Raw genomic sequence first — 72,089 nt, 5'->3', positions numbered from 1 at the left:
AAGTAGTATTTTGCTTCACTCTTGATCTTCATTCTTTGGGCTTTGGTAACACTCGGTACTTCCGGAAGCTCTCCACTTACTAGGTAGTTGGCCAGGTCCGCATACCATGGCTCTTGCCCTACCTTCTCTTTCCTTTTTGCTGTATCATTCTGACCAGTAAGTTTGAACACTTCTTCCCAATCAATTTTTCTGGGCGCAAAAATCACCTCACACAAATGTTTCTCTGGAAATTTATCATGCACTTCGTCACTGTTTCCATCTTGCATTATTCTGCTCAAATGGTCTGCCACCTTGTTCTCGACTCCTCTCTTATCTTACACCAATGCGAGGTCCAGACCCTCAGCCATCTTGGAAGTGCCATCTTCCATCCTGGTTACCTCGTTCAAAAGCTCCTCAAACTCCTCATCAGTCATAAGGACTTTTTCTCTGGCCGTTTCGTTCAGATATATCCCCTCCCTTTCCATTTTCTTGGGAACGAGTTCCGCTACCGGTGTTCTCTCCGATTCAACTTCTTCCTCCCGGCTCTTCTGCTCCTCGCTTGCCTTCCATTCACCTTCCCCTAGGTCAGAGTCACAATAGGCAGAAAGACGGTCAACATCCATTGGTTCGATTTGTTGGCGAGTCGGGGAGATTTCTTTTCTGGTGGAATTGTTGAGGAAGTTGGAATGGGAGTCGGTGGGTGCACTGTGGGCTGAACATTTGTTTCTGGGGTAGGTACTATCGGGGTTCCTCCGGTCATGCTTGATCCGCCTCCGATTTGGTTAAAACCCGCCAACACAGCCGCCCAATCTTTATTTGGGTCCTGCTGCCTGAGGAACTCCGCCAGTTCGTTCAAGGGAATCATCGCCGGAGCCTGAGGAATCGGCTCTTGTGGTTGCGGTTGTGGGTTTGGCGGCCGCTCTTCAGTCGGCGGTTGTATTTCTGGAATTTCATCTCAGAGGTTTGAAAAGGGTCTCACCGAGGCTTGTTTGTTGGCCGTTTTCTTTAAATCTACTTGTTGGGGAAGTGTGTCTGCGGGTAGAAGGTTTTTTGCAGCATCCCCCTCTTTTTCTAATTCACCATCTGAGAATTCCTCTGTACTGGCTGGTAGTTGAGCCCCTGCGGCTCCAATAAATTCTGATTTCTGACAAAAGTTCATGGCTGCTTTTTCTATCTCTTCATCAGTCAACCCTTGGCTACTGATCAGATCACACCATGCAGCAGCTTCTATGTCAGCCTGTTCATAAACATCTAAAGCTTGGAGTTTCTCCTGCAATAGTTTGGTCTCAAGAAAATCTTGGACTAGGGGGTCAATCACATCAACATAGCACGAGTTTTCAGAATCTATAGGTTTTTTCATGGCCTTATTGATATCAAAAGTAAATTTCTCCCCATGAAAATCAATGCAAATAGTCCCCTCAGCCATATCCACTATTGTCTTGGCCGTTCTCAGAAAAGGTCTTCCTAACAAGACTCCACTAGACTCCCTCGCTTCATGCTCACTCATTTTGATCACATAAAAATCAGCAGGGTATGTAAAATCATGCACTCTTACTAACACATTTTCTAAAACTCCCTCAGGACTTATGCACGACCTATCAGCCAGTTGGATCAACACCCTAGTATTTGACAGCCTCACTCCTTTCAACCGGTTATAGATAGACAATGGCATGACATTTATAGATGCCCCCAAATCACACATTGCATGTTCGACCTTCACATCTCCTACAGTTATGGGTAGGGCGAACATACCTGGGTCGGCTCTCTTGGGTGGTAACTTCTCTTGCACTATTGCTGACGCTATCCCTTCCACCATAATCTTGCCATCCTTCTGGGCTCTCCCGGCTATGAAGTCCTTTATGAATTTCCCGAGAGGGGGTAGCTTCACGGCTTGGAGGAATGGTATGGTGACATCCAACTTCCCAAAAATCGACAAGTAGTCAACCGGGTTCTCTTTCTTCCTCTTTGTAACAAATCGGAATGGGAATGGTTTCTCCCCTTTTTTCTCCTCTACTGGTCCCTCAGCAACCTTCTTGGAGTCTTTCTTGGGTAGTTCCTGGGTCTGGGCCTCCATTCTGGGCTCTTCCTCTTGAGGAGGTTCCTTCTTGGTCAGTAGGGTGTCGGGTTCACCTCTTACACTTGGTGTATCATCCAAGAATAATGGATCCTGCATCCGAGGCATAGGTCTCCCTAATTCTTCCGCTGAATTGGTATCGCCTCCTATCTTCGTTCCATTGGATCCTCCACTAGGTCGTTTTGGTTGAGGCGCGTCATAAGTAGTTCCTGACCTCAACGTAACCTTACTCACATTTGCCTTTTCGGGCATTTGGACTGTAGATGGGAGTTTCCCCGCATTTCCCTTCAAATCACCCACCGAACTGGCCAGTTGAGCTAACTGCCTATTCATCATATCCATGTTCGCCTTATGTTCCTTCTGGGCATTTTGCATCCCCTGCACCACCTCATTATGGGATTGCAACTCTCCTTTGATGCTCTGTTGTGACGCTAGCATTTCACCCATCATGTCCTCAACGGATCTCCTTGGCCTGTTCGAATTTTGGAAATGACTCGGCCCTTGGTGTTGATAGTTCTGGGAGTTTTGCTGGCCTTGATTAGGCGGGTATTGGTTATACTGGGCAGGAGGGGTGTACTGATCTTGAGGATATTGATTCTGGTGCTGGCCTTGGAATTGATTTTGGTTCTGATGGTGTTGGGGTCCTGGGTTCGGCTGATTTTGGAAATTTTGGAAGTTTCTCTGGTGGGGCGGCACATAGACAGGGTTCGGGTTCTGGTTTTGTTGGTTTTGGTTTTGGGATTGTTGGTTTCTTCCTGACCAGTTGGGCTGGTAGTCTGGGTTTGCTGGTCCACGGTTAGGGTTTTGGTTCGGATGGGGGTTACACTGGTTCTGACCTTGGTTCTGATTTTGGCTTCCGTCACCCCATCGGAAGTTTGGATGATCCCTCCATGGTGCATCCTGTTGTCTACCTTGAATCCAATGCCCACTAGAATTGAAGTACCCTGCAGCATTAACTTGCTCCATATTCCCGAAGTCATTAGGCTGATCATAGTTCGGTCCTTGATTTCCCTGCTCTGTACCCTTGTAATTCCCAGCCGGGGGAGGTGGTGGAGTGCTCTTCTCGATCGCACTCAGAAGTGACTTCTTCAGCTCATCCATTTTCAAATCCATTTTCTGCTCCAGCTTATTTTCCTGATTAGTAGACGAGGCAACAACAGCCCGCTCTCGGTTGTATCTTTCCCTTGAATGGTCATACTCTTTCTTTGCATTCAGTAGCTTCCTTAGGACTCTCTTCGCTTCGCTGACCCGTAAATGCGTGAAGCTTCCTCCTGACGATGAATTTGTCAGGTCCTTGGTTACCGCGTTCATACCTTCGTAGAAAGTATGATGTACTTCAATGTCCACCATGCGATGGTTGGGACATGATTCCAAAAGACCTATGTATCTTGCCCAATAATCACTCAAGGGTTCATCATACCCTTGCTTCACATTAGTTATTTCCCTCTTCAGCGCGCTTGTCTTGGATGACGGAAAAAACTCGCCCAGGAATGCTGACTTGAAATCGGCCCAAGTCTCAATAGAGTTGGGGGGCAGACGCATGAACCAGGGTTAGCTTCCCCCTTGAGCACAAATGGCAAAGCCTTCAGCCTATAATCATCCTCAGTCGCTCCTGCTGGTCTCCTCTGTGCCCTACAAATTTTACCAAACTCATGAAGAAACTCATACGGCCCTTCATAGCTCTTCCCACAGTATGTAGGCAGGATCGCGATCACATGAGGCTTCACATCACAGGCGGTTTGCCCGGAGTAACGACTATGGCTTGCGGGGGCTCTCCTTCAGTATGTGCGTTCAGCGTCCCAATCTCCAGGTCTTCATCTCCCTGGTTGGCCATTTCCCTTGGGTTGCCTTCCAACAGTGGTTTCTCTTCTGGTATTGGTCCCTCTATGGTGCCCTTCTCTTCGTCACTACTCGTGCCTAGGTCAGACAAGGTGGTCGACAGGCCAGAACGAGTGGTTACGAGTATAGTTCCTCGCTTGAGTATTTTCGGCTTCCACTGATCAGGAGACGAGCTACTGCTCATAAACTGAAATGAAAAGAAAAAGGACAAATATACACAATATATACACCAAAGTATCACACACAATAGCAACTCAAAAACGCCATCCATCCCCGACAACGGCGCCATTTGAAAAGGACCAAAGGTGCGTAGGTGTCGTTGAAGCAAGGATATATCCTACTGGTCAGGATAGAGATCCTAACTAAGCCTAGACCCTGGTTTCAAAGATTCCTCAACCCACTTCTACTGATCAGTATAGTGGTGATAAGGGTCAAATCCCACAGAGATGGTGCGTTTAAACTACTGGGGTGATATTTGGAAAGGTTGGTTAGCTACCACGCTTGGGTTGAGTCTCTACCTAGACGGGAAATTAAGATGGTGTCCTACTGACTAGGAAGGGTGAATGGTGGTCGACATGTAGTGGTGTACGTGGAATTATGGTGGATGCGGTGTAACATAAAATATGCGGAAAGTACTAGGTTTCTATAAAAGGCTAAACAGAAAAGCAGAGAATAAGTGGTAGTTGTGGTGACTAGGCTGACAGATCTGCAGGGTGTACTAAAGGTGAAGGACAAAAAGCAAAAAGCATCTAAAAAGCAAAGTGGTCCCAAACTTGGATATGGACATCATCTTCTTCAACAAACACAAACTAAAATCAGAAAACAAACCAGATTCAGCACCATAAAAACACAGATTAATAACTCACGAACACAGATCTACAATCAAAAATTCCAAATCGAAAATCAAACATCGAAACTGAAATCCCGCCTACTGATCAGCATGGAAGAAAACAGGAAACACATAACTGCACCTTGCATGAAACAAACCTCTATGAAGTAAAAGTAAACAGATTATGCTAACTCGAAGAAATAAACTACTAACTGGAAACACACGATTCGATACTCAAAACGACCAGAAACTCTAGATCTAAGCTAACTAGGCAGAAGGAAAAGAGATCGGCGAAGTAAACTGAACAGAAAATAACTTTATAGCATAAAACATGTTTGGATCTTCAAACAAAGTACTTCTAGGCAGTGAAATTCAAAAGCAAACAAAGATCCAGCGTAAGGAAAAACAAGCAATTTAACTACGAAAGTGAAATAAAAGTGTTTTGCCACGCCGGGCGATGGAACTTCCAACTACGATCTTGCTGACTGGATGAGAACGTCTGGAACTCTGGGAACTTCTTGATCTTCAAGTGACCATGGCAGTGGCGAGGAACGAGACTCTGGACTGGGCTGAAAGACTGAGCTACCGAGAGAATTCTACCTAAGAGTGATGATGATGAAAAAATAGATCCTCTTTTCTCTCTCCAAGTGGCTTCCTTTTATAGGGAGGCTTACCCTTGATTTTAGGGTAAAACCTTGTGGTGAGATGACTTCTTTGCCCTTAATTGTGGTTGATCAGTCCCAGCTATCCTTCTTCTCCATCTCGAGCCATTTTTGCATGTATACTGGTCAGTACGTAATCGTCCTCACTCCCTTTTCACCTGAAGTATCTGAAGCTTTGCCTATTGGCTAGAACACTCAACCTGCAAGCTTAAGCAACTTGTTTTGCAGATAAAGTTCAAATATGCACATCATACTGACCCGTAACAAAAGCCTAGAATACGACTTATCAGAAAGGAAACTTGCAACAAAAGAGGAATGAAAATTACAAAGGAAATAAAGCAAACCAAATTTATAAGTCGAGTCGAGGAAAGCCCTCTTTCCGCAAGACAAATTACGCCCCCGGCTAGTGCTCACGGAATGGCGTATTGCCCCCAAAGATAAAACGACTTCCTCCTAGCGTGTAGAAGCACCTCAAACCCGCTAGGCACCGGCGAACTTGATGGAGTTCCGAGAATCGAGCTAGACAATGCTCCTAAGATGCACACTATGATGTAGAGACCTTGAGAGAAAAGAGTGAATGTTTGTTGCTCGTGTTTATCATCTCCCAAAACTCCACCTATTTATAGGATATGAGTACCTACATGAAGAGTCTCGGCATTAAGGCACCTCATAAACATTTTGGAGGATACCTTGGGAGTGAAAAGCCAAAAGGCTTAGGAAATGAAAAGCTTGAGGCTTCTCTATTTCCTTCACGTTTTCAACAATCCCCCACATTGGTTAGAGCGCTGCATGCATGCAGACTCTATGCTCAATTCTCGAGAAACAATATTGCATTTGGAATAGTAGCTTGGGGCTTTGAACTTTCCATAGTCAACACTATCGGGCATACCGGCGGCCTGGTGGACGTGATGCCTTGAACCATTCCTCCTTGGTGTATACCGAGACAATAATATTGACACAATATTATTTACAAACTCATCAGTTCTCACGTTTGTGTCCTTTACTGGCCATGGAACACCACTTTGGATTCATAAGTGATTCACATGTTGAAGCGGCCCACACTTCTTCACTTACATAGGTGATTCTTTTCCAGGTATCCTGCAATACCCACCTCCTCGAGGTTTCTAAGAATCATTAAAAGTCAAAACTTAGCCTCTTACCACATGCAGGTTACAACACTCAATGCTTTCTAAAGAATGGGCGAAGATTAAAAATCTTCCGAGTGTTACAACTAGATTCATATAGCTTCTTTTTTCCATTGAACCAAGCCCATGGGATCTCCAATCGCATGGTTGGGTTACCACTATAATCATCTTTTAAGATGTGGTTTTCAGTCCCATTCCTTTTAGCAATTTATGCATTTGATTACGGTTTAAACCTTTTGTTAACGGATCCGCTAAGTTATCAACTGACCTTACATAGTCAACTGTGATAACACCACTTGTGATCAATTGCCTGACGGTATTATGTCGCCGACGAATATGTCGAGACTTACCGTTGTATAAGCCACTGTGTGCTCTCCCTATAGCTGCTTGGCTATCACAGTATATCACTACTGTCGGCACTGGCTTCTTCCAACATGGAATACATTCTAGGAAATTTCTGAGCCACTCGGCTTCTTCCCCTGCTTTATCCAATGCGATAAACTCAGATTCCATGGTGGAACGAGCTATACACGTTTGTTTCGTCGACTTCCACGAAACAGCACCACCCCCCACAGTGAACACATAACCACTCGTCAAGAATGAGTCTTTTGAAACAGAGATCCAATTTGCATCACAGTACCCTTCAAGTACTTGGGGATATCTTATGTACTGCAGCTCAAAGTTAAGAGTATACTTCAAGTATCTCAAAACCCTACGTAGAGCTTTCCAATGTTCCTTGCTTGGGTTGCTCGTAAATCGGCTCAGCTTATTCACCGTACACGCAAGATCTGGTCGGGTGCAGTTTGTGATAAACATCAAACTCCCTTTGATCTTTGCATATTCTTCTTGAGCTATAGGCTCACCCGTGTGCTTACTCAAATGCACGTTGGGTTCCAATGGAGTCTTAACTGGCTCACAATCGAACGAGTGAAATTTCTTTAGCACTTTCTCAATATAATGAGATTGTGTCAGAGCAATTCCCTCATGATTCCTTTTAATTTTGATTCCGAGAATCACATCAGCTAAACCCATATCTTTCATGTCGAAATTTCTCTTCAACATATTTTTGGTTTCGTTGATAATGGCACAATTGCTGCCCGTAATCAACATATCATCTACATAAAGACACACAATAACAAAACCGTTATCTGTGTTCTTAATGTAAACACACTTATCGCACTCATTGATAGTGAATCCATTTGCCAACATCACGTTGTCAAATTTTAAATGCCATTGTAATGGTGCTTGCTTCAACCCATATAATGACTTTACCAGTTTGCATACTTTACGCTCTTGCCCAGGCACAACAAACCCTTCGGGTTGTTCCATATATATTTCTTCTTCCAGATCACCATTCAGAAACGCAGTTTTCACATCCATTTGGTGAATATCGAGATTGTGCAAAGCAGCAATCGCAAGAAGCACCCGAATGGAAGTGATTCTCATAACAGGTGAATAGGTATCAAAAAAGTCATACCCTTCTTTCTACTTAAAGCCTTGGACAACTAGGCGAGCTTTGTACTTATCTATAGTACCATCGGGCTTATATTTCCTTTTCAGAATCCACTTGCACCCTAAAGCCTTACAACCTTCAGGCAAGTCTACTAACACCCAAGTGTTATTTCTCATGATGGATTCAATTTCACTGTTGATAGCTTCTTGCCACCACGCTGTATCTGGGCCAGACAGAGCTTCCGCCAATGACTTTGGTTCGTCATCCAACATAAAAGTTATGAAGTCGGGACCAAATATTTTAGCAACTTTAACTCTTTTACCACGTCTTGGTTCAACATCATCAGGACTTGACCTCGTCCTTTTTGGAGGATTAGAACTAGTGGATTCATCCATCATTCTTTCACTAGAACGATCCTCTTGCCTCTTGCAAGGGTAAACATTCTTAAAGAATATAGCATTCCTTGACTCAATCGTTGTTCCTTCAGCCACGCCAGGCACAGCTGATCTATGGACTAGGAAACGATAGGCACTACTATTAAGTGCATGGCCAATAAAGATGCAATCGACTGTTTTAGGGCCTATTGCAACTTGTTTCGGAGGTGGCACTTCTACCTTCGCTAAACACCCCCACACTTTGAGGTATGAATACGAAGGTTTCATCCCTTTCCACAACTCATAAGGAGTCACATCCCTATTTTTTGGTGGAATTTTGTTCAGGATATGATTCCCTGTTAACACAGCCTCCCCCCACATGTTCTGGGGTAATCCTGAATTAATCAACAAAGCATTCATCATCTCTTTTAGTGTTTGATTTTTGCGTTCGGCAACACCATTTGATTGAGGAGAATATGGAGCTGTGGTTTGGTGAATTATACCACTTGCATGACATAATTCTGCAAACGGAGCTACATACTCACCACCTCTATCACTTCGAACACACTTAATTCGACAATTAAGTTGATTTTCGGCTTCTTTTTTGAAGTCTTTACACGCTTCAATTGCCTCATCTTTACTTCTTAATAAGTAAAGGTAACAATACCTTGTGCAATCATCTATAAATGTGATGAAGTACTTTTTACCACCTCTTGTTTGCACAAATTTCAAATCACATACGTCTGTATGGATCAATTCAAGAGGTTTTGTGCTTCGCTCTACCGAATGGAACGGCAGTTTAGCCATTTTGGCTTCAACACACACTTCACATCTTTCTTGTGAGTTAAACTTATCTACTTTTAGTAAATTAAGATTTACTAGTCTTTTTATAGCATTTAGATTTACATGTCCTAATCTATTATGCCATAAATCAGAGCTCTCAAGCAAATAAGAGAACGTGTCATCTTCCTTATTGCTTATTCCTTTTCCACGGTGAATGACTGTAACATTCAGCTCAAAAAGTCCATTCACTAGGTGGCCTTCACCTATGAACTTTCCATACTTGGTCAATAAAACCTTTTCACACTCAAATTCTAGTGAAAATACATGATTTACTAGAAGTGAGTCTGACACCAAATTATTTCGGATGTCTAGGACATGCAGTACATCCTTAAGGGTAAGAACTTTTCCAGATCCTAATTTTAGGAACACATTACCCACACCAACCACCTTAGAAGAGGCTTGGTTTCCCATACGTACTTTTCTACCTCCAACAGATTTGTAAGTAGAAAAACGCTTCTCTCGGAGCACACATGACATGTGGCACCCGTATCAACAAACCATTCATTTGGATTGTTACCATGGTTCACGTCGGAGACCATTGCGACCACCTCGTGATCATTGTTGTTTATAACAACACGTTCAAATTATTTGCACAATATCGTCTCCAACAATAAGTACACAATTATATCGAACCATATGTGCATTGGTATATTCAACAACCCATGCATCCCAATTACTACTACCAAGTCTAAATTGGTCTTGCTTGTCAACTGACAAACGATAAACACAATTCTCAAGAGAATTGATCTCAGGGAATTAACCATTTCGTAGCCCATGAACATTGCGACTGTTCGTTTCTTCATTCCAGCTTTGGAGCTCATGTTTCCTCCAACTCCAATTGGTATAATTCTGTCTTTAGAAGAGTACACTAATTTGTCTTGCGATTGTTAGAAATAGTGGGAAGAAATTCCCAAGCCGTGTACAGGCGGTACTCTAACTATTACAATCGAAAGGAAACTTGCAACAAAAGAGGAATGAAAATTACAACGGAAATAAAGCAAACCAAATTTATAAGTCGAGTCGAGGAAAGCCCTCTTTCCGCAAGACAAATTACGCCCCGGCTAGTGCTCACGGAATGGCGTATTGCCCCCAAAGATAAAACCACTTCCTCCTAGCGTGTAGAAGCACCTCAAACCCGCTAGGCACCGGCGAACTTGATGGAGTTCCGAGAATTGAGCTAGACAATGCTCCTAAGATGCACATTATGATGTAGAGACCTTGAGAGAAAAGAGAGAATGTTTGTTGTTCGTGTTTATCATCTCCCAAAACTCCATCTATTTATAGGATAGGAGTACCTACATGAAGAGTCTCGGCATTAAGGCACCTCATAAACATTTTGGAGGTTACCTTGGGAGTGAAAAGCCAAAAGGCTTAGGAAATGAAAAGCTTGAGGCTTCTCTATTTCCTTCACGTTTTCAACATCTTGGTCGTCCACCGAGTAAGGCCGGTAACCACCCGGAACTTGAGAACCTTGGGTTTGAGGAGGGGCTGAAATTGCTTTTCCGGACTAGGAAATGGTTGTAAGCCGAACCATTCGTGGTTCCAACCGCGGGAATCTGAGGGGTGATCGCCGGAGCCGGACATTTTTTTTTGTAAGAGTGAAAGAAAGATTGATAATTGATAAGAGAAAATGAGAGAATTTAGATGAGAATTGTGTAGTGTGATGTGAAATTTTTTGTGTAGAAGTTGGGGTATTTATAGATGAAAATGTGAATTTTAGGAAAAAAAATTGAAAAATAAATTAAAGTGGGGATAAAACGGATATAATTTATTGGGAAGTGGGAAAATATTTATTTATTTATTTAATTCAGATTTTTTAAATTAAATCTGATTTTTAAAAAAATGAAAAAATGAAAATGTCAACGGCATTACCGTTGGCCAATCAGGTGTCGCCACGTCAGCTGCTCAGCGGCACGAACGTGCTCGATGCATCGAGCAACGTCGTGCCAGCGGCGAGCAGCGGTGAGCCACGCCAGCGGCACGGACGTCGTCCTTGGGCGCGAGCACCGCTGCGAATGCTCTTAGGTAGTACTACTACTGGAATTTAGATGCCCATTAGTCCTTTTATAACACTAATAAACTGAGGTTTGAGTATGGATATCCTTTTTGTAAAAATAAATCATAAGAGCATCCGTAGCGGCAGACGTCCCGGCGGACGTCGGACTGGCGTGCCGGATGTCCGCGCGGGACGTCTGCCATTAGGCGTGGGAGGGACGGATGCGGACGTCCGCTACAGACACCGCAGATCCGCGGCTTTCCGACGACGTCCGTCGTGACGTCCGCCATTGCGGGTTCCCGACGGACGTCCCGATTTTTATTTTAAAAAAAAAAAACTCTATGTATACGGCTCGTTGAACTTCATTTTATTCGCACCATTTGTTTTAACGAGTTTCTCTCTCTCTCTCTACGTTTCTTTTATATATCCAAAATAGCTAGTGGTAGTGTAGTGGTGCGGGTGGTAGTGGTGGGGGTGCTGATGACGTAATTAAAGAACAGTTGCGGGCCGTTACGTCCAGGGAGATAAACCGCGAGATACAAGCGGCCTTGCAGCAGCAGCAGCAGCCGGAGGTACCTCGACCCATCCATCGTCGAACTATAGTACCCCGGGACCACATCGCTGCACACTGTCGGTTGTATGAGGACTACTTCGCTCCGGAGCTGCAGTTTGGGGAGAACATATTCCGGCGACGTTTTAGGATGCATCGTCCGCTATTTTTGTATATCGTGGGCACTTTAGAGCGTCTATACGAGTATTTCAGGATGAGGGAGGATGTGGTTGGTAAACTCGTCCACTCGCCGATACAGAAGTGCACTTGCGCAATCAGACAGCTAGCATACGGAGGTGCGGCCGACATGTTCGATGAGTACCTCCACATCGGCGAGACAACTGCCCGCGAATGTCTGAAGTATTTTTGTGAGGGCGTTAGGGAGATATTCGGAGATAGGTATCTTCGGAAGCCTACCCCCGAACATTGCCAGGCTCTGAGGGATTGTATGCATTGGGAGTGGAAGAACTGCCCCACCGCCTGGAAAGGGGAGTTCACTACCGGCTTCAAGGGCAAGAATCCCACGATGATCCTTGAAGCGGTAGTTGACTACCGGCTGTGGATTTGACCTGCGTATTTTGGAGTAAGAATCCCACGTCCTCTAGTCGTCGCCCCTTTTCAACGACTAGTGCATGGGCGTTGGTCCGGCCGTCAATTTCGTCGCCAACGGCAACCAGCACAATATGGGCTATTATTTGGCGGATGGGATATACCCTATGTGGCCCGTCTTTGTGAAAACGATCAGATGCGCAACAGACGAAAAGAAGATCTATTTTGCGGGTCGTCAGGAGGCAGCGCAAGGATGTGGAGCGGGCATTTGGTGTGCTCCAGGCTCGATGGGCGCCAGTAAAGGGTCAGTCACGACTGTGGTATATTGACAGCATTGCTGATATCATGTATGCTTGTATTATCATGCACAACATGATTATCGAAGATGAAGGTCCAACACTGAATGATTGGGCCAGTGATGATTTTTATGATGCCGGTCTAAGCCACGGCGTGACCACCGCCAATGTACGTATGGGGATACCCCATGAAGAGGCCGATCGAGTCCGTGCATTTGCCGACATGTGCCAACGACAAGCCCATATTCGACTCCAGAACGATATAATTGAAGAGCTATGGATGCGGATGGGTCGTCGTTGATATTTATAATGTAATTTGTTTTGACTTTTTTTTGTTGAAATGTACTTTTTTTATTTTTTTTATTTAATGAAATTTTCATTGCACTTTCTCCTTCCGTATTCGTGTCGAAATTTTAATTCCGTAAATTATTTAATTTCGTAAATTGTTTAATTTGGTGAATTTGTGAATTTTTATTATTGTGGAAATCCGTCGGGATGTCCTTCGGGATGTCCGCAATTATGCAGTGGGATGTCCTTATGACGTGGCAGTACAGTGGGATGTCCTTATGACGTGGCAGGAGGTGTTTTTGAGAAGTCCGTCGGGATGTCCGTCGGGACATCTGTCCCACTGTGGATGCTCTTATATGTATCTAATTTTTTATTGTCATAATAATTCATATGGAGTATAAAAGAGAAATAATGCAACTATAATCTAATTACACAAAATTCACTCAGTCCAGCACCGACAACTACAAAAAGTGGCATTCTGAGACCACATAATAGGCCACATTAGTTCCCTCAAATGTCAGCACCGCCATACCCCACTTCCCATTTTATATTTTCTATTTAATTTATATATACTTCATTACATTAAGTAATGGATCAATCACTATAAATACATAAATTAATTAAATTAAACACAAGAAGAAGAATAATAAGAGATGGAGGGAGGGAGATATCTTAGAAAGTATACTTGTTCTGTATTACTTTACTTTAAATGACACATTTTTCTATTTTTCTTGATATCCCACTATATCATATTTTAATTAACACACTTTTTTAAATATCTCACTCTAAATGATATATTTTTCTCTAATTTTTTTATTACTTTTTTTTTTTGCTTTACTGATAAAATAAAATTACATAAAATTACGTGTCAATTAGAAATTGAGACAAAGGAATAGTATATATTCCGATTAACTCGAAATCGACGGCCGCGATTCTCCCGGATCTCACTGCACCATTTAAATCCACCTTTCTGCTCACTCTAATTTTTCTAGACTAATTTTTTTATGAGTGATGCTAAAATATTAATAAAAATTATGCATTTAATGCTATTTTACTTGAAATTAGTTCATCTTAAAAGTATAAAATTTTCAAGACTAATTTACTCCATTGCATAAATAAGGGCTAGAGTACAACTAATAATAAATAATCTTGGAAATATTATATTGTGTATGTGTGCGTTTCTTTTGTGTCATATTTCTTTCCTTTTTTCTTTTTTCTTTTTTACTTTTAATTATGTTCTATTATTATTTAATTTGTATTATATAACTACTTTTAAATTAGAATATAAATATATTCATGATATTAAAATTATATAATTGGTATTTAGCTTCACTTACAAATGAAATAATTTAAACTATATTATATTTAGCATTAATATTTAAATAACTTATAAATAATAGGTATAGATATGATTATTTCCAATACAATATACATATACGTAAATTGTGCATAAATTATTATGGAGAGAGAATGATGTAAATTTAAATTTGATTTGAAAATTTGAGAAAAAGGTAATTACGTAAAATTATCTTAGCACTAACTATTACTATTAATTTATTACATTGACTTTTATAATTATTTACAAAAATGTCATTGTGTGGCTGGCCACGTTATGGCTACATAGCGTTAGAGCAACTGCAACGATGGACGGATGGCGTCCGTCCGTCCGTACCAACGGCACGAAAGATGTCGTCCGCCGTTGTGCTAGCACCGCTAGCACGGCGTTGCTCGATGCATCGAGCACGTCCGTGCTAGCGAGCAGGTGACGTGGCTTGACGTGATTGGGCAACGACATAGCCGTTGCATTTGAATTTTTTTAAAAAAATCGGTTTTTAACTAAAAAACCGATTAAAAATAAAAAAAAAATTCCCACTTTCCAAAAAAATATATCCGTTTTCTATCGTTTTCTACCCACTTTAATTTTTTTTTATTTTTTCCCCTAAAAATATATATTTTCATCTATAAATACTCTCACTTTCACACCAAAAAATTCACACCACACTACACAATTCTCATCTACATTCTCTCATTTCCATTCTCATCTACATTCTCTCATCTTCATTCTCAATCTTTCTTCCACTCATACAACATAACAATGTCCGGCCAAGGCGATCACCCTTCGGGCTCCCACGGTTGGAACCCTGATTGGTTCGGTTCACAACCGTTTCCTAGTCTGGAAACGGAATATTCAGCCCCTCCTCAAACCCAAAGTTCGGGCGTTCCAGGTGGCTACTGGCCTTACCCGATCAACGACCAGGATGCCCCCGAAGGGTTATACGGGTGGACACCCGAACCTAGAGCGAGGTCGACCGCCCCCTCCCAAACTCCGACTCCTCCTACTTGCGGTGTCCGTACACCGTACACTCCGACGGAGATGGAGCAATTGTTCAAGGCGTTCTTGTCAATCTCCGAAGATCCGGAGGTTGGCACGAACCAATCTGGCGATCACTTTTGGTGGCGCATTTGTCGCCGGTACAACGAAAACCGGCCGGAGGGAACAATCGAGCGCAACGAGAGTATGGTGCGCAACGCCATCTACAGAGCCAACGATGAAATCCAAAAGTTCTAGGGGTATTACCTCCAGGAAGAGCGGTCGACGGGGAGCGGCCGGAGCGAGGTCGACATCATCAGTTCTGCCATGTCGACCTACCAATCCATGAACTACAAGGCGTTCAAGTACCTCAACATTTGGCAGGAGACGTGGTCGCATCCGAAGTATAGGGGAGGCGTAACAACTTCCTCTAGCGGCTCCTCCAAACGGTCAAGGTCGGTATCCATATCCGACTCCGGCTCCGAAGACGTGGTTAGCCAACTCGCCGGAGCTAACTTGGGTAGCTCCGACGCCGGCTCGAGCTGTTCCCAACGCCGACCGCAAGGAAGGAAGAAGGCGGCGGCCAACCGCCGTCGCGCCGCGACTCCATCTGACGATGCTCTCGAACCCGCTCCCGTTCCCGTTCCCGTGCCCTATGCGCCATCTCCAACCCCCACCAACTCGTTGTGGGCGATTTTGGCCCAACTCAATATGGCCGATAGGTCAACTATGACCCCCTCGCAACTTCGATCGCACGAGGCCATGATATTGGGCCTCCAAAAATAATTGGGGGTAGTGCCGCCGGATGAATAGTCTTCAACGGAGATATTTTTAGCTTTAATTATGTAATTTTTAATTTTAGTATTTTAATTATATAATTTTTAATTTTTAGGATTTTAATTATGTAATTTTTATTTTTTAGGATTTTAATTATGTCTTTTTTTATTTATTTGTAATTTGTAATATTATTTCGATTTTTTTAATAAATTTTAATATTATGGAAATGTTTATATTTAAATTGAATAATAGAATGGTGGGACCTTTGTGCTCGTTCTTGCTGAAGAGCACCGCTGTGGGTGATGTGCTCTTACTTAAGAGTAAGCAGAAATAGCAAGAGCACCGCTGTGGGTGATGTGCTCTTACTTAAGAGTAAGCAGAAATAGCGGCGTCGGGTCCACAATCGTGCTCGTTTGCAAGAGCACGGTCGTGGGTGCTCTTGCTCTTTACCTTCTTTTTTGGATCTCCATTCCACAGTTATGCCTTTCTCTCTCCCCAATTTTGCAGCAAATCTAGAGAGAGAATTGCAAGAATAGAGAGAGAAGCGCTATTCCGATTTCTCTCAAACCTCAAATTTCTCCCCATTCCACTGTTACACACTTTACTGCACCTCTGACCTCATTCCTTTCTGCTTTATTCATACAGCTGATTTTTCGCGGTCGGCCGCCGTCTGATCTGAATCCGTTTAATTTTCGAAAAGTGAATAAATTGAAGGCTCAGCAATCTGGTTGATTATTTTCATTTTGTTCGCCGGAAGGTTGTGTTTTCGTTGAAAAATGAGCTGATTGTTTGTTTTTTATTTGATTTGCTGATTACGTTGCTGAAAATCTGGGGTTATTAGCTGAATTGATTATAGCGAGTGAGATTTTATGTTGAAATTGTGTTTTTGGTGTAGGGTATTGACGAGATCGGATTCAAACCATGGCGCCGAGCACAATACGAAAAGCGATCGGGGCGGTGAAGGATCAGACGAGCATCGGGATCGCTAAGGTCGCGAGCAACATGGCGCCGGAGCTGGAAGTAGCCATAGTCAAAGCTACCAGCCACGATGATGATCCGGCTTTAGAGAAGTACATAAGGGAAATTCTCCAATTGACCTCCTTTTCGCGTGGGTATGTTAGCGCCTGTGTTGTTGCCGTGTCTAAAAGATTGGGGAAAACGCGTGATTGGATTGTGGCTCTCAAGTGTTTGATACTTATTCATCGATTGCTCAATGAAGGGGATGCTGTCTTCCAGCAGGAAATCATGTATGCTACTAGAAGGGGGACTAGGCTGTTGAATATGTCTGATTTCCGCGACGAGGCGCACTCGAGCTCTTGGGATCATTCGGCTTTTGTGAGGACCTATGCGCTCTACCTGGATCAGAGGCTGGAGATGATGATTTATGAGCGGAAGCAGAGCGGGAATGGAGGTGAGATGGAGACATCTGGGGCCAGAGATGATAGATATAATTATCGATCGCCACCAGAATCAAACAGGGGTGGATACGAGTATAGCCATGAGTATCGGGAGGAGCCGTATGGAATGCGCAGATCAAGGTCGTCTGGTGATGTGAGGGAATCGACGCAGGAGAGGAAAGATGCTACTCCTCTCAGGGATATGGCGCCTGAGAGGATCTTTGGGAAGATGGGTCATTTGCAGAGGCTGTTGGATCGGTTTTTGTCTTGCCGGCCAACAGGTTTGGCAAAGAATGAGAGGATGATTCTGGTTGCACTGTATACAATTGTTAAGGAGAGCTTCAAGTTGTATGCTGATATCTGTGAGGTTTTGGCTGTGCTGTTGGACAGGTTCTTTGATATGGAGTATCAGGATTGTGTGAAGGCGTTTGATGCTTATGCGAGCTCAGCAAAGCAGATAGACGAGCTGGTCGGATTTTATAACTGGTGCAAGGACATTGGCGTGTCAAGATCTTCTGATTATCCAGAAGTTCAGAAAATTACTGGCAAATTGTTGGAGACATTGGAGGAATTTGTGAGGGATAGGGCTAAAGCAATGAAGAGTCCAGAGAGGAAGGTCGAGGCGTTGCCAGCACCTCCAGTGGAGGAAGAGCCGGTGCAAGATATGAATGAGATTAAGGCGCTGCCGCCTCCTGAGGACTATACTCCCCCACCACAACCTGAGCCTCTGCCTCCTAAGCCTGCCGTTCAAGAGACTGGCGATCTGCTGGATCTAAGGGACGAGGGAGTGAGTGCTGATGATCAAGGGAATAAATTTGCTCTGGCATTGTTTGCTGGACCAGTGGCCAACAATGGGAATGGCTCGTGGGAAGCATTCCATTCGAATGGGGAGTCGGAGATGACTTCTGCTTGGCAAAATCCAGCTGCAGAGACAGGCAAGGCCGATTGGGAACTGGCTCTTGTTGAAACTGCTAGTCATTTGTCTAAGCAAAAGGCAGCAATGGGTGGCGGACTTGATCCGTTGCTGTTGAATGGCATGTATGATCAGGGAATGGTTAGGCAGCATGTGAGCACTGCTCACTTGAGTGGTGGAAGTGCCAGCAGCGTTGCATTGCCGGGTCCTGGAGCGAGTAAAACTCCAGTCTTGGCACTCCCTGCACCGGATGGAACAGTCCAGGCCGTTGGACTGGATCCATTTGCCGCGTCCTTGAGCATCGCTCCTCCTTCGTACGTGCAGATGGCCGACATGGAGAAGAAGCAGCAGTTGCTGGTTCAGGAGCAGATGGTGTGGCAGCAGTATCACAGAGACGGCATGCAAGGCCAGGCTAGTCTGAACAAGATCGGCGCGGGTGGATATTACGCTCCTGGCATACAGCCCCCAATGCCGTACGGAATGCCACCGGTGAACGGAGTCGGAGTGCCACCTGCTGGTGGTTACTACTATGCTCCGTACTGATTCTTGGTAAATTTTTTCTATACGTTAGATTTTACTTTTGTTTAAATCTTGTAATTTTCAATGTATTTGATGTGAGTTTGCTCGCATTTGTGCATGACTTTGGGGAAGAGGGCAGAGAGAAATTGAGGTGAAGAGTGATTGTGAGAGATTTAAATGGTGTAATCATCTTGTTATGTAATATTATTTGCAATTTCAGGTTCTTGTTCTAGAACACTAATCCCTTTTTTTACTCTTTCTAATATAATAAATTTGTGTATCTAGATATTGCATTAAGACTATTTCTACTTATATATGGATACTAGATTAGGGTGAACAACTGAATTCCAAATTAGAAAAGGAATCTTAGTTTAATTCTACATTTAGGTTTTAGAATCATTTGCATCTGAAATTACTTAGTCATTTATGTTTAGACCATGTCGATATAATCCTAATCATCAATTTATGCTGAGTCAGATTAATCCAAATATAAGAAAGGAACATTAGTTGTTTTTGGAAAAATTTCCGTTCTTTAGATCTCTCCTTTTCTGGAAGCATCTAGCAAAGTTGGAGCTTGAAATTATTGAAATGAATTCATTTTTCTTTTCTCAAGGGGAGGGGAAGAAAAGAGAATTTTGAATGACATTTAATTTGGTCTTACTCTTTTGGAATTATTTTTATAACTCTGTCGTGGTCTTGTTAGAAAGTGATTATTGATTTGGAATTCCATAATTCAACGCTAAATAGATTTCAACAAAAGTTGGCAGTGGCTTCCAGGTAGATGTTGTACAGTCCAACATTGCTAGGTGAAATAATTTAGAGCATCAGCAATGGAGGAGTCAAAACCGCGACGCCGATTTTTCACCGACGCCGGTTCTGACGCCGAACCATTGCGACCGGCGTCAACTTCGGCGCGGCCATGCCGATTCGTGTGATGACGCCGGTTCTAACGCCGATCCTCACGGTGCCATTCTAGGCCCCGGATCGGCGTCAGACCGGTGTCAGATTTTAATTTTTAATTTTTTTTTCGAAAACACTATATATACGCGCTTTGAACGTCATTTTCATTCGCACCACTTGTTTTACTTTTTTAATTGTACTTTTTAATTTTTGTAATTTTTTTAAATTATTTTATTTTTTAAAAAATTAATGTACTTTTTAAATTTTAATAGTATTATTCGAATTTCCCGTATTTGTCTCGTAAATTAAATTCCGTATGTTGATACGATTGTAAATTAAATTATATAATTGTTATTAGTGATGTAGATAGGTAGTGGGAAGGCTATGTGAGGGCTATTTGATATCCAGTTGATGTGACAAGTTGATATGACAGGAAAATTTTAGTGCTGGTGATGTGGCAGCGTGAAGTCCAGTCTCATTATGGATGCTATTAGGTGAGAGGGTTAGTCTATTCTGGTGCTCAATTAATTTCCATTATGAATGTGACGTGTGGACGGTTTCACAAGTCAAAATATGAATAAATTTTGAGGGGAATGAATGCCTTTTTCGCACAAATTAGTGGATACCCCATCTGCCACTTGGACCTATGAGATTATCCATATTTAATCAACTTATAAACTAATCTGATTTGACACAATTGGAAGCAAGCATATATAGATTTCGATTCAAACAACACACACACACACAATAAAACAAACATGATTCATTCATCATAATTCATAAACTAATCTTTGGGAGCTTGTGTGTAAATCTTCAGGTCACCAGATTCCTTCTTGGTCCACCAGAAATATGCAACACCACATGCTACCACCAAACCTCCTACACACCCAAACACAATCCCCACAATCCTCCCCACCCGCTTCCCCTCGCCCTTCGACGAATCCTCGTACGCTGACACTGCACACGTACACAACGTATCACCAACGACTGCGCATAGCTAAATAAACTCGAATGCATAGTTTTACTGATGCATTTCTTTTGGGCACAAGATTGAAGAAAGTTATGTTTAATGTATTAAATGGAGATAGGATTAATATAGGAGAGAGAGAATAAAGTATACGTGAGAAGAAAGGACCTTGAGAAACAGCAATTGCCGAAACCAAAGGGCCAAACGTGCTCTGCCGTGGAATGCAGCAAGTCCCCTTCCCAGCCCACATCAGATGAATGTCGATCAGCGTGTTCGTCACATTGGCATTGAACGTCTTGATTAACGCCCTCTTCGACCCGCCGGCCTCTTTTACTATGTTGAAATCTTGCAACACTCTCTCGCCCTTGCATTGTGCTCACGGAGTCAGTTCGGACCCTGAAAAACAACCGACTGAAATAACCGAATACCTGAATGTAGACGTCGAAGACGCGCCGGCCAAGGCCCTCCCAAGAAGCGGAGTCGTAATCCATCACCACCTCAGCAAAATGGAGCTCCACCCGGTAGACTCCGTTTTCTAGGCTGAGGCCGTAGTATCTGAGCGAGGCGGGAGCGATTCTTGCTGTTTTGTAGAGCTCGGAGTCGAGAGTGTTTGCGATTTGGGAGTCTGTTTGAGCTATATAAATTGGCCCATTTATGTTGGATATGAAGACTCCGGAGCTGCTCACTGCCCATTTGTTGCTGCTGCTTGTGTACAACGAGGCTGCTCCTAGCTTCTCCGAGTCGTCGTCGTATACGGAGCCATTTGTGTCAGCTTGCTCCGGACCACCACTGTTGACAGCAAATGAATCTGCAAGAAAATGGTAGTTACCTCCAACAGGAATCATCAAATTTTACATAAAAGATGTGTTTTGCATAAGCTTACTTACTTGATGGAGCTTTGTTTTTGCAGTTAATATTTTGATCAAGGCACTGCAGCATGGTAGAGGCCTTCCTGCAGAAAAAGTAGTGAATCAAGATATGTTTTTCTCGAGATCATCTATCTTTTTCTCGAACGATGACTTTACTTACTGGTTCTTGAGATTTACATCATTGATGGAAGTGCCGACTGTGTTTCTGCAATCCGAGAAGCTCAGAGAAACAGTTGAATTTGTGGTGAAACAAGTTTGCAAATGGATGGAGATGGCTTACATGGAAACATGGCTCCAATCAAGAGGGATATTTCCAGTAAGAGGATTGAAAGATACGTCTCTGCGTTCGTTCAAAACAAGACGAAATCAACATGAAATTCCATATATTTGCAAATGAGTTTTTGGCCTTACAGTGCAAGTAGTTTTGAACCTATATCAGAAGGTAAAACTCCGTCGATGTTATTACTTCCAAGATATCTGTAATCAAGAGATAGATCAATTTCTCATAGATGCAACTTTTGTCTACAGAGAAGCAATGGCTCACTTACAGATACTTGAGCGAAGAAAAATCCTTGAATGAAGCCGGTATCTGCCCCGTCAGCTTATTGAAGCTCAAGTCCCTGTCTTTGTGAACCCATACAAATATGAGATACGAACATATAAACGATCAAATTCTGGTGGGTGGGGAGGCACTCACAAGAATGTAAGGTTGGGGAAAGTGCTCAGCCGTTGTGGGATTGGGCCTCGGATTTGGCAGTTTCTCAATGATCTGTTAGAAGTGCAGTGTGGGAAACAAAATTAGCAACTGAGAGAGCTGTTGCAGAGGATTTTAGAGCTTACAATATGGAGAGACTAGTCAGATTCTCTAAGAAATCAAGAGAACTGTCACTTTCGCCAACGTTAAGATCACCAATTCTCCTGAAAAGAAACGTGAGTGAAGAAAGTATAAGAGAAGAAGACATTCTTGTGATTCAAAAAATATGCAACTTCTATAAGATTCTCACAGGTTTTCCAGTTTTGTTAGAGCACTGAAACTGTTGGGAATTGGGCCCTTGAGATTTGTTCCTTCAACTCTCCTATGAGCAAGCGTGATTCAGAAAGAAATAGCCAAATGGAGAGAAGCAGAAACGAAAAGAGAAGCCACAATGCATACAGATCTTTGAGTTCAGTGAAAGTGGACAAGAATTCAGGGAGTTCTCCTGTGAAGCCATTATCCGACATCCATCTGAAAACACAACAACTATCATCGACATGGTTTTGCCTAAATCGAGCATGGTACAAACAAGTTTAAGAGAATGATCAAGAAATACATTGTTTGAAGTGATGCGAGATTTGAGAGTTCTTGAGGGATTGGTCCACTCAATCCACTGCTGTCAATATATCTGAAGCATCAAATGACACTGAAATATCACAAGATGTATTGCAGCAACGCATAAATTTGAATAAAAATGTGAGCAAATAAGTTACTTACAGCTGATCTAACAACGTCAGATTTCCCAATTCGCGAGGCAATGTTCCTTGCAAGTTGTTTGAGCCAAAACTCCTGCATCGCATTAACAAGAAGAAGACAGATGCATCACGACGAGAAGCAACATCACAAGCGTGGAGAGATGATCAAAATGATTTTTAGCTTATAACTCACAAAGAGCGCAATCTGGTGAGATTACCAAGCGCTGCAGGCACCGAGCCTGTGAAATTGTTAATGCCAAGAGCCCTGCACATTCCACATTGAAACATCAAAATGGATCTTGAAAATTCAAGAAAGATCATTGCATTATTCAGGAGAGAGATTGTGCATTAATAGTTTGATAACTAACAAGTATTCCATTTTTGACAGCAGCCCAATTTCTGGTGGGATGGATCCATTCAACACATTCTGATTCAAGTTCCTTCATCATATAAATGATCAAATCAAATTCAATGATTGAAACTATAAACATTGAAAAAATTGCAACTTTAGTATCATTATATCATTACAAGTCCATCAACTCTGTCAGCAAAAACAGTTCTTGAGGAATTTCACCAGAGATGTCCAGAGCATATATTTTCCTGAATCAAATAAAAAAAAGCTCCAATCTTTACTTCAATCAAACTTAAACAAACACATAGGAAGTAGTATAGGTTAAGGAATAACTAACAAATGTGTTATGTGACAAACTGTCCCAACACAGTCACAAGCAATTCTTGGATTAGCCGAATCAGGAGCCCAAATCGCGTTTTCAATGCACGGATCATCGCGTAAATTCAGCTTACTCCTTAGGTTCCAATGGTCAATTATCTTGTTGATAGCATCCACTGAAAGGGAAAATGAAGAAAAGAGTAAGTCTTTTACTATGCAAATATGACTAAGAGGCATTTTGACAAACACCTTCAGTGGGAACTGTTTTTCGCTGTGCAAAAACAATTTGAAAAACACAGAATACAGTGAAAGAGAAGCTCAAAAACGCCATCAATGGAGCTAAAGAAACAGAGTTCACACACTGAAAATACTGATGAGTATTGGCTTGCTATATTCATTTCTTATTCCATAAATTCTGATTGACTTACTAGATTATTTCTGATTGCTAGAATCAGAAAGCTACTTTCACACAAGCTGCCAAACTAGACTTTTCTTGCAGAATTTAGCTTGCTTTTTGTTCAATTATATGATTATTGATCATTATCACACATAAACTAGAGGCAGGTTGCTGTTAAATTAAAAATCTAAATAGATCAGAATTACATACTTCCTCCTATGAATTATTTCATTATTACTCTAAAAATATGAATTACTATTTCCTTATTATTTCCTTATAATTTTGGAATAATTAAACAATACGTTACACATACATATATACTACTAATATGTCCAATACTTACACTATCTTTTATCTCTCTCTTATTTTACCAGTTATACATTAAAATCCGTGTCGAATTATATATTCATACTTTTCAGAAATGAAGAGAGTAGAACTAATATACACAAAAAAAAAAATTGCCGGCTTGAATTAAATGAATTTGATAATTTATAAAAAAAATAGAACCTATTGCACCTTTCATTTTCAATAGCAATGGCTACAGCATAAACTACAAAATCAAACGTGGACATGAAAATAAGAAATTAATTTCATTTGCTAATCTTCTAGTCCGTGATCTTAGAAGTTTACTTGTAGTTATTAATTATTGTTGGGAAAGTGAAATTGCAATTTTTAGTTAATTTGACACTAAATTATTGGATATTAAAGTATTCGATACAAGTGGTGGATTTTTGTGTTAGCATGCATGCCAGCAATTGAAATTAATAAAAATAAATAAAATAAATATTTGCAAGCTTTTTTCTATTGTTTTTGCTTTTTGGTGGTATTATTTGACCCTTATTTCCGGTTAGATGTTCAACTCGATAACATTATTTTGATTCAAAGTTACAAGGACAGAGTTAGAGCATCCACGGTGGGGCGCCTGATGTCACTGTAGCCATGCGGGCGATGGCACATCCATCGTCCGCGGACGATAGGCCTTCGACCAGGCATCGTCCGCAGTATCATCCGCCCAAATGCGGACGAGGCGGACGATACCGCGGACGATGCAACGCGATTTCCTTTTTTTAAAATTCTTCAAAATTTATATATACACACCACAACTTCCTTTCACTCTTCCATTCTCTATTTACACTATAAAATGAATCTCAGTGATTACCCAAGTTCGAATAGTCCGATGTTCGGTGGTGGTGCACGGTGGCCGGGTACAGACTCTGATGAATACCGGCCCTTCGACTCCAACACCCAGTACGATCCCGATTTCAGTACGGATTCGTACGGGCTGCCAGCATTGAGCTGTCTCCCACCCGCGACCCCGCCCCACCCCGCCGCGCCTCTAGCGCCGCCACCAAGAAGAAGCGGAACAGGCAAAGGGCCCAGAAGTTAAAGCTTTCGGAGCAGAATGAAGAGTTCACCCCAGGGAGGACGAACTAATGAAACCATCGTCTTGACGAGTGGAAGGAACTCAAGAGGGGGCGCGAATAGAGTGTGGATCAAGTTATATGGAAGATAACCGAACCGGTTGGATCAGTTTGCAAATGTCATTGCCACTTGATCAATGCAATCTCGCCCTCACTCGTTTCCTACCAAAGTAATTTATAAACTCTCAATTTTGCACTACTTTAACAGTAAAGAGGGAAGTTCGGGGTCGATCCCACAGAGAAGCTAGTGTATCAAGTGTGTGAGTAGTGAACAGGGGGTTGGCTGCTGCCACGCTTTAACTTTGGGAGTTTTTACCTAATGATTTTACTCTAGACAGAATTTAACTTACTAACTTGATCAAGGAAATTTTAACTACTGGGTCAAGTGAATTTCAGATTGGAATGAAAATTAACTACGTGAAACAGTAAACACCACGATGAAAACGAAATCAACTTTGATTAAAACTAAACTCAGAACAGTACAACGTGAAATTTAAACTAAGCTAACACTTCGAAAAATACGAAAGCAAGTAAAACCGAGGAGATCCTCGGCGGGAAACTTAAGAATACGCCGACAGATATCAAGTATTCTGCAGCACTCCTTCGATCACCTTTTCTATGTAAGCATTACTTTATCTAAGCTATCTAGAGAACTGAACTAAACTAGAGAGCTAAACTAAACTAAACTAAAGACGGAAAGTAAAGGATCGGATCTCCTTAATGTGGTGGCACATCCTCTATTTATAGGCACGACCTCCAGCTGGATAACGATCTTGGCAGGATATATTCGCTCATGCTGAGTGTGAGCGACTCATCTATTGCTACATGCTCTCCTTCTAGAATGACGACGCTTTTCAGTAACAGATTCATGACTCAGCTCCGTCCTTGCGTCTCATATATCAGCATGTGTCCCCTTCTAGAACATTGTCCTTGCTAACAGAATGATGCGCACCATCCAGCTCATTGCCTCGCGTGTCCTTCTTCTGGAAGCCTGTGGTCCTCTCCTTGCCTGCTTAGTTACTCCCCTTGATCAACTCCCCCAATTTCTGGCCTCTTTTCGCCTATTGTACTTGCTTGATCAGTTTGGCCTTGTTGCCTTGGTCAAGTGGCATTCCTGCACATTTAACACTTGCTTTGCGCGATAAACCAATCAAGTAGGGTACATTTTACCCCTAAACCGATGCATGAAATGAGCCTTATCAACGAGGTGTTGGATTGATATTTCAGAGGACCCGGTGTTTGCCAACAACCAAAAGCAAATAGCGTACTGGGAGCGCATCGCTGATCGCTACAACGAGGCCAAGCCGTCGGCCGCCTACAAGCGCCATAGAGAGAAGCTCCGCAAGCACTGGGATAAGGCGAAGAAGTAGGTCAATTTGTTCTCGTCGGAGTATGAGAAGTGCTTGAGGGAGCAGGGCAGCGGCGAGAGTTTGACTGATGTGCGCGATAGAGCGCTTACTTCGTACATTTCATCGTACGACGATTTCAAGCATTACAACTCCTGGCTCCTCTTGAAGGACAAGCAGAAGTTCCAAGGAGGGATTCTGCCCCTATCGGCTGCGGCGAAGAGGATGAAGAACACTGCCGCCGGTGATTATACGAGCAGTGACAGCGGCGCACCTCCGATGGACCTCAACCAGCCGATGTACGAGGATGTGAGTTTCGGCACACTGATGTCCTCCTGGCGTCCCATTGGCAACAAGGCTGCCAAGAACAAGGGCAAGGCGACATCCTCACAGGCCCCGGCCCCAACCCCGACTTCGGCTGCGGGACATGCCTACGCGGAGTTGGTGGCGGCCGCTAACCGGAGGATGTTGTTGGACACGCACCACACCCTCATGCAGTGCGAGGACCCGGGCAAAGCCGAATATCTCAAGTGGATGATCGATGATCTGCGCCGCAAGCTAGGAATGATGTAGAGTATGCTCTTCCTATTATCTGTAGTGAACTTGTTTTTTATTTCTAACTCTTGTAACTTTTTTTTAATTAGTAATGTAGGATTTGCCTTTCATCGTGGTGCTTTTTTTATAAGTTTGCAAGACATATTTGAAAACATAAAAAATTAATTAAAAAATAGTGGTTAAAACTATGGGGCGAACTTTAGGGCGTCCCACTGCAGGTGGAAGGGTAGAAGGATAAAATGAAGATGTGGTGGAGCATAAGGCGGACTATAGGGCGTCCCATTGTGGATGCTCTTAGTTCCATGAATATTTGTTGTGGTCTGATTGGCGCAATAATGATAATGTTGGAATATGGAAATTAATTAATTGGAGAACAAGAAGGCAAGTGATGAAGTTATGGCAAGAATAAAGAAGGAAATCAATTTGTTAGGGTTTGTATACTAGAAATCACCTTTCGAGTGATTGAATACTGTAAAACTCTAATAATTATTTTCCAATGAATGCAACAGATTATTTTTGTCATAATGTTGTTATGTTTTACATTTAATGGATGTTTATTGCATATTTAAATGTATAAGCCGAACATAACATAAGTCTAAGTCTTTGTTCTAGTAGATCGGTTGTCGGCTGCGCTCAATTTAAGGTACGCGGTCAGTTCTAAACAAAGAAAAATAAGAATTTCACAACCCAGATAGACCTAGACTACCTATCGTGAAAGGTTGCAATGTCAGTCCGATTATTTCTAAGCCTTATTGAAATATAATGACGTTGGTGTGGTATAGCACTGAATGGATCTAACAGCAAGACGAGTCTTTATGCTATCTACTAAAAGACGAGGTCTTGATAATTAATTTCTTAATCAATGTACATTAGCATTGAGCATACGATATTGAATATCTACTACTTTTACTTACCAAAGGTGCGGGTTTTTCGTCACCCAATGATCCAGGTATATTGGGTAGTGGTGATCATTGTCTAGCGGTGCTAGGATTGCTATTATGTTGAATCGTGCGCGAGGAGAGTCTCGTTTGATAACATCCACAAGAGGAGCTGGAAACGAGGTTTTATTATTCGGAACCTAACTAGTTGGAGTTTAATTACTCTTTGAATAATAAATAAGGGTTTCTTGCTAAGTCCACTCTTGGAGAATAAAATATGTTAATTAATTAAGTTCATAGCAAACATTAATTAATTAATGGATGTTTCTATCTTAAGCGCGGGAAATGAATTAAACAAATAAAAGGAAACCCAAAATACTTGTAATTTCGGATTTGGAAAGGCAGTGCAATATTACTTCTGTAGTGGCTGCTTGTAATATTCCAATATAAGCTTATATTAAATTGTGGGTTCAATTTAATTAGTAAAAAGCTAATTGGGTGAGGCCATGTCCAAATTCTTCCTTAGATCCCTGACTGGGCCCAATATGTGACTTTATAAATATGAGAATAAAGGAGACAAAAAACATAATTATTATAGCAAGAATTTTCGTCCCCCTCTAGATAGAGAGAGAATTCGAAAATTGCTCCCTCCGTGAGCTGAGTTCTGTCTTCATTATTCGAGTCCTAGTATTCTGGTGAGATTTGTCCACACAAATATCAGTATACAATCCGGGACACCAGTCAGAAGATCAGAGGTCGAGTACTGAAGATCTTCACGTGGAGAAGGAGCAAACCATCATCGATTCTTGATTGAATCAATGAGGTAAATTGGATAATTCCGTAGTGAGCATGTTTTAGGGATTTTATATGCTAAAGCATGTTTTAATTCAAGTTATGAGCATGATACATGTGATAATTACGCGAATAGAATTTGTCTAAACAATATGCTAAATAGATCAAATTTATGTGATCGTATCTCGTGCACGCTTCCGCTGCCAACCCTTTCAATTGGTATCAGAGCCAGTCTTTGGCTCTGATTATTTGGATTTAAATTTCGCGAAATTCATGTATGCATGTATTATTTGATTTCGAAGCATGTTCTTGGTGTTTTGTTTAATTTATTATGCATGATGAACTTAAAGAACTATCGAAGAAAAGAACTTGAATTACTCGATCGTACAAGACGTACGATCCGTTGGCGCTCGCGCCGAGACGGATTACACCACGCGCGATCGTGAAACAAGGTTGTCGATTGAGTGGGAGCCGAGGGATCGCGATCACGGAGCGACACGCAGTCGAGTGTGGGCTCGAGCGCGATGCCGGCTGAGACCGCAAACCCCAGGAGGCCCCGGCACCAAGGCCGTCGTGAAGGCTGGCACGGAGTGGTGGTTCGTCCGAGAACCACCGAGACAACAGGCGCCGAAGCTGGAACCCTAGGCGGAAGGAAGGGTGGTCGGAGCTGGCCGAGAGCGGCGCACCACCGTGCATGTCGCTGGCCGAGAGCTCGCACCACCCCGACGGCTCGGATGGCCGAGACGGGCGTCGAGACGCTGGCCGAGAGGCGCACGCCGCCGCGTGCGCGCCTGGCCGAGAAGCGTCGACACCGAGACGGGCAGGGCGCAGGCGCACTTGGCCGAGAGGAGCGGCACCGACGTGTGCGCTCCTGGCAGAGAGGATGCGACACCCGACGAGCCAGGCGGCCGAGACACTGGCGCGCCACCTGCGCGCCAGGACGAGACGCTTCATGCGTCGTGATCCGACGACCGACTGGTCGGATTTTCATCGTTCGTGCGAATCTCATGCTATGAGATAATGATGAAGGATTATTTTAATGATTATTTAATTATTTTATTAAAAGATATCATTAAAATATTATTATTTAATGGAAATAAAATCTTTTTGGAAGATTTATCTAGATTTTAGGAATATTTTTATCATTATCTACATCTATGGAAATAAATAATATTATTTTATTCCTAGATGATATGGATGAGAATAATTTAATAGTTTCCTAATACTTATATATCTAGAATCCTAATTAGGATAAATTTGTATGAATACATTAAATAATAAATCTTCTCTTCCTAATCTTAAACATGGAAATAATTTGAATTTAATTTTTCATGTCTTATTAAGAATTAAATAATTTAATTATTTTAGATATATCTTATAGTAGACATGAATAAGAATTAAATATTGGAACATTATTTTCTTAATGGAAGACGCCAATTAAATGATTCAATTATCCAGCATATTAAATACCAACAGAATTTAATTAAGACTTAATCTGCCTCAAGGCTAAGGATAATTGAATAAAAACCAAAACCCAAAATATCTAAGCTATAATTACGAACTCAACGTTTGTATATGGTCTCCACCAATTGGTCTGTAATTTATGAAGCTGTTTCCAATATTATCGCCACCTGCACTGTGGGGACAATAATCCTAGGAAATAGCGAGTTCATAAGGCAGACTTCTCAAATACAAATAGTATGAACTAGAATGTGGTTTCCAATATTATCGCCACCTGCTATGTGGGGACAATAATCCTAAGAAACTGCGAAATTCAGAAGTTCACACAGGATTTATGGGATAGCTTGATCTTGTTAGCAGCACATAAGCATTGTTATGAGAGTGTGTTGTAGAAATGAGACTCTGTAATGCTAAAGAGGTGGTCTTGCTTAGGCAACATTAGGCGGTCATGCCACTCTGTGGTATGTGGACTATTCGTCAGTGTTGTGACCAGTAAAAATTGTAAGATTTTAATGCATATTAACTTCCTCTGGAGGATACAAAATTTTAATTTTACTGTTGTAAAATTTTGAAAAGGTTTATGGTTAATCTAATCAAACTTCTTACATAAGTTTATGACAAATGGTAAATATTCTGTATTGCAGTGCAAAACAAATCGTCAATATGTCGTTCAATCCTCTTTCTGCAATTCTTAAAGAAAACAAACTCGAGGGCCAAAATTACATAGAATGGAAACAAAATCTGGACATCGTTCTCACAGCAGATGAGTACATCTTTGTACTCACAACCCCGCGACCTCCAGTGCCACCAGCTAACGCTGCGGCAGGAGTCAGAGATGCACACGGACGGTGGCATAAGGCGAATGAGATGGCTAAGTGCTATATGTTGGCATCTATGTCATCAGTACTCAAGCATCAGCAATCAGCCATGGAAACTGCCGCCGAGATCATGCAGAATCTCAAGAATCTTTTTGGTACTCAGAATCGAACGACTAAGTCTCAAGCCTTTCGTAGTATCATGTCGAAGACTATGAAGGAAGGCTCGTCTGTGAGGGACCATGTCCTCTAGATGATGGGCCACATCAACCAAATTGAGGTCTTGGGAGGGATGATCGATCCCGAGTCCCAGGTGACTATTATCCTTCATAGTCTTCCCCCTAGCTTCCAGCAGTTCAAGCTCAACTTCGAGATGAACAAAAGGAACTACACCTTGGCAGAGCTGTTGACTGAACTTCAGTCGGCAAAGGACCTTATGGTCCAGGCTAAGGTGGCCATGATGACTTCGGCGCCTCGTTCCTCTGGCTTCAAGCCTAGCGCGGGAAAAAGGCAGGCACCGAACTCAGGACCGGCCAAGATAGCTAAGGGAAAGAAGAAGAAGAGGGCAAACAAGAAGCCCACGGGGAAGTATTTCAAGTGCGGAGAGAAGGGGCATTGGAAGCCAGATTGTCCTAAAAAGGGCAAGGCTACAGGTATGCACCAAGATTTAGTAGTCGAGTCATGTTTGGCTTCGAAGTCTACTTGCACTTGGGTTATTGACACCACCGATCATATTTGTTTTGATCCTGACTTAATGCAGGTGACAAGACGGCTATGTGATCGTGAGATGGAGGTCCAGCTGGGCGACGCTACAAAAGTGGCGGCCGTAGCAGTGGGAGACATTTATTTACGTTTTAGTAATGATAGATTTTTTATTTTGAAGAATGTTTTGTTGATACCTTCTTTTAGAAGAAATTTAATTACAGTTTCTAAATTAGTTTTTGATGGATATTGGATTTCTTTTAATCACAATTGTGTTATTAAGAAAGATGGTTCTTATATCTGTCGTGGTATCATGGAAAACAATATGTACACAATCACATCTACACAGTTTAATAATCGCAAATCAGAACTCAATACAACATCGAAAATTTCAAAGAAACGAAAGGAACCTTCAAGTTCAATGAACGAAACATACTTATGGCACCTTAGACTTGGTTATGCCAATGAAAGGAGGATCCATTCTCTTGTCCAACAAGATCTTATTAAAGATCAAGAGGAGGAACCTTTTCATAAGTGTGAGTCATGCTTAGAAGGCAAGATGACCAAGAGGCCTTTTCAGGCTAAGGGCAATAGGGCCAAGGAAGTACTTGAGCTCGTTCATTCCGATGTATGTGTTCCAATGTCTACTGAGGCAAGAGGTGGTTTTCGATACTTCATCACATTTATTGATGACTTCTCGAAAATTGGATACGTCTATTTGATGCGCCACAAGTCAGAGTCTTTTGATAAGTTCAAGGACTTTAAGACTCTTGTGGAGAAGTATCATGGTAAGAGTATCAAAAGCCTACGATCTGATCGTGGAGGCGAGTACCTCAGTGCTGAGTTTTTGGACTACTTGTCGGAGTCGGGAATTGAATCCCAACTGACTGCGCCGGGCACGCCCCAGCAGAACGGCGTGGCTGAAAGAAGGAACAGGACCTTATTGAACATGGTCCGATCGATGATGAGTTATGCACGGCTACCTACTTCGTTTTGGGGACATGCCTTGCTTTCTGCAAGCCATATTTTAGACAATTTACCATCAAAATCTGTACCTACTACTCCTTATGAGTTGTGGACTGGGCGCAAGCCCAATCTAGCACATCTCAAGATTTGGGGTTACCCGGCTCATGTATTGGAAAATGATCCAACTAAGCTAGGAAAAAGGACGGAGGTATGTTTGTTTATAGGGTACCCCAGAGGAACGAAAGCTTATAAATTCTTTAGTCTCCGAGATAAGAAAGTTATTGTGAGCACTCACGCCACATTCTTAGAGGAAGACTATGTAATGAATCATAAACCCAGTGGGGAAGTGGCTCTTGATGAGCTAACTTCTGTCATAAATTCCATTAACCAAGAACGAGTACCAAGTGTACAAAAAATTCCAGAAACTTCAACTTCTATTCCAAGAATTGTAGTGCCGCGCCGCAGTGGGAGGGTCTCACATGAGCCCGAAAGATACATTGGTTTGGGGGAATATATGGATCACTCCTCAGACAGCAATGTATTTGTAACACCCGTACCTTTAAGTACGAATCTAATTTATGTAACGAAATAATTGTTAAAATTAATTCTAATATTATGCTCCTCGATAAATATGTTTTGGGAAGTAGTATGTTTTATGTGTTTAATGTGAAAGGGGACGTACTTTTTTTTAGTTAATTATGAACGTTGGGAGACATGTTGAAGGTCTCGTTGAAGGAATGACGACGATATTGCTATATTTAGCATGATGAAGGAAATACGTGGAGATGAATATTTTCTTATGGAAGACGACATGCGTAAATCGAGGAATGGTTGAAGGAATTATATTTGGAACAACACCAAATATAAGTTGTGCCGTTAAACGTACTTTAATTTTTGTTTGTGAAGAACGAGTTAACAAAATTAAATAAAGACCCGTGAATTTTATTTATCGAAGTAAAATACGAAAATATAAAGTATGAATTTATTTTGGACTTTGCAAATTTAAGTAGAGTCCAATTGTCTATCTACAAAATAGCTTGGACCCTAGTTATTTAAAAATCTAACTAAATAATAATATTTCTATCATGGGCTTACATTAACTTGAGCCCAACAACACAATTTAATTGGAGCCCAAATCTATCCAAGAAAATGGAAGCAAGCCCAAGAAATTTTTTCTTCCTTCCTTCTCCCTTCCACCTCTCGGCCGAATGTTCCAGGGAGGCTCTCCACCTCCAACTCTCTTCACCTTCCATCTTCCCTCAGTAACTCCACAAAGAAATCAAGAGTCACTTAAGTGTTAAACTTATTTATCTTTTCCCCACCCTTCCACTTCAACACTTCAAGCAAAATAAAAGAAAAAAAAACAGTGAGAGTGAGAGAGGGAGCCGAGAGTGCCGAGAAAGGGAGCAGGAGGAGGATTTTTCACCATTCTTGTCCATTCACCACCAAAACCAAACCAATTTGAGGTATAATCTCTCTTCCATCCACAATGCATGAATTGTTGTATATACATATTGCCTACATCATTCCATAATTCATTTCCATGACCAACTCAAACAATTCAACAATTAAAACTAATCGAACGCTCGCCGAACGTAATCGAACACGCGAAAGAACGTAACTTGATGATAAAAATACACCTTGTGGGTTGAAACGGGGTTGTTCGGAGTGGTTTCGGGTAAGGGGAGACTGTCGGCAGCGGCTGACCGCGGCGGACAGCGGCGGTTCTCGACGGCTCGGCGGCAGTGGCGACCCCAGCGCTGTCCGGCGACTCCAGCGACGGCGGTCGGCGACCTGCAGTCCCTCCGGCGGCGCAACAGCAGCAGCTTCTCTCCCCCGTGGTAGCAGCAGTGGCGTCGCGGCGAGACAGCAGCGGCTTCGCAACTTCCCGCGACTCTGGCGGCGGTAAGCCGGAGCGAGCGGCGGGATGGGGAAAGTCTGCGTTTCTGTGATTCAGTCGATTTGGGGGAGGGAGTAAGATAGAGAGAGAGAGATAAAAGAATTGGGCTTGTTTTAAAAAATGTTTTGGGCCTTTACTTTTTGGGCCAAATTTTATTTAGGGGAGGATTTAATTTTAAGTCGGGCCTTTCTTTTTGGGGCTTTTAAATTTATTTGGAAGTAGGAAATGAGGAAGATAATTAAGGTGTGGCCCGATAACTCAATCGTAAAGAATAATTTAAGTTAATCGAGGGAAAATATAATTTAAATTCCCAGAATGATTTTGAAGGATGAATAATTCTATCCTAATTGTAAAAAAATATATTTTCAACGATAAATAATTGCGATAATTAAAGTATACGCTTAAATAATTTTTTAGAAATTATTTTCGACGACATGGAAAATACGAGGAGCCAACGCAGGAAAGAACGAGCGTAAGCCGCCGACCGGCGTCGCACGCGACGCCTTGGGCAGCCGCCGAATAATCGAAAACGCATGAAAACCGAGAAAAGGAATTAAAAGATTTTGATTAGAGTGCATGCATTCTAAATACCTTCGTTACCGAGAATTGATGTGAACTTTATGTATTTTCTGAAAAGGTGGTTCGTACGCACGCTAAAAGTCGGAACGAGGAACTATTTACGGAAATCCTAAGCTTTTGAGGTTGGCTTTATTACTTTAATTTATTTTAAATTGGTATGTTTATGGTGTAATAAGGATGGTTTAAATAGTATGTCATGCCGTGTTTTATGTTTTGAAATTGCCTATCTGATTGTCTACTAGAATAAAACTCTACTAGACTTTGATGGTTAACGAATTCAGGTCTAACTAGGGTCTAAGCCCTACTTAGGCTAGAGCACTGATGGGGATCGTGAGCTGTCCCCTAGGTCGGCCGGTCCAGTGATCGAGTTTGTGGCCACATTCTCGTTTCACATGATGGTTCAGATATGGTATATGATGGAGGATGATGTTTGTCTGCGCAGACACTATTTTTTTTAAGGAATGATTTTGGTGTTTCTCGGCCTTTTTAAAGTAAAACCCGAGATTCACTCTATGATGGCTTGACATATCCGGTTACTATTGTGTCTTCATACATAGTAGTAGCTAAACTCTCATTTGCTTCCGCTACTCTACGTTTTAAGAATCTCTTTACTTTCCTTTGAGTTGTCAAACTATGTCACTTACGTTATGTATTTTCGGGATTTGAACATTGTTTGATTAATGAAATTTCATCTTTTGATCGATATTTCGGATTCCCTTTATTGCTACCCCCTTCTTCCCCGCTTCTTAATTTCCCCACTAGTCACGATTCCCCGTGCTTCCTATCCTTAGGAAATGCGGTCGTGACAGATATTAGATCCCTAGAACTTTGCGGAAGCGCAGGTAGATGTCGATCATTGCGAATGGGTGAAAGTAATGGATTCGGAACTACAATCTATGATAGACAAAGACGTCTACGATTTGTCCGTCCTACCCGAAGGCTGTACTGCCATTGGGAGCAAGTGGATATATAAACGTAAACGTGGACCCGATGGATGAGTTAAAGTCTTCAAGGCAAGATTAGTAGCTAAGGGGTATACCCAAAAGGAAGGTGTCGATTCCGACGAGACTTTCTCCCCAGTGGCCATGCTCAAATCGATCCGGATACTATTGTCTATAGCAGCTTATATGGATTGGGATGTATGGCAGATGGACGTTAAGACTGCGTTTCTAAATGGCGGTCTTGAGGAGACCATCTACATGGAACAACCCGAAGGTTATACCATAAAGGGCAAGGAACACATGGTTTGGAAGCTTAAGAAGGCCATTTATGGCCTCAAGCATCTAGATCATGGAACCAATGTTTCGATCAAACTGTTTGCAAGTTTGGATTCGAAAAATGCCCAAGTGAAAGCTGTGTGTACAAGAAGGTTGAATGTAGTGTTCTTAATTTTATATGTAGATGACATTCTATTAATTGGAAACAATAAAAAGATGTTGTCATCAGTACGAACATGGTTGTCAAACCAGTTCGAGATGAAGGATATGGGAGACACGGGACACATCCTCGGGATCAAGGTTCTTAGGAATCGAGAAAAAAAGATGTTGTGCTTATCTCAAGAACCTTACATCGAAACAGTACTTAGTCGCTTTAGCATGCAGGACGCCAAGAAAGGTTTCTTACCTTTTAGACATGGCATCCATCTATCTCAAGAGATGTGCCCCAAAACGCCGTCTGAGATACAAGCAATGAGAAGAATTCCATATGCTTCGGCAGTTAGAAGTCTCATGTATGCTATGCTTTGTACGGGGCCTGATATTTGCTTTGCTGTTGGCATGGTGCAAGATATCGGCCAAGGACATTGGACTGCCGTAAAGAACATACTCAAGTACCTTAAACGGACTTAGGACTATGCTCTAGTTTACAATGCAGTCGAGCTCTGTCCTTTGGGATATTATGACTCAGACTTTCAAGCTGATCAGGACTCGAGAAAATCTACTTCAGGATATGTGTTCACCTTAGGAGGAGGAGCCGTAATTTGGAAGAGTGTGAAGCAGAAATGCATCGCGGACTCGACCATGGAAGCTGAGTATGTGGCCGCTTCGGAGGCTGCAAAAGAGGTAGTATGGTTCAAGAACTTCCTTATGGATTTAGGAATGGTTGTGAATCTGCCCAAGAGCATCACGGTTTATTGTGACAATTCTGGTGCTGTGGCAAATTCGAAGGAACCAAGAGCTCACAAAGCGAGCAAATACATGGAGCGGAAGAATCATATCATAAGGGATATAGTGCAGAGAGGAGACATACATGTGGTCAAGATTGCGTCAGAGAACAACCTGGCATATCCTTTTACAAAGGCATTGGTGTTAAAACCGTTCGAGGGCCACGTTGAAGGGATGGGAGTTCGACTCATTCAAGACCTCAACTTGCTTTCAGTATAAGTGGGAGAAATTTGACGTGTGCACACTATTTTGTATACTCGAAAGCTGTTTTGAGTATAAGTGGGAGATTGTTATGGTTTGTATACTAGAAATCACCTTTCGAGTGATTGAATACTGTAAAACTCTAATAATTATTTTCCAATGAATGCAAAAGATTATTTTTGTCATAATGTTGTTATGTTTTACATTTAATGGATGTTTATTGCATATTTAAATGTATAAGCCGAACATAACATAAGTCTAAGTCTTTGTTCTAGTAGACCGGTTGTGGGCTTCGTCCAATTTAAGGTACACGGTCAGTTCTGAACAAAGAAAAATAAGAATTTCATAACCCAGATAGACCTAGACTACCTATCGTGAAAGGTTGCAATGTCAGTCCGATTATTTCTAAGCCTTATTGAAATATGATGACGTTGGCGTGGTATAGCACTGAATGGATCTAACAGCAAGACGGGTCTTTATGCTATCTACTGAAAGACGAGGTCTTGATAATTAATTTCTTAATCAATGTACATTAGCATTGAGCATACGATATTGAGTATCTACTACTTTGACTTACCAAAGGTGCGGGTTTTTCGTCACCCAACGATTCAGGTATATTGGGTAGTGGTGATCATTATCTAGCGGTGCTACGATTGCTATTATGTTGAATCATGCGCGAGGAGAGTCTCGTTTGATAATGTCCTCAAGAGGAGCTCGAAACGAGGTTTTATTATTTGGAACCTAGCTAGTTGGAGTTTAATTACTTTATGAATAATAAATAAGAGTTTCTTGCTAACTCCACTCTTGGAGAATAAAATATGTTAATTAATTAAGTCCATAGCAGACATTAATTAATTAATGGATGTTTCTATCTTAAGCGCGGGAAATGAATTAAACAAATAAAAGGAAACCTGCAATACTTGTAATTTCAGATTTGGAACGGCAGTGCAATATTACTTCTGTAGTGGCTGCTTATAATATTCCAATATAAGCTTATATTAAATTGTGGGTTCAATTTAATTAGTAAAAAGCTAATTGGGTGAGGCCATGTCCAAATTCTTCCTTAGATCCCTGACTGGGCCCAATATGTGACTTTATAAATATGAGAATAAAGGAGACAAAAAACATAATTATTATAGCAAGAATTTTCGTCCCCCTCTAGAAAGAGAGAGAATTCGAAAATTGCTCCCTCCGTGAGCTGAGTTCTGTCTTCATTATTCGAGTCCTAGTATTCTGGTAAGATTTGCCCACACAAATATCAGTATACAGTCCGGGACACCAGTCAGAAGATCAGAGGTCGAGTACTGAAGATCTTCACGTGGAGACGGAGCAAGCCATCATCGATTCTTGATTGAATCAACGAGGTAAATTGGCTAATTCCGTAATCAGCATGTTTTAGGGATTTTATATGCTAAAGCATGTTTTAATTCAAGTTATGATCATGATACATGTGATAATTATGCGAATAGAATTTGTCTAAATAATCTGTTAAATAGATCAAATTTATGTGATCGTATCTTGTTCACGCTTCCGCTGCTAACCCCTTCATTAAAGATTATAGAAAATCAAATAAAAGGGATATTAGTATAATTAGAATATATTTTCCATGTATAGCTAGAATTAGAGCCTATAAAAGGTTGTGTAACCATTGAGAGAATTAATTCAAGTAATTCACAATGTAGTCTTTAAAGTTCTCCCCGTCTTTTACTTTCTGCAATAATCTTTTATTTTCCGCATTGTATTTTCTAACATGGTATCAGAGCAGCTAACGATCCGTCGTTAGTTTGTTCAAAAAAAGGAACCGTTCAATCGGATTCTTGTACCCAAAAAATCCCAAAAAAGAAAAAGGGGTTGCACCAAATATCAATAGGCTATTCTGCTTTGTGAAGGAATTATTGTTACATTCCCACAATTTACAAAGTTCTCTGCCCCATATTTTTGTTCAAGAAACACTTGAAGAGGTACTTTCGAGACACAGGAAAGAGACTACTGATCTGCAGAACAAAGAAGTTGCAATGAAAAAGGCGGCTGCTAAAGGTAGCAAGGCAGAGAGAAAAACAAAGAAGAAACAAATTGATGAAGAGATAGCTAGACTCTCAACAAAGCTTAAAGAAAGACAGGCCGATGAACTGGCTTCTTTAGGCTTTAATAGCAGTAGCAACAGTCAAAAAAGGAAAGCTTGATGACTTGGTGGTGAAGGCTATTGCAGGGGTTTCAATCACAAATAAAGTTGAGCTGTCAAAACTCAGTAAGAGTGCCAAAAAGCATAAGAAAATAGCCGAACAGGATGCAGCCAGGGAGCAAAGAATATAAGAGGAGCAGAGCCAAATTGTGAGTGATCGAATGATTGAAGATGAGAAGTTAGAGAAAAAGCTCGAGCCTCTTGGATTTACCATCAATGAAATAAAGCCGGATGGGCATTGTCTCTACCGAGTTATTGAGAATCAGTTGGCCCTCTAATCTGGAGGCACTTCTTCTTATAACTACCAAGAGCTTCGGAAAACGGTGGCTGCTTATATGCGGGAACATGCAACAGATTTTCGGTCATTTTTACTATCTGAGAATATAGCAGATGGAGAATCCGAAGAGTCCCTTACAGAAAGTTTTAAAGATGAAAGGCCAGTGGCCAACCTCAGGAAACCACGCCCGGAGAAGAAGGCTGATGTCAAGATAAGAAGAAGTTCACGGTTTGTCTGGCCGAGGGGGAGAGGAAGAATGCGACCGAACAACTTCTCTCCAAATCTATAATGGTCATGAAGGCCAAAGATGACGAAAGGGCGAGAAAGCTACAAAGACGCAGCCCACACACCGATGGAGCGTCAATAGTATGACGCAAAAGTACCGATGATGGAGGCCAAAAATGGGTGCCTTGAAGGATGCCGAGAAGATAGCCACAGAGAATGAAGGGGAGAGACTGCCACCAGAAAGTTGAGGACCAACGATGGTGGATAATCAGTTAGCTGGAGAAGAGAACAACTAGAAAAGGAGTCAAAGCATTCGAAGAATTATCCGATAGAGGTGGAGAGGAAGTACACTACCGGAAGATTCTTATACTGCTTCGACTCCTTTCCTGGTTGTTCTCTTCTCCAGCTAACTAATTATCCACCATCGTTGGTCCTCAAAACTCAGTAAGAGTGCCAAAAAGCATAAGAAAAGAGCCGAACAGGATGCAACCAGGGAGCAAAGAATACAAGAGGAGCAGAGCCAAATTGTGAGTGATCGAATGATTGAAGATGAGAAATTAGAGAAAAAGGTCGAGCCTCTTGGATTTACCATCAATGAAATAAAGCCGAATGGGCATTGTCTCTACCGAGCTGTTGAGAATCAAAACTGTCCGAATGAGATCCTCGACACGAGTCAAAACTATCCGAATTAGCTCCTCGACAAGAGTCAAAACTGTCAGAATGAGCTCCTCGACAAGAGTCAAAACTGTCTGAATGAGCTCCTCGACACGAGTAAAAACTGTCAGTCAGAAAAAAAATGAAGTGGCTCCTAGATACGAGCTAAAACTATCTAAGATGGCTCCATGATATGAGTTAAAACTGTCTAAGATGGCTCCTGGAAACGAGCTAAAACTATCTAAGATGACTCCTTAACACGAGTTAAAACTGTCAACCAAAAATTGAAGCTCCTTGACACGAGTTAAAACCGTCAACAAAAAATTAAAGAGCTCCTTGATAAGAGCCTAAACTTTCAATGAAGAAAAATTGAAGAACTCCTTGAAACGAGTCTAAACTTTCAATAACTCTTTGATACGAGTATAAATTATCAATGATGAATTGAAGAAGCTCTATGATACGAGCATAAACTGTCAATGGAAATTGAAGAACTCTTAAATACGAGTATAAACTATTTATCAAACTAAAGATCGTGCAAGTTAAGTGTCGAAAAACTCGATACTTAACTTGAGGGGGAGTGTTGGAATAAGGAAATCAATTAATTGGAGAACAAGAAGGCAAGGGATGAAGTTATGGCAAGAATAAAGAATGAAATCAATTAAAGATTATGGAAAATCAAATAAAAGGGATATTAGTATAATTAGAATATATTTTCCATGTATAGCTAGAATTAGAGCCTATAAAAGGTTGTGTAACCATTGAGAGAATTAATTCAAGTCATTCACAATGTACTCTTTGAAGTTCTCCCCGTCTTTGACTTTCTGCAATAATATTTTATTTTCCACATTATATTTTCTAACAGATAACTATGTGTGATAGTCATAAGTTAAATCTAATAATACCTTATAGGGTATTCGCAATGCAGTCCCCTGAACGCTAACATTGCATATCTCAAATTTGTCCCCTCACCTGTCTTTCCGCCTCAACTAAAAGCCCGAGCACGGAGAAAAAACGTGTAACATCCCGACTTTTCGTGCACGGATTTTGGAGTATAAAAAAAATTAGAATGAAGAGACGATTGGAAATTAAGGTGCAAGGAAATTTAAGTTTCGAATTACAATTTGTTGGAAAAATAGAAACATACTTGAGGAGTATTTTTCCAAGAATGATGGAAATACAAGTGGAACATGTCTCGATTCCCACACAATGAGAACAAAATAACAACTAATCCTACTCTAAGCTTTGAAAGGAGCCAACATCAAGCTAGAGGCTTAATTAAGACTTGGTCAAGAGCTATTACCAACCTAATTCTTAAACAATTGCTAAACTTAGCAATGAGACAAAGTGAGTGATGTAGTAAATCCCTTCTCTTGTCTTCCTTTATCTTTCTCGATTTCCACATCCACCAAAACTCCAAAAGGGGCAGCCCCTAGGCCAGCAAATCAACACAAAAATGGGGTTAGAAAACGGGACTTATAAGAAAGGAAGGGGAGGGGGCCAGCTCGATTGAACATGGAGAGTAAATGTTATGAAAACCAGAGAGATTGATGATAGCAACGATCAAGCAACAAAGAAAAGAACACGAAGGAATTTACGTGGTTCGATCGTAAGATCTACATCCACGGACACTTAGTGGAGATTACAAACATTCAAGAACTATATAACCATCTATCACCACATCTAATCTAATTCTAAACCAAGAACTAATCAAGTGAGTGAATATGGAGACTTTTTCTTGAAGATGAAAACTGAATGAACTAACTAACTATGCATGCAGCCTTCTTCACGCTTTATACTGCATCTCTCGATCTCCAACGTCTCTCGTGGGATTTGTTTCAGTTAGTTAATAGCTGTTGTGTAGGGGTTGGTAGCGGAAGCGTGCGTTCTAACGGATCTCATAATACGGATCTATTTAGCAGATTATTTAGACAAAAACTATTCGCGTAATTATCACATGTATCATGCTCATAACTTGAATTACATACATGCTTTAGAACAAATGAATCCTAAAACATGCATACTACAGAGTTAGCCAATTTACCTTGTTGATTCTCCAAAGAATCGTCGATTGCTTGCGCCTTCTCTACGATGATCTTCAATACTAGACCACGGATCTTCTAACTGGTGTCCTGAACTGTATTCCGAAATCAGTGTGGGCTGATCTTATCGAAACACTAGGACTCGAATAAAGAAGACAGAACTTTCTCACGGAGGAGGAGCTGAAGATCTCACGGAGGAGAAATTGAATGAAAAAAATCGTCCCCCTCTTAATAATTAGAGTGGGCGAAAATTTTCATAAAAAATTTTATTTTCTGTCTCCTTTATTCTCCTATTTATAATAGTTACATATTGGGCCCAGTCAGGGATCTATGGAAGGTTTTGGATATGGGCTCCCCCAATTAGCTTTTTACTAATTAAATTGAACCCACAATTTAATACAAGCTTATATTGGAATATTACGAGCAGCCACGTAATATTGAACTCCCCATCCAAATCCGAAATTATAAGTAATTCGGGTTTCCATTTTATTTATTATTTATTTCCCGCGCTTAAAATATAAATGTCTATTAATTAATTAAAGTCTGCTATGGACTTAATTAATTAACATCTTATTAACTCCAAGAGTAGACTTAGCAAGAAACACTTATTTATTATTCATAGAGTAATAAAAATCCAACTGACCAGTTTCCGAATAATAAAACCTTGTTCAAGCTCCTCTTGAGGACATTATCAAACGAGACTCACCTCGCTCACGATTCATCATAATAGCAATCCTAGCACCGCTAGATAATGATCACCACTACCCAATATACCTGGATCGTTGGGTGACGAAAAACCCGCACCTTTGGTAAGTCAAAGTAGTAGATACTCAATATCGTATGCTCAATGCTAACGTACATTGATTAAGAAATAGATATTTATCAAGACCTCGTCTTTCAGTAGATAGCATAAAGACACGTCTTGATGTTAGATCCTTTCAGTGCTATACCACACCAACGTCATCTTATTTCAATAAGGCTTAGAAATAATCGGACTGACATTGCAACCTTTCACGATAGGTAGCCAAAGCCTATCTAGGTTGTGAAATTCTTCTTTTTCTTTTGCAAAGCATTGCATAGAACCGACTGTAGTTACCTTAAAGTGGACGACGCCCACAACCAGTCTACTAAGCAAAAGACTTAGGCTTTGTTTACTTCTTATGCATTTAAATGTTTATAAAACATCTCATAAATGCACAAGCAAACACAATGTAATAATATACTGATTCTATTCGTGCGAAATTCTCGAATAATACTTAATCGGGTCAAAAGTGGATTGTAGAGTTTTTACGTATACATGCAACGTTCTATTCGTGCGAACTCTCGCTCGAAACATGATTTTCAGTATATTAACCCTAACAATCTCCCACTTATACTCAAAACATGCTTTCGAGTATACCCACTGCAAAAAACTCTCCCACTTATACACAAAGCAGGTATTGGAGCTAGATATATCAAACTACCACTCATTTCACATCATGTTTGAAACATGTTGCCACAAAGGCATTTTTCATTGAAAAATCTACTTGGTTGTTCTCTGATAATATCTTTTCCGTCACTATGTCTTTGCTGCGTACTTGATCTTTAATTAATTTCATCTCTCTATGTGATTGCTTAGCTTTTGATCTCGTGTTCCTCTTGAGTTAACCTTTGCTAGAGTAAAAGTACTCATAGGTATACTCAAACTTACGATCAAAGCTACTAGGAGTATACTCCTAATGTAAACACATAAACTGAGGATGACTTACTCGATCACTGATTAGTCATAAGACTTAGTCAGTGTAACCCTAAGGACATTACATGAATGACTGGTAAACTAGAATATAGCGATTAGTCTTTCTCAAGTACTATGGTATATTCATTACCTCAATCAAAGTCCTTTGCCATGGTTAATATGATATATACTTGCTATGCAAAAGCACAGCTAATATCAAACTTAGTACACATCATAGCATACATGAGACATCTATCTGCAGAACTAGTCTCATAATTCTTGTTGTCACTAAGCGTCAAACGACACTTGACTAGAGACAAGACAATTCCATCTTGAAAGGTAACAACCTTTTCATGGAATTTCCAATGCTAAAATGTTCCAAGCTATGTATAGATATAGGATTCCTAAGAGAATCTCAACATTCTTTCTAGCAATCTTAAAGACTTTAGATGCTTAGAATGTAATTTGTTTCTCTATAATCCTTTATCTTAAACTGAGTAGACAACCAGTTTCCTACGTTAGATGCCAATCTTAGTTGTTTGCAACTTTTGTAGATTTCATCATCGTAGAGTACCAATAATACCATATTTAATGCACTTTCAACTTCCTTGTGCTTACTACACACTTAAAAAGCACATGTCAAATTCCAAACATTTGACAATCTCGACAAAACACTTATCTCTGATTTAGATGCTTGCCTAAGACCACAAAGGTCTTCATAAGCTTCTAATCATGTGTTTCTTGCCCTCTATTACATACCTATTAGGATGTTCCATGTAGATGATTTCTTCAAGACTTCTATTAATAGAAAGCTGTCTTGACAATCATGATACATACATTCTAATTATGTAAGTGCTGATAGACAATAGGATCGAACAAATCTTGGCACAACGACAGCGAGAAGATGATATTTCTCTTTGGGCATAGCCCATTGTCATTGTCTAGCCATTTGAGATCCACATTTACACTCGCAGATGTACTAGCTTCCACTGACTGACACAGCCTGTAGGTAGTATTGCAAGTCTTGTAATTGTCTATCTAGGATTGTAGTTTGGAATCTATCACCTTTTCAAGGATGAATATCCAAATGAACCAATTATACATTGTAGTTGAAGGGATTATGTTCAAGTCAATCTAAGACTGCATCTTACGACACTCTTGGACCCATGAACTTGTTATGTTCCTTAGGAACACTCCCACTACGACATGGTTCTTACAATCTTAAGTGTTGAAGTTGATTTCATTAGTGCAAAAGTTTCTAACGGTATGATTCCTTGGTAATATGGAAAAGCCGATGTCTCTCTTTTTATCTTGAGAATTATCACATTGTTAGGCTTGTAGTTCATCTCATGATCTTCATACAAGAACTGTATCTTTGAAGATTACAGAACTCATAATCTCACATCATTTGGGACAACCTTAAACATACCTCAGTACTCAACTCCAATTACTTGGATACCTTTTCCAACATGCGTTGGAACAACATTACACCTTGAGATGTGCTAGACTAAAGTCGCTCTAGTCCACAACTCGTGTTTTGTAGAAGGTACTGATGCTGGTAGTTTCTTTAAGGTGTATCTCGTTATATCTAACGTTTATCCCATCAATGATAAGATTTTCATGAGTACAACTATCACTTAATCAAACTTGTCTTAGAAAGACTTCGATTCCTTCTTACATTACTATCTCATTCTTTAGAAGAATGCTTGGATTCGTCAAAGGAGATTAGACTCCCACTACTGATCATAAAGCTTTGCTCGTCTTCTTATTGGTGTAAACCATTGAGACTTGCTAGTCTTTCTACGTTGCACTTCTATAATTATTCTGAATCAAATGATTCTAACTCATAGTGCATCGAATAGACATTCTCGACTTTCAAGCTATTTAACAGACAAATTGTTAAAATCTTGATAGTCTAGATCAGTTTGAACAATAGCTAAGTATTTTCTTGGTCTTAAGACTAAGAGCCATAAATACTTTATCATTCATTGTTTAAGAAGTCGATGTGTTGTTTATTCTCAATCTTGTTGCATCTATATTGTTTCAATACTATGATGCCTTAAACATCAACCATAAAACAACAGTTGAGCATTAAAAGCTCCCACTGCAACAAAATCCTAACTGGATCAAGATCTCTTACTTAGAAGTTGCATTGTCATGTAAGTCATTGTCCTTCTGTAAAAGAGGTCAATCCAACTTACAAAGCATCTTCACTCGCTTTAGACAAACTTTGATGACAATTCAGGCTCTCCCATTTCCATATCTAGTCTTTTGTTCAAATGAACTAGGACTTAGGGAAAAAAATGCAGCCTTCATGAATTCGTCATCTATCATGTTACTTTCCTCTAACAGTAATATAACGACTAATATTCTGAAGGTTTTCTACTTTTCAGTTAAACCTTCTTGTAGTCATTTCTTATCACTTTAGGCGATGACTTGAGTCAGAAAACTATTTGAGTGATCAAAAGATTCCTCAAAACATTCTGTCCCTCTAGGATATTCCAATAGAATCATCTTGACAGATTCTATTGATATCCAACTTTCATCGTCACTAACCAAGACTTGTCATGCTACTTAAAAGAAAATAGTCTGACCTTATTCCTCAAAGAACTTGTCAAGTACATGCAAAAAGCATTCTCGAACAATCTTCGTAGAATTATGTCGAGGAAATGGAGGACATGAATTATTGAGTATAAACTCCCAGTTTTAGCAATGAGAATCTTATCCATTTACATTTCCAGTCCACATAATTTTGGCATTTGAGTTTATTCCATTAAGATCGCAGAAAAAAATATGAATGACATAATGAAGATTTGGCAAATAAACTTATTATCACATACTTATGCTCAATACATAATCGCAAATAACCACAAAACAATTATGTATCTTGCAACTGTAAAATTAAAATTTTGTACCCTCTAGAGGAAGTCAATACGCATTAAAATCTTACAATTTTACTGGTCAGAACACCGACGAATAGCCCAGAGACCACAGAGTGGCATGGCCGCCTAATGTTACCTAAGCACGACCACCGAATTTAGCATTACAGAGTCTCATTTCTACAACACACTCCCATAACAATGCTCATGTGCTGCTAACAAGATCAAGCTATCTCATAAATTCTGTGTGAACTTCTGAATCTCGCAGTTTCTTAGGATTATTGTCCCCACAGAGCAGGTGGCGATAATATTGGAAACCACATTCTAGTTCATACTATTTATCTTCGAGAAATCCGCCCTCATGAACTCGCTATTTCTTAGGATTATTGTCCCCACAGAGCAGGTGACGATAATATTAGAAAAAAGCTTCATAAATTGCAGACCAATTGATGGAGACCATATACAATGCACTTGTTGTAATTATCGCTTAGATATTTTATATGGTTTTTGCATAATTATCACATAAGCAGATAAGACAGATAATCCACTTAAAATGATAAACACCAAATAAACAGATAAATCCATTTAATGCATGGCATTTAAACACACTGGATAATTAACGACATTATTTAATCTATTCAAGGGAGATTCAATTAGGATTTATCAACATAGTGTTGACTACCTAAATCCACTTAGGATTATTCTAGATTTTATTTCGATAAAATCTAATCCTTCAACTCAAGATAATGTTGATCTAGGATTATCATTATTTAAATCGTTCTAGGATATTACTAGATAGAATCGATTCCATCATAATCCATACGATGAATAAAATCCAATCAACCTAGATTTATACAAATCTTTAATTCTATTTAGAATAGATGTCTAGAATATATCAAACATTACTTAGGATTTCTTAGATAAATAAGTTTATCTAAATCCAATTAAATAAGGATTTTCTCATATATTATATTTATCCCAATCTATCTAGGATATAATCCATAAGATAAGGATATCTTGGATTAATGTTTATTTTAATCCATCTAAGATTTGTCTTAATAGAATTAAATCTATTCAAATCTATAGGATAAAATAAATTAATATAAATATTAATCCTAACCCATCTAGGATTTATTCTTGGAATTAATCCATATAAATCCAAAGAATTAGATAATATTATATTATAATTATTCATATCTATCTTAGATTTATCTAGGAACAAATCCATACAAATCTATAAGATAAGAATAAAATATTATATTATCACTATCCAAATCCAACTGGAATTTATCTATGAGTAAATTCATATAAATTCACAGGATAAGAATAAAATAATATTATCATTATCTAAATCCATCTATGAAATATCTAGGAATAAATCCATATTAATCCATAGGATATAGATAAATGATTAGATTATTATTTTCCAAATATAACTAGGATTTTATCCAGGATTAAAATCCATATAAATCCAATAAATAAGGAAAGAATCTAATTAATCCATGATTTGATATTAAATCAAATCTCATATAATATATATAATTCACAAAAGATATATTCAAATCTTATCACCATATTTATCTTGAATCTAGATGAATATTAGGAAATTATTAAATTATTCTCATCCATATCATCTAGGAATAAAATAATATTATTTATTTCCATAGATATAGATAATAATATAAATATTCCTAAAATCTAGGCAAATCTTCCAAAAAGATTTTATTTCCCTTAAATAATAATATTTTAATGATATCTTTTAATAAAATAATTAAGTTATCATTAAAATAATCCTTCATCGTTATCTCATCGTACGAGATTCGCACGAACGATGAACGATGAATATCCGACGAGTTCGTCGTCGGATCACTACGCACCCAGTGTCTCGGCACCAGGTGACGCGTCGGGTGGCACGGTTCCTCGGCCAGCCCGTCGCCTCCGTCTTCGGCCAGCGTCGCGCACAAGGCGCGTACGCTCTCGGCCTCATCGGCACGTCGGGTGACGCGGTCGCTCGGCCAGGAGCTTGCGCGGTGGCCCGGCTCCTCTCGGCCAGTGGCTCGTCGCCCGACTCGGCACACCAAGGCCCGATGCTCCCACTGCCTCGGCCAGCCGTGCGCACGAAGGTGCGCTGCTCTCGGCCAGTGGCTCAAGCGTCATCTCGGTCCTTCCGCCTAGGGTTTGGGCTCTCGGCGCCTCGGTGTCTCGGCTAGTTCTCGGTCGAACTGCCGCACCGTGCCAGCCTCCGTGTCGATCTCGACGCGGGTTCGTCTGGGGTGTGCGGTCTCGGCCGGCGGCGCGCACGAGCCCTCACTCGTCTGCGCGTCGCCCCGTGATCGTAGTTCCCCTGCTCCCACTGTCTCGACATCCCTATTTCAATCGCGCATGGCGCGATCCGCCTCGGCGCGAACGCCAACGGATCGCACGTCTCGTACGATTGAAAAATTCAAGTTCCTTGATTCGATAGTTCTTGAGTTCATCATGCATAAAAATTAAACAAAACACCAAGAACATGCTTCGCAATCAATTAACGCATGCATAAATGAATTTCGCGAAATTTAAATCCAAATAATCAGAGCCAAAGACTTGCTCTGATACCAATTGTAGGGGTTGGTAGCGGAAGCGTGCGTTCTAACGGATCTCATAATACGGATCTATTTAGCAGATTATTTAGACAAAAACTATTCGCGTAATTATCACATGTATCATGCTCATAACTTGAATTACATACATGCTTTAGAACAAATAAATCCTAAAACATGCATACTACGGAGTTAGCCAATTTACCTCGTTGATTCTCCAAAGAATCGTCGATTGCTTGCGCCTTCTCCACGATGATCTTCAATACTAGACCACGGATCTTCTAACTGGTGTCCCGAACTGTATTCCGAAATCAGTGTGGGCTGATCTTATCGAAACACTAGGACTCGAATAAAGAAGACAGAACTTTCTCACGGAGGAGAAATTGAATGAAAAAAATCGTCCCCCTCTTAATAATTAGAGTGGGCGAAAATTTTCATAAAAAATTGTATTTTCTGTCTCCTTTATTCTCCTATTTATAATAGTTACATATTGGGCCCAGACAAGGATCTATGGAAGGTTTTGGATATGGGCTCCCCCAATTAACTTTTTACTAATTAAATTGAACCCACAATTTAATACAAGCTTATATTGGAATATTACGAGCAGCCACTATAGACGTAATATTGAACTCCCCATCCAAATCCGAAATTATAAGTAATCCGGGTTTCCATTTTATTTATTATTTATTTCCCGCGCTTAAGATATAAATGTCCATTAATTAATTAAAGTCTGCTATGGACTTAATTAATTAACATCTTATTAACTCCAAGAGTAGACTTAGCAAGAAACACTTATTTATTATTCATAGAGTAATAAAACTCCAGCTGGTCAGTTTCCGAATAATAAAACCTTGTTCAAGCTCCTCTTGAGGACATTATCAAACGAGATTCACCTCGCGCACGATTCAACATAATAGCAATCCTAGCACCGCTAGATAATGATCACCACTACCCAATATACCTGGATCGTTGGGTGACGAAAAACCCGCACCTTTGGTAAGTCAAAGTAGTAGATACTCAATATCGTATGCTCAATGCTAACGTACATTGATTAAGAAATAGATATTTATCAAGACCTCGTCTTTCAGTAGATAGCATAAAGACACGTCTTGCTGTTAGATCCATTCAGTGCTATACCACACCAACGTCATCTTATTTCAATAAGGCTTAGAAATAATCGGACTGACATTGCAACCTTTCACGATAGGTAGCCAAAGCCTATCTAGGTTGTGAAATTCTTCTTTTTCTTTTGCAAAGCATTGCATAGAGCCGACTGTAGTTACCTTAAAGTGGACGACGCCCACAACCAGTCTACTAAGCAAAAGACTTAGGCTTTGTTTACTTCTTATGAATTTAAATGTTTATAAAACATCTCATAAATGCACAAGCAAACACAATGTAATAATATACTGATTCTATTCGTGCGAAAAAATCGAATAATACTGAATCGGGTCAAAAGTGTATTGTAGAGTTTTTACCCATACATGCAACGTTCTATTCGTGCGAACTCTCGCTCGAAACATGCTTTTTAGTATACTAACCCTAACATGTTGTTTGTTGCAACAGCTCAAGTCTTCTTGGAGCTTAATCTCAGCCCGTGAATTCATTACCATGCATCCGACGACATATGATTTGAGATTACTTTCCAACAAACTCCACCTTAATCTCACAATCTATAATGATCTGATCTTTTTGTCTTAACCACAACATCATCACTCCACAAGTCCCACCAGCTCCATGCAATATTTAAACTTCATGGCTGGTAAAGATTTTGTCAGCATATCAGCTGCATTGTCCTCGGTTGACACCTTCACAACTCTAGCCTCTCCCTTCTGGATCTCGTCCCTTATAAAATGCATCTGCACATCTATGTGCTTGCTCCTTTCGTGAAATACTTGGTGCTTCGCAAGACACAACGCGCTGCTACTATCACAGTTTATATACACAACATCTTGCCTTTCTCCAAAATCTTCAAGTATTCTCTTCAGCCATATTGCTTCCTTTACTGCTTCATTCATTGCAATATTCTCAGCTTCCGTTGTGGATAAACCAACCACATGTTGTAGTCCAGATTTCCAGCTTATAGTTGTGCCATAGAGATTGAACACATAACCGGTTTGGGATCTTCTATTATCTCTATTCGAAGCATAATCTGAGTCACAGAATCCCACAAGTGCTCCACCTTGATTCTCAGCTCCAGCCTTGTACACCGAACCATAGCTTGAAGCACCATTCAAATACCTGAGTAACCATTTTAATGCTATCCAGTGATCTCTGCCATGATCAGACATAAATCGGCTAGTGACACTTATGGCATGTGCCAAGTCCGGCCTTGTACACAACATTGTATACATTATGCTTCCTATGATATTGGCATAAGGTATCTTGCTCAGTTCCCTTCTCTCTGAATCATCTTTCGGCCTCTGATCCATGCTAAGTTTGAAGTGTGCAGCCAATGGAGTAGATACTGACTTAAAACCGTGTGCTTGAAACCTTTTCAGAACTTTCTGGATGTATTCTTTCTGGACCAGCCTGAGCTCTCCTCTTGATCTATCTCTTACTATATCCATGCCAAGTATTCTCCTTGCATTTCCCAGATCCTTCATTTCAAACTTAGATTCTAGCTCAGTCTTGATTCCTTGAATTACTCTAAGATCAGCTCCTGCCACAAGCATATCATCAACATACAGGAGAAGAAATGCAATAGGCACACCATTTCTTTCCCTAATGTATACACAGTTGTCATACTGTGACTTTCTAAATCCAATGGCCATCATATGTTCATCGAATTTCAAATACCACTGTCTACTACTCTGCTTCAACCCATACAAACTTCTCTTGAGCAAACAAACCTTATCCTCACTGCCAACCTCCACAAAACCCTCAGGCTGATGCATATATATTGCCTCTTCTAGTTCACCATGCAAGAAGGTTGTCTTAACATCGAGTTGGTGCAACTCCCAATCATATTTTGCAACAAGGGCTAGCAATATTCTGATAGAACTGTGTTTTACAACCGGAGAGAACACATCATTGTAATCGATCCCCTCTTCTTGAGTGAATCCTCTAGCAACAAGTCGTGCTTTAAATCTGACACTCTTAACTTCACCAACTTCAATCTTCTTCTTGAAGATCCATTTACAACTGATAAGCTTTGAGTTCCTGGATTCTTCACCAAAATCCATGTATAATTCTTGAGTAGTGACCGAATTTCCTCTCTCATGGCCGCAAGCCATTTCTCTTTCTCTTTACTGGAGATAGCCTCAGCATAGGTGGATGGCTCTGAGTATTCCAACACTTCTGCTACACAGAGAGCAAAAAACTCATCTCATAGTCACTGAATCTAGCTGGCTTTCTGATTTCTCTTCTTCCTCTGTCTCTGGCTATCACATGTGTCCTCTGATCATCATCATTCTGATCATGTTGTTGCTGGGGTTGCTGGGGACTTGAAGCTCCACCTTCATTCTGATCATGTTGCTCAATGTGAGATGGTTCACCATGTTGAATTTCCTGATCAATGGAGATATTCTTATTCATCTGCTCATCAGATTTCAGGAATGGCATATGGTGCTCATGGAAGACCACATCTCGGCTGATGATAATTTTCTTGTTCCCTTCTTCAGTGCACCATAACCTATAACCCTTTACTCCATGCTGATATCCAACCATCACACACTTTTGTGCTCTTGCATCAAGCTTTCCTTGCTTGCAATGAGCATAAGCTCAACAACCAAAGAATTTGAAATGATCATATTCCCTATCTGCTCCATACCATCTCACATCTAGAATATCATTCTCAATGGCTGATGATGGAGAGTTATTAATAAGCACAGCAGCAGTGCATACTGCCTCCCCCCAGAACACCTTTGGCAGACTAGATGACAGTAACATACATCTAACTCGTTCAAGGAGAGTTCTATTCATCCTCTCAGCTACTCCGTTTTGTTGCGGATTTGCGGGGGTTGTTCTGTGCCTTTGTATTCCATTTGATTTGCAGAAAGAGTCAAACTCTCCAGATAAGAACTCCAACCCGTTATCATTCCTTAAACACTTGAGAATGGTGGACCTCTTCAGCTTCATTTCTGTGCACCAATCCTTGAATCTCTCAAAGGCTTGTGACTTCTCCTTCAAGATGAATACCCAGACTTTTCTTGTGTAGTCATCTATCAGAGACATGAAGTATATGCCCCCTCCCATAGTAGCAAGTTGGGCCGGACCCCACAAGTCACAATGAGCATAATCAAGATGTGACTTTGAGGTATGCTTCCCAGCCTTAAATGGAAGTTTCTTGCTCTTTCCTAGAACACAATGCTCATATTTCTTGAGCCTCTGGCCCTCACTAACTGAGATAACCCCCATCTTTACAAGCTCCCTCACCCCATTTTCTCCAAGATGGCCGAGCCTTTTATGCCATAGCTCTATATCACCAGAATCTGCAAGGTTCATTGAGCCAACCACTGTTTCTGCTACAAGATAGTATAGGTTGTTCCTTCTTTCAGCAATCAACAAAATATTTCCGTTCATTGAAACATTCATACATCCCTTCTCAGAGGAGAATTAAAACCTCTAGATTCAAGCATGCCAAGTGAGATTAAATTTCGTTTAATTTCTGGAATATACCTGACTTGAGTAAGCAGCCTCAATGATCCATCATGTGCTCTCAGTCTGATATCCCCTATGCCCTTTATGTAGCATGCTTGATCATTCCCTAGCATCACAGACCCGGTTGCTTCAATCAAGTTCTCAAACCATGCCTTGTTGGAGCATATATGAAAACTACATCCTGAATCCATTATCCAAGAACTTTCAATTCCATTACTCACAACATTCATAATCTGAGGTGCATCTACTTCCTCGGCAAGGTCAGCTTGATTGTGGGTAGCCTTTTCTTCATTTTGCTTCTTCTTCCATGAATAGCAATCCTTCTTGAGATGCCCGGGTTTCTTGCAACAATGACAACTCCTTGTTTCTTTTACAGGGGCATCAGCTTGCTTCTGATAATAATGTTTCTGATTCTGTGTGAACTTCTTCTTCTTCCCCTTGAATCCCTTTACATTAAAGGCTTGGCTTCCTGCTCCATGGCTCGCATTTGACTTCCCCAACTCCTTTGATTTGAGAGCACACTGAACCTCCTCCAGAGTGATAGTCTTCTCTCTGCCATACAACATGGCATCCCTTAGGTGATCAAATGCCTTTGGCAGGGCACTTAGAAGATTGATAGCTTTGTCTTCATCTTCAAGCTTCACATCAATATTCTCCAAATCATACACAGCTTTGTTAAATTCATCTAACTGCTCTGCAAGACTCTTATCTTCATGAATCTTGAAGGAATACAACCTTTGCTTCATGAATAACCTATTTGCCGATGACTTCGTCATGTAGAGGGATTCGAGCTTCTTCCATACTCCAGCTGCAGTCGTCTCCTTAGACACTTCCCTTGACACATTATCGGCTAGGCATAGGATGATCACGCTGTGATCCTTTTCATTCAACTCCTCCTTCTTGGCAAGAAACTTGCCATCCAGATCATCTCATTCCTTCTCTTGTACAGCATCGGCTTTGATAACATCTCCAAGGCCTGGTTGCACCAGCAATGCGCGCATCTTAATGCGCCATAGCCCAAAGTCGTTCTTGCCTGAAAACTTTTCAGTTTCGAATCTTGTAGTGGCCATTTCTTCGAGCGTTTGACGTGCATAAAATCACACAGCAAGAGCCTGCAACGGTTGATCAATCTTTCTTCCTTTCTTTCCCACAGACGGCGCCACTTGTTATGAAAACCAGAGAGATTGATGATAGCAATGATCAATCAACAAAGAAAAGAACACGAAGGATTTTATGTGGTTCGATCGTAAGATCTATATCTACGGACCAAGGGAAAACGATTCACTATATTGAGATACTTAGTGGAGATTACAAACATTCAAGAACTATACAACCATCTATCACCACCTCTAATCTAATTGTAAACCAAGAACTAATCAAGTGAGTGAATATGGAGACTTTTTCTTGAAGATGAAAACTGAATGAACTAACTTACTATGCATGCAGCCTTCTTCACGCTTTATACTGCATCTCTCGATCTCCAACGCCTCTCTCGTGGGATTTGTTTCAGTTAGTTAATAGCCGTTATTTGTTGCAACAGCTCAAGTCTTCTTGGAGCTTAATCTCAGCCCTTGAATTCATCACCATGCATCCGACGGCATATGATTTGAGATTACTTTCCAACAGTAAACAAGCTGAGTTGTACAACCAAGAGGCTGCCTCATTAGGCAGTAAGACAACCATTTTGTCACATTCCCCTCTTACACCAAAGTAGAGGTTAGGACAAAGGAGCTGTAACACCCGTACCTTAAGTTTGAAATTTACTTTTATGTAACGGAATAATTGATAAAATTATTTCGAAATGCTATGCTTCTCGATAAATGTGATATGGGAAAAATTATGGTTTATGGGTTGATGTGAAAAGGAATGTGTTTTCTTTTTAAATATGAACGTTGGGAGACATGTTTAAGGTCTCGTTGAAGGTCGATGATGAAATTGCTATTCTTTAGCAAGACGGATGAATTAAACGGAAAGAAATATATGTTTTATGGATAACGATGCGCGTAAAGCAAGGAACGGTTGAATGAATATTATATTTGGAACAACACCAAATATAAATTATGTACGATTTCTCGTACTTTAATTTTTGGTTATGAAGAACGAGATAACAAATTTAATAAAGATCCGTGAATTTCAATTAACGAAAAAAATAATAATAATAATAATAAATACGAAAAAATATATACAAATGTATGAATTTATTTTGGACTTTCCAAAATAAATTTGAAGTCCAATTAAATATGAAATAACTTGAATTTTAATAACTCTTTAAATCCTTTCTAATTGGGCTTGATTTAATTGTTGATTTTTTTAGCCCAATTGAAATTAAATCATGGAAGCCCAAGTATGAATTTAATTTAGCTAAGTCCAAACTTTTTCCTTTTTCTCTCTTCTTTTTCTCCCCCACGTCGACGGTTCCTCCCCCCCATGATGGCCGAACGGTTTCTTTTCCACCTCTCCACTTCCCTCACCAATACCTACACCCTCCTCAAACCCCTCTAACCCACTCACCATTTTCATTTGGCAAAAAAAAAAGAAGAAGAGAGAAGAGAGAAGAGAGAATAAGGAGAAGCGGCGAGAGAAGTCGACGGGAAGAAGAGGGGAGAAGGAGTTGGTTCCATTTCTTTTTGTCTCAACCACATCAAGTTTAAGCTCTTGAGGTATACCATTTCTTCCATCCTCAAAGCATGAATTGTTTACTAGCTTTGCATGCATAATACACCCTTGTTTCATAAATTCCTCCATAACCAATTCAAGTAAGAAAAACAACTAAGAATCAACCGAACAATCGCCGCACGTAACCGAAACTTAGAAAGAACTTAGCTTTATGTTAATAACGCGTGTTGCGAGCCTTTGCGGGGTGTTTTCGGGCGGGTTCGGAGTGGTTTCGGAGGAGGAGAAGTCACCGCCGACGACGGGCAGCGGCGGACAGCCGCGCTCGACGTTCCCGGTGCGGATGACGACTCCCGGTGGTGACGGCGGCAGCAGCAACGCGACGGGAGGCAGCAGCGGCCGGTGACTCCAGCTGGCAGCGACGCCGTGCGAAGTCCCTCCGCGGCAGCAGCTTCCCGGCGACCCTGCGACGGCGACGAGTGGAGGCGGCAAGGCAACGGTGGCTTCACGACCCGCCGACTGTTCCAGCAGCGACGTCGTCGAGCCGGAGAGGGCGACGGCGGCGGCTGCTGTGTGATTGCCGAGAGAGAGGGAGGATGACGGGGAGAGAGAAAGAGGGAAGAGAGAGAGAGAGTATGTTGGAGAGGGAGATGTTGTTGGGCCAATCTTTTTTTTTAGGTTGGGCCTTTGTTTAATTGTTGTTGGGGCCTTTTAATAAGTAATTTGGAAATATAATTATAGTTGGGCCTCTTTAATTGATGTGGCTCATTATGTAATTTGGAGAAATAAGGTGGCTAAGAAATTTAATCTCTTGGGCCGATAATTAAAATTTAATCGGGGGAATTATTTCATTAATTTCCGGAAGATTTTTGAAGAAGAATAATTTACCTAAGTATGAAGTAATACTTTTCAACGGTGAATTAATTAAGAAAAATTAAAGTATGCGCGTAAATAATTTATAGAAATTATTTTCGATGTTATGGAAAATACGAGGAGCCAACGGAGGAAGGAACGAGCGTAAGCGGCCGACCGGCGTCGCACGCGACGCCTTGGGCGGCCGCCGAATAACCGAAAATACGCGAAAATCGAGAAAGAGAATTAAAAGATTTTAATTAGAGTGCATGCATTCTAATTATCATCGTTACAGAGGTTTGATATGAATTTTATGTGTTTTCCGGAAAGGTGGTTCGCACGCACGCTAAAAGTCGGAACGAGGAATTTTACGGAAATCCTAAGCTTTTGAGGTGGGCTTTATTCTTTAACGTTTATTTTAAATCAATATGTTTACGGTGTTATAAGGATGTTTCTATAAGTATGTCATGTCGTGTTTATGTTTTGAAACTGCCTATCTGTTTGTCTATTAGAATAAAACTCTACTAGACTTTGATGGTTAACGAATTCGGGTCTAACTAGGGTCTACGCCCTACTTAGACTAGTGCACTGATGGGGATCGTGAGCCGTCCCCTAGGTCGGCCGGTCCAGTGATCGAGATTGTGGCCACAGTCTCGTTTCACTTTTTAAGGAAATGAACTTTAGTGTCTCTCGGCCTTTTAAAAGATAAACCCGGGATTCACTCGATGATGGCTTGACATATCTTAACGGTGAATGTTTTTGGGCATGAGTTCACTGGGTGCACCAAGTACTCAGCCCCTGCATGTGTTTTCCCTATGTGCAGGTTGAGCGGGGTCGGGAGGCGGAGGACGTTGAGCGATGATCCAAGAACGTGTTAAATCACTGTTCCGGTTACTATTATGTCTTCATACATAGTAGTAGCTAAACTCTCAAAAGTGCTTCCGCTACTCAATGTTTTTTTTCAGAATTTCTGTTATTTTCTTTGAACTGTTGAACTCTGTTACTTCCTTTATGGTCGCACTCTGTTATCTTTCATTTTGTAAACTTCAGGATTGAAACGTTAGTTGACTTAAATGGCATTTCGTCTTTGATTGTCACGTTGTACTGCCTGGATCGTATCTTTCCCCCTTCTTCCCCGCTTCTTAATTCCCCCACTAGTCACGATTTCCCGTGCTTCCTATCCTTAGGAAGTGCGGTCGTGACAGAATGGTATCAGAGCCAGGTTTTTCCTTCCGCTCTGGACCGAGAGTCATTTATTCAATCTAGTCTAGACTCGTTTCGCTAGACTAAAAGAGTATCCGTTTAAAGCTCAACACTCCGTCTCGCCGTGCTCAACATGAAATAAGGCAAAAGTTGAAACGAAGCATAATAGAGGTGATAGAATGAATGGAGCGCAGAAAAGGCGCGAATTCCAAGGAATGATGAGATGAGATGACGAGACGAGGGAAAACCTAGTAAAGCGCGATTAGCATTAGGTGGAAGGATAGACGAAATGTTAAAAGTACCACGTTTATAAAATACGAAACATCTATCCTTAGATGATAACTTAAAAAAAAGAATTTTTTATGACTTTTTCCTTATGGAAATCGACAGGTATATGAACGGTAACACGTATGACGTTCTCTACGCGTTTTATCTTTTCTACCTCGCTTATTCTTTTTCTACGATTGGTTGCTAAGGGAACTTACTTTTTGTAGATGGCGATCACGATCCACGCACCGTTAAGGGGAAGGTACGTCAAGAATGGATTACGGGCGGTGGGAATGTATCGCGAGTTCGAGAGGGACGCGAGGGCCCCTTTGATATCTTTTGTCGCCGATTACTTGACCTTATGGCGGGATGCTCATGGCTGTGGAGTGAGGCACTATGAGGGAATCAAGAGATTGATTGATGGACTACCGGCACCTTGGAATAGGTGGGCCGACGAGGCTTCACGGTCATACATCTGGCATAAGCTTCCCGACTACAGCATGCAGGGAGACATGCATGGTTTTGTGAAGGTTCTCTTGGAAGCACTGGTCGATGCTCGTGGTGGACCGCCACCCTATGCTCCTCCTAGGAAAGAGACGTCCTCATCGGGTCACAGTCCCTACAGCGGGGGTCGATACGAGAGTGAGACGCCGCAACCAAACTGCCCTAAGAGGAGAAGGCTTGGGATGCGTACCTCCGCACCTCCCGCGACGGAAGTCCTTGTGATTGATGAGCATATCGACGACGCTACGGATGTGCGGGAGAGTGATGAGGAAGAGGAAGAAGATCCCCTTGAAGACGAGGAGGATCCCATGGAGGATGAGGAAGACCCCGAAGAAGAGCCCCTTGCGAGAGACATACCCAAGACGGCTTTCCGAACGAGGTATGGGCATTATGAGTTTGTAGTAATGCCGTTTGGACTGACAAATGCACCGGCGGTATTTATGGACTTAATGAATCGAGTATTCCACCCATACTTGGACAAGTTCGTCCTGGTATTCATAGATGATGTGCTAGTTTACTCGAAGGATGAAAAGGAACATGAGGAGCATCTAAGGATCACACTGGAAACACTCCGAGCAGAGAAGTTATACGCCAAGTTTAGTAAGTGTGAATTCTGGCTAAAGGAAGTAAATTTTCTGGGGCATGTTGTGACAGCCGAAGGGATTCGAGTTGACCCCGCAAAGGTGGAGGCCGTACAACAGTGGAAGGCGCCAAAGACCCCAAACGAGATTCGGAGTTTCCTTGGTCTGGCAGGATACTACCGAAGATTTATTGAAGGATTTTCTAAAATCGCAAGGCCAATGACTCAACAATTGAAGAAGGGGACCAAGGTCATTTGGACACCGGAGTGTGAGGCTAGCTTCCAGTTGTTGAAAGAGAAATTGACCACCGCACCTGTTCTAGCCGTGCCGGAACTGGGAGTAGACTACGTGGTTTACACTGATGCATCGAAGATTGGACTGGGGTGTGTTCTGATGCAGAATGGTAAGGTGATTGCCTACGCTTCACGGCAGTTGAGGCCGCACGAGTTGAACTACCCTACTCATGACTTAGAACTAGCGGCTGTTGTGCACGCATTGAAGATTTGGAGGCACCACCTCTATGGAGTTCGGTGTGAGATTTTTACCGACCATAAGAGTCTGAAGTACTTCTTTGAGCAGAAAGATTTGAACATGAGGCACGCAGATGGCTCGAGCTAGTCAAGGATTATGATTGTGGTATTAACTATCATCCGGCTAAAGCAAACGTGGTGGCGGATGCTTTGAGCCGGAAAGCTCAACCGCAGTTGGCTATTTTTCTCACTCAGGAAGCGGAGTTGATTCGCGAATTTAGCAAGATGCGATTGGAGGTGGTGAGAGCTCCGGAAACTGTGAAGGGAAAGATTGCCACCTTGGTAATTGCATCCGATCTCCGAACAAGGATAATAGAAGGGCAACGCAACGATGAAAATTTGGAGAAAATTCGACTGAAAGTGAGGAAGGGCGAACAAGAGAAGTTTCGAGAAGAGGCTGATAATGCTCTCACCTACGAGGGGAGACTATGTGTGCCAGGCGACGAAGGACTTCGAAATGAAATTTTGACCGAAGCACACGAGACTCCATACACCGCCCATCCTGGAAGTACAAAGATGTACCAGGACTTGAAGGGATCATTTTGGTGGGATGGAATGAAGAGGGACATAGCTTCGTTTGTAGAGAGATGTTTGGCATGTCAACAAGTAAAAGCTTTACATCAACGACCCTATGGGAAGTTGCAACCGTTGGAGATCCCGGAGTGGAAATGGGAACATATCACTATGGATTTTGTGACAGGCTTACCAAAGACCCGGCAAGGGAATACGGCCATTTGGGTAATCATAGACCGCCTCACCAAGAGTGCGCATTTTATACCTATCCCTATAACTCATGGATCCGACAAGCTAGCTCGGATTTATGTGAAAGAAATCATTCGGCTACATGGAGTGCCAGTGACAATCACGTCGGACCGAGACACCAGGTTCACTTCAAGATTTTGGATAAGTTTGCAACGAGAGCTTGGTACGCGATTGAATTTTAGTACTGCTTTCCATCCACAAACTGATGGACAGTCCGAGAGAACGATTCAAACTCTTGAGGACATGCTGAGAGCCGTGGTGCTCGACAGAGGAGAAAATTGGGAAGTAGTACTACCGTTGGTCGAGTTTGCTTATAACAATAGTTTCCAGGCGACAATAAATATGGCCCCGTATGAAGCATTGTATGGGAGGAAATGTAGATCACCACTTTACTGGGATGAGGTTGGTGAAAGAAGAATACTCGGGCCAGATTCGGTCGAAGAAATGATAGAGATCGTGCGACAAATTCGACAAAGGATAAAAGAAGCTCAAGACCGACAGAAGTCGTATGCTGATGTCCGGCGTACGGATTTACAGTTCAATATGGGAGATAAGGTGTTCTTGAAAGTGTCTCCGTCAAAGGGGATAACGAGGTTCGGTGTAAAGGGGAAGTTGAAGCCACGATACGTAGGGCCTTATGAAATCCTTGAGAAGGTGGGACCCGTAGCATATAGGTTGGCACTACCAGCAAGTTTTGGGACTGTGCACAATGTTTTCCATGTGTCACAATTACGAAAGTACGTGTTCGATCCTAAACACGTGGTTCATCAAGAGGAGATGATTCTGAATTCTGACTTGAGTTACGAGGAGAAGCCCGAGGCTATTCTGGACAGGAAAGTGCAAGAGTTGAGGAACAAATCGATCGCGTCCGTGAAAGTACTTTGGAAACACCATGGCCACGAGGAGGCTACTTGGGAACTCGAGGATAAAATGAAAGAGAAATACCCGGAACTTTTCGTTTGAAATGAGTAAATTTCGGGACGAAATTTCTGTTAAGGTGGGTAGAATGTAACACCCGTACCTTAAGTTTGAAATTTACTTTTATGTAACGGAATAATTGATAAAATTATTTCGAAATGCTATGCTTCTCGATAAATGTGATATGGGAAAAATTATGGTTTATGGGTTGATGTGAAAAGGAATGTGTTTTCTTTTTAAATATGAACGTTGGGAGACATGTTTAAGGTCTCGTTGAAAGGTCGATGATGAAATTGCTATTCTTTAGCAAGACGAATGAATTAAACGGAAAGAAATATATGTTTTATGGATAACGACGCGCGTAAAGCAAGGAACGGTTGAATGAATATTATATTTGGAACAACACCAAATATAAATTATGTACGATTTCTCGTACTTTAATTTTTGGTTATGAAGAACGAGATAACAAATTTAATAAAGATCCGTGAATTTCAATTAACGAAAAAAAAATAATAATAAATACGAAAAAATATATACAAATGTATGAATTTATTTTGGACTTTCCAAAATAAATTTGAAGTCCAATTAAATATGAAATAACTTGAATTTTAATAACTCTTTAAATCCTTTCTAATTGGGCTTGATTTAATTGTTGATTTTTTTTAGCCCAATTGAAATTAAATCATGGAAGCCCAAGTATAGATTTAATTTAGCTAAGCCCAAACTTTTTCCTTTTTCTCTCTTCTTTTTCTCCCCCACGTCGACGGTTCCTCCCCCCCTGATGGCCGAACGGTTTCTTTTCCACCTCTCCACTTCCCTCATCAATACCTACACCCTCCTCAAACCCCTCTAACCCACTCACCATTTTCATTTGGCAAAAAAAAAAGAAGAAGAGAGAAGAGAGAAGAGAGAATAAGGAGAAGCGGCGAGAGAAGTCGACGGGAAGAAGAGGGGAGAAGGAGTTGGTTCCATTTCTTTTTGTCTCAACCACATCAAGTTTAAGCTCTTGAGGTATACCATTTCTTCCATCCTCAAAGCTTGAATTGTTTACTAGCTTTGCATGCATAATACACCCTTGTTTCATAAATTCCTCCATAACCAATTCAAGTAAGAAAAACAACTAAGAATCAACCGAACGATCGCCGCACGTAACCGAAACGTAGAAAGAACTTAGCTTTATGTTAATAACGCGTGTTGCGAGCCTTTGCGGGGTGTTTTCGGGCGGGTTCGGAGTGGTTTCGGGCGGGTAGCGGCGGACAGCCGCGCTCGACGTTCCCGGTGTGGATGACGACTCCCGGTGGCGACGGCGGAAGCAGCAACGCGACGGGAGGCAGCAGCGGCCGGTGACTCCAGCTGGCAGCGACGCCGTGCGAAGTCCCTCCGCGGCAGCAGCTTCCCGGCGACCCTGCGACGGCGACGAGTGGAGGCGGCAAGGCAACGGTGGCTTCACGACCCGCCGACTGTTCCAGCAGCGACGTCGTCGAGCCGGAGAGGGCGACGGCGGCGGCTGCTGTGTGATTGCCGAGAGAGAGAGAGGACGACGGGGAGAGAGAAAGAGGGAAGAGAGAGAGAGTATGTTGGAGAGGGAGATGTTGTTGGGCCAATCTTTTTTTTTTAGGTTGGGCCTTTGTTTAATTGTTGTTGGGGCCTTTTAATAAGTAATTTGGAAATATAATTATAGTTGGGCCTCTTTAATTGATGTGGCTCGTTATGTAATTTTGAAGAAATAAGGTGGCTAAGAAATTTAATCTCTTGGGGCCGATAATTAAAATTTAATCGGGGGAAATTATTTCATTAATTTCCGGAAGATTTTTGAAGAAGAATAATTTACCTAAGTATGAAGTAATACTTTTCAACGGTGAATTAATTAAGAAAAACTAAAGTATGCGCGTAAATAATTTATAGAAATTATTTTCGATGTTATGGAAAATACGAGGAGCCAACGGAGGAAGGAACGAGCGTAAGCGGCCGACCGGCGTCGCACGCGACGCCTTGGGCGGCCGCCGAATAACCGAAAATACGCGAAAATCGAGAAAGAGAATTAAAAGATTTTAATTAGAGTGCATGCATTCTAATTATCATCGTTACAGAGGTTTGATATGAATTTTATGTGTTTTCCGGAAAGGTGGTTCGCACGCACACTAAAAGTCGGAACGAGGAATTTTACGGAAATCATAAGCTTTTAAGGTGGGCTTTATTCTTTAACGTTTATTTTAAATCAATATGTTTACGGTGTTATAAGGATGTTTCTATAAGTATGTCATGTCGTGTTTATGTTTTGAAACTGCCTATCTGTTTGTCTACTAGAATAAAACTCTACATGACTTTGATGGTTAATGAATTCGGGTCTAACTAGGGTCTACGCCCTACTTAGACTAGTGCACTGATGGGGATCGTGAGCCGTCCCCTAGGTCGGCCGGTCCAGTGATCGAGATTGTGGCCACAGTCTCGTTTCACATGATGGTTCAGATATGGTATATGATGGAGAATGATTTTAGTCCGCGCGGACACTTTTTAAGGAAATGAACTTTAGTGTCTCTCGGCCTTTTAAAAGATAAACCCGGGATTCACTCGATGATGGCATGACATATCTTAACGGTGAATGTTTTTGGGCATGAGTTCACTGGGTGCACCAAGTACTCAGCCCCTGCATGTGTTTTCCCTATGTGCAGGTTGAGCGGGGTCGGGAGGCGGAGGACGTTGAGCGATGATCCAAGAACGTGTTAAATCACTGTTCCGGTTACTATTATGTCTTCATACATAGTAGTAGCTAAACTCTCAAAATTGCTTCCGCTACTCAATGTTTTTTTTTCAGAATTTCTGTTATTTTCTTTGAACTGTTGAACTCTGTTACTTCCTTTATGGTCGCAATCTGTTATCTTTCATTTTGTAAACTTCAGGATTGAAACGTTAGTTGACTTAAATGGCATTTCGTCTTTGATTGTCACGTTGTACTGCCTGGATCGTATCTTTCCCCCTTCTTCCCCGCTTCTTAATTCCCCCACTAGTCACGATTTCCCGTGCTTCCTATCCTTAGGAAGTGCGGTCGTGACAGGAGCATAGTAGAATGAATCCAATGTTCATACTCAAAATGAGCATGAATCAGATCCCTTTTTCCGTCACCAAGGCTGGGAGAAAACTGCCAAGGAGGGCAGCCCCAAACATTCATCAACTTAGTAAGAGTAGCAGTATCACAAAGCTCGAAAGGGAGCTAAGGAACAGCCCAAAATTAGCATCACCACCTCCCAAAAATTAGGCACAAGATGTCAATATGTGAGAGCTATATAAACAAGCCCCCTCACCACTCCCTTCTCCCCGATAATTCGACGCTATAGCGAGAAGTGCAACGAAGGGGAGGGAAGATGAGCGAGGGCAGCGAGAGATCGGTCCACAACCGAGAAAGGTCACCAAGCAAGGTAACCAGAAAATACACTCTTGCATCGTGTAGACCAAGTAGATAGCCAAGAACATAAAATTTCAATAAGATATCCATAACAATAGCTTAATTAAGCAATACACAAGAGGCCTCACAACAGTAGCAAATTAAGGTGATGTCCGTCCACCGCCTCTTAGGCAAACCACAAATAGGAACTTAAGGCTAACAAGATCATCACACAATAACAGCAAACTGGATTCCTCTCCCAAGAATCACGAATGTAGAACATCCTTTTACCAACACCTTTGATGACGCAATAGCTCAAAGCGAGAATGAAAAATGACATCAAGTGAAGGGGGTAGGGGAAAAGGACTTAGCTTTAGATAGCAGCGCTGCCGGCGGTGGACGAGCAACGACGGAGCTCCGGGAACCCGCCACAAGACAGCAGCTACTGGCGCGAGGCGACGGAGGCCGAATCCAGCAAACAAACAGCTGGGAGCGAGGGCGAGATCCCAGTGCGGGCCATCCGTCGCGAAGGAGAAAAGCGACGGCGCTGGATCTTGAGGATCGACGATGGCTGCGGAGCTTCCTCTTCCCATCCAACCTCCACCATCCCCTTTAGCCCAACCTTCGCCTCCTTCCCCAACATTTACCCTTATCCAGCCGGTGGGTTACGACGGGGAAGCCTCTGACGATGAAGGCTGGAGGGAAGATTATGGGCAACCATTTGCTATCCCATCGCCAACAAACGGTGGCGGCTCCACTTCGATCCATGAGCTGCATTTGACTGAAGGCGGCGAAATCAACGATGAAGGAGAGGAGGACCTCCACCCGTTGTTCGACTATAGGGAAGCCGAGAAGGAGGAGGAGCCACCACGTCGTCAGACGCGCCGTATGACAACGGACCGGCTCCTAGAGAAAGATGAAACCCTGAAAACCCGCGGAGAGGAGAAAACTGTGGTGCAGAGACCCCGCACAGTACGGCGGCTGGTTGATGAAGAGGAGCCGGAGGAGCCAGAAAGCCAAGAGGCCGCTGAGGAGAAGGAAGCTGAGGAGGACAGCCGTCGGAGGAGAGAGAGAAAGATGAAGGGGAAGGGAAGTGTTCTTCCCCCTCTAAAGAGAAGTCGTCCCGCCAAGGAGGGGGTCGTCATTACAGATGCTTCCGAACCCGCCTCCCCACTGCTGAGAGAGAGAGATGAGGCCAGTGGCACGGAGGAACAGGAGCTGCGCTGGACCCGAACATCCAGGAGGCAGCAAGGAAGGCCTGTAACATCTCCTCCCCCCATCTACTCCCCTTAGCATGTGGCCTTAACCCCAACTATGCTCAAACAGATGTTGGAATTTGACAATCCCAAATGGCAGGAGGAGGTTCACCAAATGGTGACCTCTCAGAAGAGGTTGAAGGCGGGGAAGATGCTACACCAGCCGTCCTTGGAGAAGATCGAGATGAAAGAGAGGTTTGTCGCCTACATTACCGGCATCGGATTTGAATGGTTGCTAGAAGTCGATGAGACCCCCGTGCCGGAGGACCTGGCTAAAGAGTTTTTCACATCCTTTCGATTCACCGGAAGCTCAGACCTGAACGACAGAAGTGTCTCCTTTAGGGTCTTTGGCCAGGACCAATTGATGAGCCTCAATGGATTCTCCATCCGGATGGGCCTCTACACAGAAAGCCAGGTGGCTAATAGAGTTTGGGTTGGGCATGATATCGGTTTCCCTCAGAGGAAACCCGAGTTCGATCAGCAGGCTGTCTGGAAGGCCATATGCAATGGGCGTGCCCCTACCTTTACAGCTTCTAAATCCAGAGGTCATCATCTACCTAGCCTGTAATCTCCTCAGACAAGCCAATACGCTGTCAATCATTACCATGTCCGAACTCTACTTTATGTGGAGTATGAGAGAGTAGAGGAAGGTCCATCTGGGATTCTGGTTGGCCTACTCCATAAATCAAATTGCTACCCGCGTTGCCCGCCATCTTAACGTCTGCCACCTCCTCAGAGCCTATTTGAGGAGAAACTGGATTCTGGAGTGTGCCGGACGCCCCATCCTTGGCCCAGTCCTGAAATGTTTGACCTTGATTTCTTTGTTAGAAATCAGGTACTGGAGAAGACGCAAGGAGGGGGTTTTCAATTTTATGCAGCCGGTCGGCGGGAGCAACAGAGGAGCCAACCCAGAAGGAGAACGAGGCCGGAGGAGACCTCAGCAACCCTTGCCGAAGAAGAAAACGAGGATACACATCAGGCGACCACTCCGAGGATGGAGCGAGAGGAGGCTGCAAGTGCTGATGACGCATGGAAGCTCCGAATGAAGCAGACGTTGATGCAGCTGGTGGAGAATTCAAATACTCAACTGGTCTTGTTGGCCAGGTTGCTGGGAACCACCCACGACCAGACCCCTACCAGGAAACCACCACCTCCCTCTACAAGCTCTCACCCAACCCAGCACCCATCGTCCTCCCGGCCACCCTCAGCATCCCCCAGTCAACCTCCCAGGAAGCTTTAAGTACAACCCCCCGATCTCTACTCATTTCAAGTTTCAAAACAATTTATTTTTATTTGTTTTTGGTATGTATAACTGATATTCTGCTCCACCTCACACTTAGCCCTGTGTTGGGTCTAAGTGTGAGAAGTTATACATGTTCTTTTCGCTATGTTTTGCCTACGTGTTTTGTTTGTTGTTCTTCTGTTTTGATGGGCATGTTTGATTGTTGACACTGTCTCACACTTAGCCCAGTGTCTGGTCTAAGTGTGAGAAGTTTTTCTTGGTTTCTGTTGTGCCGTTGTCTATACCTAACCCTTTTTCCACTGCATCCAGTCCCTCGAGGACGAATTCATATGCAGTGGGAAGGGGGAGGGTTAGTTCCAGAAAATAAAAGTCATACATGTCAAAATTTTTGAAAATGCAAAATATCAGATAGTAATAAATAGGCAATATGCATGAAATCGGATAAGTGGAAGATTTGATTACTTTGGGAAGAGTTAGAGAAAGAAATCACTATGTTTACATGTAGAAACTTGATTGTAAAAACTTGATCAGTTTGAACGACGCAAGTATGATGGAAATGCTCAATTTTTAAACTTACTGTGAAGCCTCTCTATATGTGAGTTATAAGCCAAAGTAGAACACTTTCTACTATCTTTACAAGGAAAAATTTTACGAGAGGCTGAATTTTTTATATTTAGATGAAAATTGCACAAGTAGTAAGGACTAAAGGCAATAGGACTTAACCAATTTGAGCATCTTCTTCTTTCGCTCCACAAACCTGCCTCATCAAGCAAGGCACCTCTTAGTTAACCAAATTGAGCTCATACACTTTGACCCTTTCTTTTGAAACCAGAACCCATACCCATACACTTTTTCTTTTTCAAACACGTGAGGATGTCAAGAGATTAGTCATTTCAAAGTAAGGGGTAGTGCGATAGAAAGTAAAATTAAAGGGTAGCCGGGTTGAGCGAGTTAGTCAATCAGGTTGATCAAGTCAGATATCAAGTAAAAAAAATGTGTTGTTATCAAGAAAAGTTTGAGAAAAAAGGGCAGGAAAAGTTGTAACCTGACCCGATAAGTCGGAAGTTAGAAAAATAAGCCAAAAGTTCAAGGCTAGAAGTCTCCACTTGACCAAGTAAGATATAGTTCAAATCTTTGGTTTCTTGACTCACGTATTTTTCTTTTTACAATTTATAATTTTAAACTTAGAACCCCTAGGACCCTACCTTGATACACCACTACCCTTAAGCCTCATTACACCCGAAATAAAGACCTTAAGGAACTATCTTGTGCAATCCGATTCGAGATATTAAATTTGTGGCAATACCGAGTGAACAGTCCTAACATCTCTGGTAAGAAATGAGTGACTGAGTGAATCAAACAGTGGTTTTTAAATTGAGCAATCTTGACGAACTGACACATTGATCACGTAAAAGCAAAAAGAAAGAAACATAAGCTGCTGGAAAATGGATTGACCTCGACCTCGGGTATGATTGTTGGAAATTTATTCGATCTAATGCATCTATGTGAATATGTGTTTTTATTTCGATTCTTGTTTTCTTTTTCATTTTCTTTTAATTTCTTGGAATGAGTAAACCATGTCTGAAATTTGCCTTATCTTTTTCTTTTCTTTTTCTTTATACTTGGGGACAAGTATGTTTTAAGTGTGAACAGTTTGATAAGGCTCATTTCATGCATCGGTTTAGGGGGAAAATGTACGCTACTTGATCGGTTTATCGCGCAAAGCAAGTGTTAAATGTGTAGGAATGCCGCTTGACCAAGGCAACAAGGCCAAACTGATCAAGCAAGTACAATAGGCGAAAAGAGGCCAGAAATCGGGGGAGTTGATCAAAGGGAGTAACCAAGTAGGCAAGGAGGGGACCACAGGCTTCCAGAAGAAGGACACGCGAGGCAATGAGCTGGATGGTGCGCATCATTCTGTTAGCAAAGACAACGTTCTAGAAGGGGACACGTGCTGATATATGAGACGTAAGGACGGAGCTGAGTCATGAATCTGTTATTGAAAATCGTCGTCATTCTAGAAGGAGAGCACGTAGCAATCGATGAGTCGCTCACACTCAGCGTGAGAGAATATTCCCTGCCAAGATCGTTATCCAGCTGGAGGTCGTGCCGAGCCTATAAATAGAGGATGTGCCACCACATAAAAAGGGAATCTGATCCTTTACTTTCCGTCTTTAGTTTAGTTTAGCTTAACTCTCTAGTTTAGTTCAGTTCTCTAGATAGCTTAGATAAAGTAATGCTTAGTTAGAAAGGGTGATCAAAGGAGCGCTGCAAAATACTTCATATCTGTCGGCGTATTCTTAAGTTTCTCGCCGAGGATCTCCTCGGTTTTACTTACTTTCGTATTTTTCGAAGTGATAGCTTAGTTTAAATTTCACGTTGTACTGTTCTGAGTTTAGTTTTAATCAAAGTTGCTTTCATTTTCATCGTGGTGTTTACTGTTTCACGTAGTTAATTTTCATTCCAGTCTGAAATTCACTTGACCCAGTAGTTAAAATTTCCTTGATCAAGTTAGTAAGTTAAATTCTGTCTAGAGTAAAATCAGTAGTTAAAAACTCCCAAAGTTAAAGCGTGGCAGCAGCCAACCCCCTGTTCACTACTCACACACTTGATACACTAGCTTCTCTGTGGGATCGACCCGAACTTGCCGCTTTATTGTTAAAGTAGTGCAAAATTGGGAGTTTATAAATTACTTAGGTAGGAAACGAGTGAGAGCGAGATTGCATTGATCAAGTGGCAACGACATTTGCTAACTGATCCAACCGGTTCGGTTATCTTCCATATAACTTGATCCATACTCTATTCGCGTCCATTCTCGAGGCCCTTCCATTTGACCTTTTCACCAAATTAAGAAAGATACCTTTGCAGGTTCATGAACGTTTCTCAATCTATCTTAATGGTGAATAGATATTCAAACATTTTGTCAAGGGTAAATCCATTTAAAAGCGTAGAACAAAGAAAGGAAGTTGTGGAAGCAAAGTCCGTCGATCAACCGAGAACTGA

General features: G+C 41.5%; 2 protein-coding genes and 1 pseudogene across 3 annotated transcripts; 2 read left to right on the top strand and 1 right to left on the bottom strand.

The window, feature by feature from the left end:
- The first annotated feature begins 16,439 nt into the window (after window positions 1-16,439).
- Window positions 16,440-19,035, top strand: LOC121756300 (probable clathrin assembly protein At4g32285). The gene is made up of 2 exons (XM_042151804.1): window positions 16,440-16,722; window positions 16,861-19,035. Exon 2 carries the CDS (start codon window positions 16,887-16,889, stop codon window positions 18,816-18,818), a length of 1,932 nt encoding a protein of 643 aa, XP_042007738.1. The 5' UTR covers window positions 16,440-16,722; window positions 16,861-16,886; the 3' UTR covers window positions 18,819-19,035.
- Window positions 19,036-20,381: 1,346 nt separating this feature from the next.
- LOC121756400 (probable LRR receptor-like serine/threonine-protein kinase At1g56130) lies at window positions 20,382-24,218 on the bottom strand. 2 transcript variants are annotated; one of them, XM_042151947.1, is made up of 19 exons: window positions 24,078-24,218; window positions 23,669-23,825; window positions 23,508-23,579; window positions 23,348-23,419; window positions 23,173-23,244; window positions 23,002-23,073; window positions 22,841-22,912; window positions 22,684-22,755; window positions 22,535-22,606; window positions 22,371-22,448; window positions 22,228-22,299; window positions 22,079-22,150; window positions 21,942-22,007; window positions 21,811-21,870; window positions 21,691-21,735; window positions 21,549-21,613; window positions 21,090-21,469; window positions 20,830-21,025; window positions 20,382-20,651 (listed from the first exon to the last, which is right to left on the bottom strand). In XM_042151947.1, coding segments are annotated over exons 1-19 (1,869 nt in total). In that variant the 5' UTR covers window positions 24,079-24,218; the 3' UTR covers window positions 20,382-20,478. The 2 variants fall into 2 exon arrangements, with proteins under 2 accessions (XP_042007881.1, XP_042007880.1); XM_042151946.1 differs by lacking the exon at window positions 24,078-24,218 and adding an exon at window positions 23,899-24,059.
- A 2,820-nt stretch (window positions 24,219-27,038) lies between these two features.
- On the top strand, window positions 27,039-41,200 carry LOC121754452 (annotated as a pseudogene).
- Window positions 41,201-72,089: the final 30,889 nt, after the last annotated feature.

The sequence above is a fragment of the Salvia splendens genome, chromosome 11 (assembly GCF_004379255.2).
Source record: "Salvia splendens isolate huo1 chromosome 11, SspV2, whole genome shotgun sequence".
NCBI classification, from domain to species: domain Eukaryota; kingdom Viridiplantae; phylum Streptophyta; class Magnoliopsida; order Lamiales; family Lamiaceae; genus Salvia; species Salvia splendens.
The sequence above is the reverse complement of the archived record's forward strand: the minus strand, read 5'-3'. Positions and strand labels throughout refer to the sequence as shown.

Bases quoted from the DNA above. Each gene is read 5' to 3' on its own strand.
- LOC121756400 (XM_042151946.1), bottom strand. From the start codon at position 23,980: ATGGCGTTTTTGAGCTTCTCTTTCACTGTATTCTGTGTTTTTCAAATT. The intron at 23,074-23,172 runs GTGAGTTATAAG...AATGCGATGCAG, and splicing joins CTCACCAGATTGCGCTCTTT to GAGTTTTGGCTCAAACAACT. The intron at 22,913-23,001 runs GTAAGTAACTTA...TTGATGCTTCAG, and splicing joins CTGACGTTGTTAGATCAGCT to ATATATTGACAGCAGTGGAT.
- LOC121756300 (XM_042151804.1), top strand. From the start codon at position 16,887: ATGGCGCCGAGCACAATACGAAAAGCGATCGGGGCGGTGAAGGATCAG.